The sequence below is a fragment of the Salmo salar genome, chromosome 17 (genome assembly GCF_965601325.2).
Source record: "Salmo salar chromosome 17, fSalSal1, whole genome shotgun sequence".
Taxonomy (NCBI): Eukaryota; Metazoa; Chordata; class Actinopteri; order Salmoniformes; family Salmonidae; genus Salmo; species Salmo salar.
The window spans coordinates 51498970-51559917 of record NC_138307.1 but is presented as its reverse complement, the minus strand read 5'-3'; the positions used below and the strand labels follow the sequence as shown (position 1 = coordinate 51559917).

The 60948-nt window shown below is 44.3% G+C and overlaps 3 protein-coding genes across 3 annotated transcripts in view; 1 reads left to right on the top strand and 2 right to left on the bottom strand.

The window, feature by feature from the left end:
• Positions 1-310: 310 nt before the first annotated feature.
• LOC106576086 (synaptophysin-like protein 1) lies at positions 311-10289 on the bottom strand. The gene is made up of 5 exons (XM_014152972.3): positions 9865-10289; positions 7831-7949; positions 6227-6431; positions 2016-2207; positions 311-1777 (listed from the first exon to the last, which is right to left on the bottom strand). Exons 1-5 carry the CDS (start codon positions 9934-9936, stop codon positions 1637-1639), a joined length of 729 nt encoding a protein of 242 aa, XP_014008447.1. The 5' UTR covers positions 9937-10289; the 3' UTR covers positions 311-1636.
• A 22402-nt stretch (positions 10290-32691) lies between these two features.
• Positions 32692-50663, bottom strand: LOC100380855 (nicotinamide phosphoribosyltransferase). The gene is made up of 11 exons (XM_014152971.3): positions 50426-50663; positions 48044-48200; positions 45413-45516; positions 44412-44540; positions 39411-39569; positions 38045-38181; positions 37059-37284; positions 36485-36604; positions 36231-36371; positions 34617-34751; positions 32692-34453 (listed from the first exon to the last, which is right to left on the bottom strand). The coding sequence occupies exons 1-11, from the start codon at positions 50477-50479 to the stop codon at positions 34340-34342; spliced, it is 1476 nt and encodes a 491-aa protein (XP_014008446.1). The 5' UTR covers positions 50480-50663; the 3' UTR covers positions 32692-34339.
• A 6266-nt stretch (positions 50664-56929) lies between these two features.
• Positions 56930-60948, top strand: part of LOC106576084 (phosphatidylinositol 4,5-bisphosphate 3-kinase catalytic subunit gamma isoform) — an 8104-nt gene continuing 4085 nt past the window's right edge. Inside the window, exons 1-7 of the mRNA XM_014152969.3 lie at positions 56930-57130; positions 57782-58175; positions 58290-58552; positions 58737-59094; positions 59291-59586; positions 59776-60305; positions 60521-60755. Of these exons, the coding sequence (XP_014008444.1) occupies positions 57794-58175; positions 58290-58552; positions 58737-59094; positions 59291-59586; positions 59776-60305; positions 60521-60755 (2064 nt within the window). The 5' untranslated portion in view covers positions 56930-57130; positions 57782-57793. The remainder of the gene's footprint in view (positions 57131-57781; positions 58176-58289; positions 58553-58736; positions 59095-59290; positions 59587-59775; positions 60306-60520; positions 60756-60948) is intronic.

Below are 60948 nucleotides of genomic sequence, written 5' to 3'. Positions count from 1 at the left end.
ATGTAAACCATCCAGTCATGTCAGATGAGCACTTTAAGGATGGGAGGAATGATGCGTTAAGGATGTCAGTGATCAGCTCAGACACACTGGAGCAGCTTCACCAGATAATATACCGTTTGTTCTCCAGACGAACAGTAAACAGTGAGGTCACAGGACAGACCATGAAACAAAAGCTGCATTATGGTCTTCAGGAGTCTTTGGGTCAGAAATCTCCTGCAACCTCCCCAGTATGGCTTGTAAATGAAGTAAATATTACCAGAGAGAGAGAGACCCTTCTACTTTTATGCAAAAAAAAAGGAAACACAGAATGTAGGAAATGCATTGGTTTTTATTCAAAAAGAAAGAAGACATTCATAATTTGCATGTTCTGGAAAGGACAGCTCCGTCTCTCTCCACAACAGGGCAGACACATAAAAATCCTCCATAAAGCTAAAGTTGGACTGATGATTACAAGACGAAGACAGAGGCATAACCAGTATACCAGACATTACAAACAAACACACATACACAAACTTAACGTTGGCCTTCCATACACAAGCACTTCAAGTTACACTTTTATTAGATCAAAGGTTATAACAGAAAATAGATCAGAAATGCAAAGGTAATGACAGGAAATAATAATTGATTAAGCCATCATAACAAAACAGGAGATTTCAAAACATAAAGCCAGCACATGCACAGACAGTGCACAATTTCTTAGTGACTGTGGTTCAACAAACAACATAATAGAAAGTACAAAAAACATGGCGGACTAAAGAACATAATAAAAAAATCAGTCTTCGCTACAGAAGATGACATTGAAAGATACAAGATCAAGATTGGAAAGTTCTACTTAATTTCAAGTGAAACAAACATTAAAATGTTTTTTTAATTTATATAATTTAAGCATATGGCCAGCGGTACATTCAGAGACACATGCATCCTTGTGTGAAATGGCTAGCTAGTTAGTGGTGTGCGCTAGTAGAGTTTCAACTGGTGACGTCACTCGCTCTGAGACCTTGAAGTAGTTGTGGAGCGATAGATAATGATGTTTCGTGGGAGGCAGTTGTTGATATGTTCAGAGGGTCCCTGGTTCGAGCCCAGGTTGGGGCAAGGAGAGGGACGAAAGCAAGACTGCCACACTTGGCAAAAAGAGGCAAGTGAGGACAGATCATGATTCCTTCTAGGCCATGAGGTGAAAGGACACATTGTTTAAGAATCTGAATTATCCCAGGTTAGGGTTTGGTAGAAATGCCCAGAACAAAGACACTGTAGCTGCAGGTCAAAGTGCACAAATGCTGTCAATGAGTCTGTACCACAGCTTAGGAGAATGTACCAGGTGTTTGTGAGGTTTACTGGTGAGAGAAGGCACCGGTTTAGAAGTTAGAGAAGGCACGAGGAGAGAAAGCATTAGCATGCTAAGGCACAGAAAGGCATGGCCCAATATTGGTACGGGTATTGAAGACACAGATATATTCGACAAAGCATAGATATTGATAATTAAGGCACAGTAAAAACATGGCCGGTTCCACCCAGACAATCAGCAGGCAAGGTGAAGCTGCCTATTACCATAAAACTTAGAGTGTATCAATCCAATCCTCTCAGATCTACAGGGGTGTGTAGGGGCTATTTTTGGCATTGGAAGTGGAGTAGAGTGTTAGATAGCAGCAGGGACGTGTTGTCCACGCCCGGCACCAGCCCCGTGCTGGGCAGTGTACTTCTGAGAGTGGCAGCGGGTCTCCTTGTACACAATCCAGGCGTTGCCAGCCCACACGATCAGATTCAGGTACCCAAACACCTAGAGGAGATAGGCAGAGATCACTTTAGTCAGAGTGAGACCATGTGGTCAAACAGAAGTGAGCATGGCAAACACAGTATTTCTGTTGGATATGCAGAAAAACTAAAGGAAAATGTTTCATTTCATCTCTTTTTTATCTATGTAATTATCATGTAATTCAAGTGAATGTGAACTTGATACATTCTGATTAACAAGTATCATCTATAAGAAGATTTTAAAAAACGGTTGAGTTACTCACCACAGAGACATTGAGGGTGCGCATGTTGGCGAAGTCAGTGACCTCGCAGGACACGTCGCTCTCCTTGCAGAGTGCCAGTGTGGAGGTGATGCCCGCTGTCCCGGTGGCATCCTTCACATTCTGCAGCCCCTTGGCCCATGCTGAGGAACACACTAGCCACAGGAAGGCAATCGCTGCCGTCAGACCAAAATCCTGGGGGGAGAGAGGGAAGAGGAAACCGAAGTCATCATCACTTACTTTTCCCCCGTTGGAACCACTTTGCTTCAGCATGGTTTAAAATGGATAAGGAAGTGCATTCAATTGTAGCCTGATCCCTGATCTGTTTGTGATGTCTTGCTTGGCGTGACAATGACAAAAGGAGTTATCAAGACAGAATAAACAGTTGTAGGACCACACCAAATAAATTGTTCACATCCTACTGGAAGATGTGCATGAATAACTCAAGAAATTGGCTTAAAACACATAGGCCTATTTATTGAATACGTTTTTGGGACGGGGATGACGTACAACAAAAACATAAATCTCAGAACACTGAGAAATGATGTGTTGAACCAGATTTAACTTATAGTAAATTTCCCTCTGCAGTCCCTGGGCAAGTGAACATATTACAATGAAAACATTTTATACAAACAGGCAACATAAACTCAGCAAAAAAAGAAACGAACCTCTCACTGTCAACTGTGTTATTTTCAGCAAACTTAACGTGTAAATATTTGTATGAACATAACAAGATTCAACAACTGAGACATAAACTGAACAAGTTCCACAGACGTGTGACTAACAGAAATGGAATAATGTGTCCCTGAACAAAGGGGGGGGTCAAAATCTAAAGTAACAGTCAGTATCTGGTGTGGCCACCAGCTGCATTAAGTACTGCAGTGCATCTCCTCCTCATGGACTGCACCAGATTTACCAGTTCTTGCTGTGAGATGTTACCCCACTCTTCCACCAAGGCACCTGCAAGTTCCCAGACATTTCTGGGGGGAATGACCCTAGCCCTCACCCTCCGATCCAACAGGTTCCAGGCGTGCTCAATGGGATTGAGATCCGGGCTCTTCGCTGGCCATGGCAGAACACTGACATTCCTCTCTTGCAGGAAATCACGCACAGAATGAGCAGTATGGCTGGTAGCATTGTTATGCTGGAGGGTCATGTCAGGATGAGCCTGCAGGAAGGGTACCACATGAGGGAGGAGGATGTCTTCCCTGTAACGCACAGTGTTGAGACCGCCTGCAATGACAACAAGCTCAGTCCGATGATGCTGTGACACACCGCCCCAGACCTTGACGGACCCTCCACCTCCAAATTGATCCCGCTCCAGAGTACATGCCTTGGTGTAATGCTCATCCCTTCGACGATAAACCCGAATCCGACCACCACCCCTGGTGAGACAAAACCGCGACTCGTCAGTGTAGAGCACTTTTTGCCCATCCTATCTGGTCCAGCGACAGAGGGTTTGTGCCCATTAAGCGACATTGTTGGCGGTGATGTCTGGGAAGGACCTACAACAGGCCTACAAGCCCTCAGTCCAGCCTCTCTCAGCCTATTGCGGACAGTCTGAGCACTGATGGAGGGATTGTGCGTTCCTGGTGTAACTCGGGCAGTTGTTGTTGCCATCCTGTACCTGTCCCGCAGTTGTGATGTTCGGATGTACCGATCCTGTGCAGGTGTTGTTACACGTGGTCTGCCACTGCGAGGATGATCAGCTGTCCTTCCTGTCTCCCTGTAACGCTGTCTTAGGCGTCTCACAGTACGGACATTGCAATTTATTGCCCTGGCCACATCTGCGGTCCTCATGCCTCCTTGCAGCATGCCTAAGGCACATTCACACAAATGAGCAGGGACCTTGGGCATCTTTCTTTTGGTGTTTTTCAGAGTCAGTAAAAAGGCCTCTTTAGTGTCCTAAGTTTTCATAACAGTGACCTTAATTGCCTACCATCTGTAAACTGTTAGTGTCTTAATGACCGATCCACAGGTGCATGTTCATTAATTGCTTATGGTTCATTGAACAAGCATGGTAAACAGTGTTTAAACCCTTTACAATGAAGATCTATGAAGTTATTTGGATTTTTACGAATTATGTTTGAAAGACAGGGTCCTGAAAAAGGGACATTTCTTTTTTTTGCTGATTTTTTTTGCTGAGTCACCAGGGGTGGTGGTCAGACATAAAAAAGAAGTCAGGACATACAGACACATTTTATTAATATCAATGGGAGACTTCTGCTATTCAAAACTGATTAGCAGTATATATTCAGGAACAAATTATCATGTCGAATCAACCAAATCAAGGACAAGCATTTTCTGATACACTAGGAAAAATGGACAGCTGGTATTTGGTTTAAACCTAAACTTAGAACCAGGGGTTGGAACCGGTTCAAGGAACAGAACCCAAATTGGTAAAAGAATGGCATTTTTCAAGGAACAGAACCATAACCGAGAACGAAAGTCATCTAATACTGTCCTGGAACAGAACTGTTATTTTAAAAGCATGGGAACCAGTTAATAATGTTCTGGGCATTTTTTTTCAGTTCCACAAAAAAACGCAACGAAGTGCCTATGCAAAGCCCTCACTCTGCCACTCAGAAATTTAGTGTCTGCCTGCCTGCCTTCCAGCTGAAAATCTTTGCCAGTGTGTGTGTGTAGGCTAACTGCCCCTTCCCTCCCTCCAAAGCATAGTCTACTGTAGCTGCTGACGTTACACGCGTGTTTCAGAAATTAGGGAGAGAGATTTTTATCACGTTTCACATTGGATTTATTAACACCAAAAAAGGTAAGATCTGTTCTTGTGCCGCTCTGCTACACAAACTTGTTGTCTAGCTCTCGAAAACTCTAGGCGGCATTATGTGTAATGTAATGGAACTGAGAGTCATGATCAAGGGCTAGCTCTAGTCCAACGTTAGATAGCTCTGGTCCAACGTTAGCTAGCTCTAGTCCAACGTTAGCTAGCTCTGGTCCAACGTTAGCTAGCTCTGGTCCAACGTTAGCTAGCTCTGGTCCAAAGTTAGCTAGTTTTGGTCCAAAGTTAGCTAGCTCTAGTCCAACGTTAGCTAGCTCTGGTCCAAAGTTAGTTAAGCAAACTCTCTGAAGTTCAAAGACATTCAAAGTTCCTTCATAGATGTCACTCCTCCTAGGTATAATTCTGTGGGCCTAATTCAGATTATACATGTCATAACAACAAGATGCCCAGCGCTTTATGGCCAGCGCTCTTCTCACGCGCAAAATTTCTGTCGCATATCACACCCTATACTACACTTGTCTGTCTAATGCATGTACATATTGTAGCTTGCCTGCTCCACAGCAAGCTGCTCTATCCATTGGTGAAGTAATTTTAATGTCAAGCTAAATATATATATTTAAAAAAATATTTCAGAGGCGTAAAAAGGAACGGAAAAAAACGATACAAACCCTAACTTTTTTGGGTGTTTGAACCGGTTCAGAACTTTATTTTGCTGGTTGGAACAGTGGAACAGAATGAAAAAAATAATGGTTCTGTTCAGAACGAAACGATTGGAAAAATAATTTTTGTTCCAACCCCTTCTTAGAATGTAAACTCTCATCAAAGAGAACTACACCCTTGAACGGTATGTCTACCTGAACCTAACAAAAAGCCAAAGGTCAGTTTGTGCACAAGTCAGATCCAGCACCCTCCCTCTGGCTATAGAGATGGGTAGATCTAACAGATTGCCTGAAGAAAAGAGAACTTGCCTAATGTGTGATCTTGGGGAAATCTAAAACAAAATCCATGTTGTGTTTTCTTGCCCTCTGTATATTAATCTCAGATGTTCTTTGATGATCTGAGACATTCTTTTTTGTAACATCTTTGGTGATAACCGTGAAGTATTCTGGTTACGGGACAAGCAGAGGCTTAAATTTTGTTTCAGACAGGATGTGTTTGAGATTGCAAAGTTTGTTCACAATGCCTAGAGGAGAAGGAGAAATGTACTGTTTGTGTAGTGTGGCTAGATGGTAGCTGTACTTGCCATGATTATTGTATGCGTATCATTTGTGAAATATTATTTTGTTTTGAGTACAAGGAAAATGGTACTCTGTTTAGTAGTGTCTTGTAAGCCCATGTGGGCTGGGCAACAGTAGGTGTATGACACTTAAATAAATAACATCAATCAAAATCAAATCATATCAATCATATTAATTTCAAGTCACATATGAGAATCTCAATCTAGGTTTTGTCCCTTTACTTTCCCAGTACTCACAAACATAGGGCCGAAGTCAGAGTCCTTGTACACGTGCATGTAGCCCAGGTAGACAAGCAACGCCACTATAGAGTACAGGAAGCAGATGATGGCCACGCCCACAAAGAACTGGGCCGAGGAGGCGGAGTCTCCCACCAGGTGGGTGACGGGCACAGAGTGGTTACATAGAGTGGTGTTGCCCTCCACTAGAGCAACCAGGTTTAACCTGGGGACACAACACAGCTTTACACTTCAGTGTACATCTATACATGATATAGCAGAGTTATCCAGAGTATTTCTGTAAGAGAAAAGTGTCACACTAAATATACTGAACAAAAATATAAACGCAACATGCAGCAATTTCAAAGATTTTACTGAGTTACAGTTCATAAGGAAATCAGTAAATTGAAATAAATTCATTAGGCCCTAATCTATGGATTTCACATGACTGAGAATACAGATATACATCTGTTGGTCACAGATACCTTTAAAAGAAAGTAGGGGCGTGGATCAGAAAACCAGTCAGTATCTGGTGTGACTACCATTTGCCTCATGCAGCGCATCACATCTCCTTTGCATGCTGTTGATTATGGAATGTTGTCCCAATATCCAGCGAAGTTGCTGGATATTGGCGGAAACTGGAACATGCTGTCGTACACATCGATCCAGAGCATCCCAAACATGCTCAATGAGTGACATGTCTGGTGAGTATGCAGGCCATGGAAGAACTGGGACATTTTCAGCTTGTGTACAGATGCTTGCGACATGGGGTGATGGCGGCGGATGAATGGCACAACAATGGGCCTCAGGATCTTGTCACGGTATCTCTGTGCATTCAAATTGCCATCGATAAAATGCAATTTTGTTCGTTGTCCGTAGCTTATGCCTGCCCATACAATAACCCCACCGCCACCATGGGGCACTCTGTTGACAATGTTGACATCTGCAAACCGCTCGCCCATACAACGCCATGCATGTGGTCTGCGATGTGAGGCCGGTTGGAAGTACAGCCAAATTCTATAAAACGACGTTGGAGACGGCTTATGGTAGAGAAATTAACATTTCAATTCTGCATATGGAACATTTCTGGGATGTTTTATTTCAGCTCATGAAACATGAGACCAATACTCCCCCATGTTGCATTTATATTTTTGTTCAGTGTACTTATACCCAGGGGATATAGAATGACAATAACAAGAGGATAGAATGGAGACTTTATATTGTCAACATTTCAGATGCTAATCTTCCTGATTGACAATTAAAAAGTATTCACTGTGTCATCTAGTTTTTCCTGATACATCTTCACTGTACAGGTCACTTCCTGTTTGTGTCATACTACACCTGGAATAAACCCCAGTCATTACACTGCACACGAAAACACTCATCCAGATTAATGGAGGAAATAATCAGTTGAGGTCATGGGGTCAAGTTGTTTCCTCCACCATTAACATCCTCCTACAGATGATATCTACACAACAACTTCCTTCACAGTTCCAGCAGGATATCTGATAACACATCAAGGCATTTCAAATATTTCAAAAGGGGTCTTTTTTGGAGTTGGGTCTAATAGTTGTATGGGTTATCAAACACAGTAACACACAGAGAGAGAACTGACTGACACCCACCTGAAGGGATAGCTAAAAGTAGCATTCAGTGTCTCGTTCCTTCCTTCGCTGCAGAAGAGTGACACGATAGTCCTTCCAGAATACCCCCCACAGCTCCCAAACGCAAAGATGGCTGTCAGCTGTTTAAAACGGAGAAAGAAAGAGAGATTGAGAGAGAGAGATATATCATGTAAACTGTTTTAGCTGAGCAGGGAGAAGGGAGAAACATTGCTTACATTGGACATACTGTAAGATACTGTAGTAGACCAGCTCAGGGGGGTGTTTTGATAAATGGAATGAAATCATTGAAGAGACTGCATGCAGCATCACACCCAACAGTAAGCTTGCCAAGAGCCAGAAGGATCTAACGGTCTACATAAAGATCTGTTTTGATCCTCTTTTCATTCTCTCTGCTGCAAGCTATGTGGTTCTCTGTTGATGCTCTCGCTCTCTCTAGATGTAGGCTATTAGATCAGTGTCTAGGGGGAACTTAATCCTACTTTGTGGCTGTGCCTCCATTTTGCTTCCAGAGAGGCCCTTCTTTCTCACCCTTCTCCAGATGTTTTCATTTCACAGTGTGGCAACTTCCTGTTGGCTGACTACCTCATTGTAGCAACTTGTGCTATTTCACAGCAATTAACATCTAGTGAGCACTGCAAATGCACAGAGACAACAGCCTGCTATGGTCAGATGACTTGGGTGTTGCTGCCTGACTGGTTGCTGCCTGTCTTGCCTGCAGCCTGTATCTTGAAGGATTTGCACAGTGAGAGAGAGAGAACAGCTGAATTGTTAACCTAATTTCCTCCTGCATAGCTACACAGGATTCCTTTGACCGAGTTATGCAGGCAAGTCGGTTAAACTTGATTAATGAATTTTCTCCAAAAGCATGGATTCTCAGGACAACATGGTTTCAAAAGTGGAAGGAATGTAACCCTGGCCTGAAAACTGGATCACACCCCTTCAGTTCTGATTAACTCTCTAAAAGTCTAAGCCCATTACTACTATAGCCCATAGAAACGCATTGATAACACATTCATGACAAAAACAGACAGTCAAAAAATTTATCATAAGGAATAAGGTTTTGAAGTATCTGTCCTTTATCTAGGAGATACAGCCTAAGAAAGCACAGGAAATATGTGTTTTTTTGGACACATATTTAACCCCAAAACGACATCCACACTTCCATTGATTTTTTTAAACTGGTACCGGGTTTGGAGGTTCAGACATTACATATGAGAAGACCGATTTTCGGGATGTCTCATGGTCTCAAACACAGGTGTAGCTCGGCCACCTCCCACCGCAGATGGGGAAGGCCGACATAGGCGGATGCAGTGGACTGAGATGCAGCCAAGATATCTCTAGCTTAAATGGACAGATTTTGATGGGGATTTTTGAATTATGTTACTTAGATTGAGTCAGTAGGGTGCTTCAATATGCTCTTAAGGATTTTTTAATTCTGCAAAACCTGTCAGCTTGATTGGGTGCAATTTTAATTTCATTTTCTTCTAGGTGCCAGATTATGTCAGGGGTACAGAGCTTCCTGACCCCAGAACTGCATGTTCCCTTCAAGATAATGATTGTATATGCTGGGTAACATTTAAGTAAATTATTAATGAGACATGAATTAATGTATAACACCTCTTGCCTTTCATTTGAAAGTCAGGATCAGGGTTTTGTACAGGGACATTTCAAAACCATGCCAGTACAAACTGATCCAGCCCCCAGCCCACTACTGTAACAGACTTTGCTGAAATGGAGAGTTGAATAAATGTCATACTGTAGGCTATCATTATTTTGTCATTGCAGAATCAGGAGAAAAGAGACTGACAAAATAAAACAAAACTGTGACACATTAGTTTATGAAAGCTTGTGTTGTTTGCTCCAACACGCAATAGATTGAAATGCAAAAAAAAAAGCATGATATACAGTACATGTCTTTTCTATTTTATTTTTTCGGGCCACAGCCCCGAACTAGAGTGAAAAATCCCTCGGCTATTAGAACTGTTGAGCTGCAGATTTTCTCCAGTCGGATTCTGAACAGTGTAGCCTACTTACCCATTCTACAAATTTGATGAATCCCAGCGGTGCCTTGAGAGGCGCCAAGTTCAGTCGAAATCCTGTTATCATCTCCTCCGACTCCCCACCTATCTAAATATTATCTGAATGAAAATTAAGTATATGTTGCTAGAAAGTAACAAAACAAGTTTCATTAAGTTTGACTGAATGACGTGGTACTGCGCGCAATGGTTTGTGCGCTCCGTTTTGGTGATGCCTGTCCCTCCTACGCAAATACCGGAGGCTACAATAGAAACAAATTATGAAAAACGGCTAAAGTTTGCCTTTATAGATGAATTTTTACTTTCTCGGTAGATAGTTGCAACTTGAATCAACTAGGATTAGGTCGACAAAAAAAAATCTAAATTGGCTAAACAACTGATGATGGAAAGTAACGGTTCTCTCAACTGCGCGTCTCGAATTTCTTAACCCCAAAAACACTGTGTAAGTCTGCAAATGACTGTAAAAACTTATGTCTGTATTGTATTCGCAATAAGCTGCTAAACCTTCGGTCTCTGTTTGGAAAAATCTTTCGGTCTCTTGTTGCAAGTTTCTGCTACTCTAGTCATATGACCTGAAAGCAAATCACGGCCGTCATTGTAAATAAGAATTTGTTCTTAACTGACTTGCCTTGTAAAAAATAAAAAATATTACAACATATTGGATGACTCTCATTCACATTCCATTCACCCAGTTCAATGTAACATCGATAGGTTTAGGATACTAAATGATACTCACATTTTCCCTATACCCATCATGAGGTTGCTACAACCTAGCCTATGAATGTTAGTTTACAACGTACAGTTGAAGTCGGAAGTTTACATACACCTTAGCCAAATACATTTAAACTCAGTTTTTCACAATTCCTGACATTTAATCCTAGTAAAAATTGCCTGTCTTTGGTCAGTTAGGATCACCACTTTATTTTAAGAATGTGAAATGTCAGAATAATAGTAGAGAGAATGATTTATTTCAGATTTTATTTCATTCATCACATTCCCAGTGGGTCAGAAGTTTACATACACTCAATTAGTATTTGGTAGCATTGCCTTTAAATTTTTTAACTTGGGTCAAACATTTCGGGTAGCCTTCCACAAGCTTCCCACAATAAGTTTGGTGATTTTTGTCCCATTCCTCCTGGCAGAGCTCGTGTAATGAATCAGGTTTGTAGGCCTCATTGCTCGCACACGCTTTTTCAGTTCTGCCCACACATTTTCTATAGGATTAAGGTCAAGGCTTTGTGATGGCCGCTCCAAAACCATGACTTTGTTGTCCTTAAGCCATTTCGCCACAACTTTGGAAGTATGCTTTGGGTCATTGTCCATTTGGAAGACCCAAGCTTTAACTTCCTGACTGATGTATTGAGATGGTGCTTCAATATATCCACATAATTTTCCTCCCTCATGATGCCATCTATTTTGTGAAGTGCACCAGTCCCTCCTGCAGAAAAGCACCCCCACAACATGATGCTGCCACCCCCGTGCTTCACGGTTGGGATGGTGTTCTTCAGCTTGCAAGCCTCCCACTTTTTCCTCCAAACATAACAATGGTCATTATGGCCAAACCGTTCTATTTTTGTTTCATCAGACCAGAGGACATTTCTCCAAAAAGTACGATCTTTGTCCCCATGTGCAGTTGCAAACCGTAGTCTGGCTTTTTTTAATGGCGGTTTTGGAGCAGTGGCTTCTTCCTTGCTGAGCAGGTTATGTCAATATAGGACTCGTTTTACTGTGGATATAGATACTTTAGTACGTGTTTCCTCCAGCATCTTCCCAAGGTCATTTGCTGTTGTTCTGGGATTGATTTCCACTTTTCATACCAAAGTATGTTCATCTCTAGGAGACAGAACGTGTCTCCTTCCTGAGCGGTATGACGGCCCATGGTGTTAATACTTGCATACTATTGTTTGCACAGATGAACGTGGTACCTTCAGGCGTTTGGTAATTGCTCCCAAGAATGAAACAGAGTTGTGGAGGTCTACACATTTTTTTTCTGAGGTCTTGGCTGATTTCTTTTGATTTTCCCATGATGTCAAGCAAAGAGGCACTGAGTTTGAAGGTAGGCCTTGAAATACATCCACAGGTACACCTCCAATTGACTCAAATGATTTCAATTAGCCTATCAGAAGCTTCTAAAGCCATGACATTATTTTCTGGAATTTTCCAAGCTGTTTAAAGGCACAGTCAACTTAGTGTAAACTTCTGACCCACTGGAATTGTTATACAGTGAGTTATAAGTGAAATAATCTGTCTGTAAACAATTGTTGAAAACATGACTTGTGTCATGCACAAAGTAGATGTCCTAACCAACTTGCCAAAACTATAGTTTGTTAACAAGACATTTGTGGAGTGGTTGAAAAACGAGTTGTAATGACTCCAACCTAAGTGTATGTAAGCTCCCGACTTCAGCTGTATGTTCACACAGGTCACGTATGTTTATACCCGTTTTGTTCCGTTTGAGAAACTTTTTCAACAGAATCGGCAGAATGAATACACCCCTGATCACCTGTAAACACAGTTCACTGTCATAGCAGCCACGTTGTATTCCTTCTCGCATCTATGCGCTCTCCTCCTCTCACCTCTTTCCTTCGCTTGTGGACTTCAATGCACAACACATCAGCTGTATGTGACCAGGCAAAACTTTCCAAACCAAACCGCTACACACAGCTTACATCGTTGTCACCATATTAGCTAAAGTAATATCATAGTCAGCATAGCTAATAGAACTAACTCGTTAGTAAACATGCTACAATTATGCAGTAACGTAAGTGTACAATCAGTAAGCAGTTACACCGGCGGGCCCCGATGGCAATAAATGAGTAACACCAAAAGCTTAGCTTGACTTGGAAGAGTTTAAGTGTTGTGTTGGAAAGTCATATCCAGCTAGCTAACATAGCATCCCTCTGTTTGATCAGGATGTTTCAGTAAGCTAAACTAGCTAGCTGCAAGTACATCATATCTGTAATGGATTTTTCTTTAGAGAAGTAGAGGAGTCAGGCGCAGGACACAGGGATCAATGTAAACAAACGTGTTTACTTGAAAAATTCAATAAATCTTCTCATAGAAAAAATACATATCGCGGAGAAACACCTCCCCGACACAAAACAGGAAAACAATCACGACAAGACAAACAGGAAATGCATAGGTTTAAATAATGAACATAATTAGGGAAAATCAAAAACAGGTGTACACAATAAAGACAAAACCAAACAAACAGTGAAACATCGATCAATGGCAACTAGTAAGCCGGTGACGTCGACCGCCGAACGCCGCCCGAACAAGGAGAGGGGCCGACTTCGGCGGGAGTCGTGACAGTACCCCCCTCCTGACGCGTGGCTCCAGCAGCGCGCCGACACCGGCCTCGGGGACGACTCGGAGGACGGGGAGCAGGGCGATCCGGACGGAAGCGGTGAAAATCCTGGATTAATGATGGGTCCAGGATGTCCTCCGCCGGTACCCAGCTTCGCTCCTCCGGGCCGTACCCCTCCCACTCCACGAGGTACTGAAGGCCCCTCGCTCGACGTCTAGAGTCCATAAGGGCTCGTACTGTATACGCCGGGGCCCCCTCGATGTCCAGAGGGGGCGGAGGAACCTCCCGCACCTCTGACTGCTGGAGCGGACCAGCCACCACCGGCCTGAGGAGAGACACATGGAACGAGGGGTTAATATGATAATCAGGGGGAAGTTGTAACCTATAACAAACCTTGTTCAATCTCCTCAGGACTTTAAATGGCCCCACAAACCGCGGACCCAGCTTCCGGCAGGGCAGGTGAAGGGGCAGGTTTCGGGTCAAGAGCCAGACCCGATCCCCCGGTGCATAAACCGGGGCCTCACTGCGGTGGCTGTCGGCACTCGCCTTTTGCCGCCTGATGACTCGTTGAAGACGTACATGGGCAGCGTTCCACATCTCCTCCGAGTGCCGAAACCATTCATCCACCGCAGGAGCCTCGATCTGGCTCTGATGCCATGGTGCCAGGACCGGCTGATACCCTAGCACACACTGAAAAGGGGTAAGGTTAGTGGAAGAGTGGCGCAGGGAATTTTGGGCCATCTCTGCCCAGGGGATAAATTATGCCCATTCTCCCGGCCGGTCCTGGCAATAGGACCGCAGAAACCTACCCACCTCTTGGTTGACTCTTTCCACCTGCCCGTTACTTTCGGGGTGGAACCCTGAGGTAAGACTGACCGAGACCCCCAGGCATTCCATAAACGCCCTCCAGACTCTAGACATAAATTGGGGACCCCGATCAGACACTATATCCTCAGGCACCCCGTAGTGACGGAATACGTGGGTAAACAGGGCCTCCGCAGTCTGTAGAGCCGTAGGGAGACCGGGCAAAGGAAGGAGATGGCAGGACTTAGAAAACCGATCCACAATGACGAGGATCGTAGTGTTACCCCGCGACGGGGGAAGATCCGTCACGAAATCCACCGATAGGTGTGACCACGGTCGTTGCGGAACGGGAAGGGGTTGTAATTTCCCTCTGGGCAGATGTCTAGGTGCCTTGCACTGTGCGCATACCAAACAGGAGGATACATAAACCCTCACGTCCTTGGCTAACTTGGGCCACCAGTATTTCCCCGTAAGGTAGCGCACCGTCCGACCTATACCAGGATGACCAGAGGAGGGTGATGTGTGGGCCCAACAGATCAAACGATCGCGAACATCAAACGGCACGTACACGCGCCCAACGGGACACTGGGAGGTGGTGGGTTCAGCACGTGACGCCCGTTCGATGTCCGCGTCCACCTCCCATACCACCGGTGCTACCAGGCATGAAGCTGGGATTATGGGAGTGGGCTCTGTGGACCGCTCCTCTGTATCATACAGCCGGGACAGTGCGTCTGCCTTGACGTTCTGGGAACCTGGTTTGTAAGAAAGAGTAAAATTAAAGCGTGTGAAAAACATGGCCCACCTAGCCTGGCGAGGGTTCAGTCTCCTCGCTGCCCGAATGTACTCCAGATTTCGGTGGTCAGTCCAAATGAGGAAAGGGTGTCTAGCCCCCTCGAGCCAATGTCTCCACGCTTTCAGAGCCCCGACAACAGCTAACAACTCCCTATCCCCCACATCATAGTTTCGCTCCGCCGGGCTGAGCATCTTCGAAAAGAAAGCACAGGGGCGGAGTTTTGGTGGTTTACCCGAGCGCTGAGATAGCACAGCCCCTATTCCAGCCTCGGATGCGTCCACCTCAACTATGAACGCTAAGGAGGGATCAGGATGCGCTAGCACTGGAGCCGTGGTAAACAGAGCCTTCAGGTTACCAAAAGCTCTGTCCGCCTCAGCCAACCACGACAATCGCACCGGTCCCCCCTTCAGTAAGGAGGTAATGGGAGCCGCCACCTGGCCAAAACCCCGGATAAACCTCCGGTAGTAGTTGGCAAACCCTAAAAACCGCTGCACCTCCTTTACCGTGGTTGGAGTCGGCCAATTACGCACGGCTGAAATGCGGTCAGTCTCCATCTCCACCCCTGACGCGGACAAACGGTACCCAAGGAAGGAGACGGACTGTTGAAAGAACAGACATTTCTCCGCCTTGACGTAAAGGTCATGCTCCAACAGTCGACCAAGCACCATTCGTACAAGAGACACATGCTCAGCGCGGGTAGTGGAGTATATTAGAATATCATCTATATACACCACTACACCCCGCCCGTGCAGGTCTCTGAAGATCTCATCCACAAATGATTGGAAGACGGATGGAGCATTCATTAACCCATTCGGCATGACGAGGTACTCATAGTGCCCAGAGGTGGTGATAAATGCCGTCTTCCACTCATCCCCTCCCCTGATACGCACCAGGTAGTACGCGCTCCTGAGGTCCAATTTTGTGAAGAAGCGCGCCCCGAGCAATGACTCTGTCATACTGGCGATCAGAGGCAGCGGGTAACTGTATTTAACAGTGATCTGGTTCAAACCTCGATAGTCAATGCACGGGCGTAAACCACCATCCTTTTTCTTCACAAAAAAGAAACTCGAGGAGACAGGTGAAATGGAGGGCCGAATGTATCCCTGTCCCAGAGATTCAGCGACATATGTTTCCATAGCCGCCATCTCCTCCTGTGACAGAGGATACACGTGACTCCTGGGAAGTGCAGCGCCCTCCAGGAGATTTATCGCACAATCCCCCGGTCGATGGGGTGGTAATTGAGTCGCCTTCCTTTTACAGAAGGCGATTGCCAAATCGGCATATTCGGGAGGAATGTGCATGGTGGAAACCTGGTTTGGAATTTCCACCGTAGTGGCACCTAAGGAAACACCTAAACACCTCCCCGACCACTGACTGGAGCATCCCTTGAGAACCCTCTGTTGCCATGAAATAATAGGATCATGAGAAGCCAACCAGGGAAGACCCAACACGACGGGAAACGCAGGAGCGTCAATCAGAAAGAGACTAATACTCTCTTCATGACTCCCCTGCGTTACCATAGCAATGGGAGCTGTGACCTCCCTAATAAGTCCCGACCCCAACGGACGACTATCTAGGGCATGTACAGGGAAGGGAACATCAACAGGAACAATAGGAATCCCTAATCTATGGGCTAAGGACCGATCAATAAAGTTCCCAGCTGCGCCTGAATCTACTAGTGCCTTATGCTGGGAATGCGGGGAAAACCCCGGAAATCCTATAGATACCCACATGTGAGCAACAGGGGGGTCTGGGTGAGTCGTGTGCCTACTCACCTGAGATGAACCACCAGTGTTCCGCCTACCACCTTGACTCCCTGGAAAACCTCCCCAGCACCGACCAGCAGTGTGCCCTCTGCGGTCACCTCTAGTGCCTGGAATGGTCTCCCCTCCCGTCTCCCTAGTACCAGCCCCTCCCAACTCCATAGGAGTTGGATCTAAGGGATTGGGGGATGGAACCAACGGACCCCGATCCGGACGTCCTCGGGAGGCCAGCCGATTATCCACCTTGATCGATAAGTCCACCAGCTGGTCCAGGTGGATGGTGGTGTCCCTGCAGGCTAGCTCCCTATGAACATCCTCTCGCAAACTACTCCTGTAGTGATCGATCAGGGCCCGTTCATTCAATCCCGCACCAGCCGCCAGAGTCCTAAAGTCCATTGCAAACTCCTGAGCGCTCCTCATCTCCTGTCTTAAATGTAACAAGCGCTCTCCCGCCGCTCTCCCTTCCGGTGGATGATCAAATACTGCCCGAAAGCGGCGGGAGAAGTCCTCGTAGTCCTCCAGAGTCGGGCCTTTCTCTTCCCAGATGGCGGTGGCCCACTCCAGGGCTTTACCAGTCAGACAGGAGATGAGAGCGCTCACTCTCTCGCTTCCCGAGGGTGCCGGCTGGACAGCCGCCAGGTAGAGCTCCAGCTGGAGTAGGAACCCCTGGCACCCGGCAACTGTTCCATCATACGCTCCTGGGAGCGAGAGCCGAATCCCACTGGATACAGACGGAGGATGGGTAGAAATGTGTTCATCAGGAGGTGCAACTGGTGGTGGTGTGGCTGGGTTGACGGGACATCTTTTTCTCTCCACTCTCTCTATGGTCTGCAGCATGCAATCCATGGCAGTCATGAGACTCTGAATCATGCTCGCTTGCTGCTGAACGTGCTCCTCTATATGAATCGGAGGGCTGGCTGCTCCTGCTGACTCCATTTGTGGTCGGTGATTCTGTAATGGATTTTTCTTTAGAGAAGTAGAGGAGTCAGGCGCAGGACACAGGGATCAATGTAAGCAAACGTGTTTACTTGATAAATTCAATAAATCTTCTCACAGAAAAAATACATATCGTGGAGAAACACCCCCCCGACACAAAACAGGAAAACAATCACCGACAAGACAAACAGGAAATGCAGAGGTTTAAATAATGAACATAATTAGGGAAAATCCAAAACAGGTGTACACAATAGAGACAAAACCAAACAAACAGTGAAACATCGATCGGTGGCAACTAGTAAGCTGGTGACATCGACCGCCGAACGAACAAGGAGAGGGGCCGACTTCGGCGGGAGTCGTGACAATATCTTTACCAAGCACAGGCAGGAACCAAGGATTATTTATGACACTAACACAAGATTAACATTTTCAAGGCTATCTTTTCACAAGATAAAAATGTCCATCACATTCCATCCTCTTATCACTCATCATTACATTTTAATAAAGATTGCGCTGAAGAATATGGCTGACGTTTTACATTCTCCCAACTAATTGTGCAATTTTGTGCGAGTTTATTGCGTTTTGTGTAACTTATTTTTTAACTTATTGTGTACATAATGTTGCTGCTACCGTTTCTTATAACCAAAAATAACTTCCGGACATCAGAACAGCGATTACTCATTGTGGACTGGAAGAAACTTTTTCCTTTAACGAGTCCGACGAGAAGGATATCCTGCTTTCAATGGAACAGGCCCAGATCCCCGCCTTTTGCGTGAAAAAAAAGACGCAGGAAAAGGGGCCTCAGATCGGGCAGCCTTCTGAGAATCCGTAGGCAAGCGAGTAAACTCCCACTGCCATCTGTTCTTCTTGCTAATGTGCAATCATTGGAAATTAAAATTGATGACCTACGATTAAGATTATCCTACCAACGGGACATCAAAAACTGTACCATCTTATGTTTCACCGAGACGTGGCTGAACGACGATACAGACAATATAGAGCTAGCAGGATTTTCCACGCACCGGCAGAACAGAGAAGCTACCTTTGGTAAGACGAGGGTTGGGGGTGTATGTCTATTTGTCAATAACAGCTGGTGCGCGATGTCTAATATTAAAGAAGTTTCGAGGTATTGCTCGCCTGAGGGAAAGTATCTTATGATAAGCTGTGGACCACACTATCTACCAAGAGAGTTCTCATCTGTATTATTCGTAGCCATCTACTTACCACCACAGAACGAAGCTGGCACTAAGACCACTCTCAACCAACTCTATAAGGCCATAAGCAAAGAAGAAAATACTCACCCAGAAGCGGCGCTCCTAGTGGCCAGGGACTTTAATGCAGGCAAACAAAAATCAGTTTTACCAAATTTTTACCAGCATGTCACATGTGCAACCAGAGAAAAGAAAATCCTAGACCACCTTTACTCCACACACAGAGATGCATACAAAGCTCTCTCCCGCCCTCCATTTGGCAAATCTGACCATAATTCTATCCTCCTGATTCCTGCTTACAAGCTAAAACTAAAGCAGGAAGTACCAGTGACTCGCTCAATACAGAAGTGGTCAGATGACGCGGATGCTACACTACAGGACTGTTTTGCTAGCACAGACTGGAATATGTTCCGGGATTCATCCATTGGCATTGAGAAGTACACCACCTCAGTCATCGGCTTCATCAATATGTGTATCGACAACGTCGTCCCCACAGTGACTGTACGTACATTTCCCAACCAGAAGCCATGGATTACAGTCAACATCCGCATGGAGCTAAAGGCTAGAGCTGATGCTTTCAAGGAGCGGGAGACTAATCCAGACGTTTATAAGAAATCCTGCTATGCCCTCAGACGAGCCATCAAACAAGAAAAGCATCAATACAGAATTAAGATTGAATCCTACTACACCGGCTCTGACGCTCGTCGGATGTGGCAGGGCTTGAAAACTATTACGGACTACAAAGGGAAACCCAGACACGAGCTGCCCAGTGACGCGAGCCTACCAGACGAGCTAAATGCCTTTTATGCTCGCTTCGAGGCAAGCAACACTGAAGCATGCATGAGGGCACCAACTGTTCTGGATGACAGTGTGATAACTCTCTCGGTGGCCGATGTAAATAAAACCTTTAAACAGGTCAACATTCACAAAGCCGCTGGGGCCAGATAGATTACCAGGAGGTGTAGTCAAAGCATGCGCGGACCAACTGTCCCAAGGAAGTGAAGGTAACCTGCCTAAATTATTTCCGCCCATGGCACTCACGTGGGTAGCCATGAAGTGCTTTGAAAGGCTGGTCATGGCTCACATCAACAGCGTCATCCCAGACACACTAGACCCACTCCAATTTGCATACCGCCCCAACAGATCCACAGATGACGCAATCTCAATCACACTCCCCTTTCTCACCTGGCCAAAAGGAACACCTATGTGAGAATGCTGTTCCTTGACTACAGCTCAGTGTTCAACACCATAGAGCCCACAAAGCTCATCACTAAGCTAAGGACTCTGGGACTAAACACCTCCCTCTGCAACTGGATCCTGGACTTCCTGGCGGGCCGCCCCCAGGTGGTAAAAGTAGGCAACCACACATCTGCCACGCTGATCCTTAATGCTGGTGCCCTTCAGGGATGTGTACTTAGTCCCCTCCTGTATTCGCTGTTCACCCATGACTGCATGGCCAAACACGACTCCAACACCATCATTAAGTTTGCTGATGACGCAAGAGTGGTAGGCCTGATCACAGACAACGATGAGACGGCCTATAGGGAGGTCAGAGAACTGGCAGTGTGGTGCCAGGACAACAACCTCTCCCTTAACGTGAGCAAGACAACGGAGCTGATCGTGGACTACAGGAAAAGGCGGGCCTAACAGGCCCCCATTAACATCAATGGGGCGGTAGTGGAGTGGGTCGAGAGTTTCAAGTTCCTTGGTGTCCACATCACCAACAAACTGTCATGGCCCAAACATACCAAGACAGTTGTGAAGCGGGCACGACAAAACCTTTTCCCCCTCAGAAGACTGAAGATTTGGCATCGGTCCCCAGATCCTCAAAAAGTTCTACAGCTGCACCATCGAGAGCATCCTAACCGGTTGCATCACCGGCTGGGATGGCAACTGCTCGGCATCTGACCGTAAGGTGCTACAGAGGGTAGTGTGAACGGCCCAGTACATCACTGGGGCCAAGCTTCGTGCCATCCAGGACCTATATAATAGGCGTGTCAGAGGAAAGCCCATAAAATTGACCGAGGCTCCAGTCACCCAAGTCATAGACTGTTTTCTCTGCTACCGCACGGCAAGCAATACCAGAGTCAAGTCTAGGACCAAAAGGCTCCTCAACAGCTTCTACTCCAAACCATAAGACTGCTGAGCAATTAATAAAATCGCCACCGGACAATTTACATTGACCCCCCTCTTTTGTACACTGCTGCTACTCGCTGTTATTTATCTATGTATAGTCTTCACCCCCCACCTACATGTACAAATTACCGCAACTAACTTGTACCCCTGCACACTGACTCCGTAACGGTGCCCCCTGAATATAGCCTCGTTGTGTTACTTTTTATTTTAGTCTACTTGGTAAATATTTTCTTAACTCTTCTTGAACTGCGCTGTTGGTTAAGGGCTTGTAAGTAAGCATTTCACGGTAAAGTCTACAGTTGTTGTATTCGGTGCATGTGACAAATAAAGTTTAATTTGAAGCATTTCGATTTTAGATTCTATATCAAAATACGCAATAAAGGTTATACTTCTATTAATGGGAGTGAATCTAATTTCATTCATAATCATCATAAAGCTAAAATACACAATCAAATGAGTAAATAAACAAAATCAACGCAAAAAGACACTTTCAAACCCTTCGTTATGGATTGTACAATCCAACTTGCAAAATCATGGCTTAAGACATTCACTTCATACATTTCCACATATGCTTCATTACACAATTTCATTAATGGATTCTGGCAATGACATTTCAGCTGGATCTTTTGTTGCAAGTGGCATGTATATGACAGATTGGTATCTCAATCTATTTCTAGTCTAAAGTACTATACATTTTGCAATGTGCAGACCTCCACAATCAACCCGATACCCTAAATAAACCATTTAGGATAAACCAAAATGAATTACGGGCACGGTGACCCCCTACTTCCCGGCACTCATTCTTCTGGCGTTTCAGTTTGTCCTCCCACTGGCACATGTTCAAAAGTGGATGGCCCTTGATAATGCATCTCACCTGAGTCACCACTGTGCTTTACGTCTTTGTCCATTTTCCTACCAGTACATGAGAGAAGTTTGAACGGGATCTCATCCATGCCCACGTCATGTCACACTCCTGAGAGAAAAAGCATGAGAAAAGGCTGTTGATAGCTTTGACTGGATGTTGTGTACAGGTTGCTGGCTCAGACTCAGGTTTCAGGTAGTGAAGGACGATAGTGAAGGACGATAGTGAAGGCCATTGCCTGTTAGAGGGGGTGAGGTTCACACTGTTCTCAGCCAAATGATCCCGTCAATGCAACTTGATACCATCTGTGGTCACCTTCTCTATAACCACGAGAGAGGACAGACCAGAATAACAGTTTAGGGCATTTCTGAGTCAGGAAATCCAGACAAATTATTACTAGTACAAATATTTTTATTAATACAAATGTCAAAGAATAACAGCACACAGTTGAAACCATTTCCCCCCCCAAAATGGACTTATACTCCCCTATCATTTTGGCGATCTAACCACAGTTACAGGGTCAGGGAGTCAGACGGCTAACCGTTAGGGAGAAATCCCGACCACCCACCAGACCCAATCTGGTGCGATTTTTATTGAAACAAGACAAAAACCAAAAACAGCAACAGCAATACACTTCTTTAAATAAAAGGTGGGGAAACTTCAATCCATTTGGAGTAAGTGTAAACCATTACCAACATATTTTTTCATTTTACAGACAGGCATGTGAAGAAAATCAATTTGCATATTTACTAAAGGGCCCCAGGGGACTGGTAAATTCCCCTTTGTATACGCAACTGTTACGCACACCTCTAGAAAGAGGGAACGCAACAACCTGCTACAACTTAACTCTCCGTGGTGTGAAAAAGGTAGGGAAGTGTAGGTGTGAGCAAGGATGACAAATGGGCAGAGATTACCGTTACTGGGAATTTATTCCTTCCTTCACGTAAGCTTGGGGAAAAGGGGCTGGACGGAACCAAAGCAAAGAAACTAAATATCAAAGCCCCTTCTACCTTACCTGCCTACTCACTACTTACCTAACTAGCACCACCTGGTGCACTAACCAAAATACAGGGGATGGTCCGCCCAGGTCTTTCCTAGTGTGCATAGACAATACATTACTACGGGTATATGTATGCCCGCGGGCCTCTTGCCTAAGCACTCCCTAGGTGCCTTCCCCTTCCCCCCTGGGAACAAATGAAACAGAATATTCCAAATGTCTTCACAACAAACTGAGAAAAAAAACGATTAACTCAGGACATTAAAGAAGCTCTCTGAGCAACAAACTAACACAGAACATTACAATCAGCTCTCACAGCAACAACTACACAGTACATACCAAATATCTTAGCAACCACCAACATGCTACAACTCTCAAACATTATCTCTGTGTCTTCCAGCAAATATCTCTCTGCAATCATCTCTCTCTTTCTGAGCAACAGAACTGGGGCTTATATAGCTTCAGAAGAAGTTAGTAATTGGAGACAGCTGCATCCTGACGAGGGGGCGGGGTCAGCTCTCCAATCATCAATGTTGATTGACCAATCAGCTGCTTGTAGAGAATTTCAGAAATCCATTTCCTGAAATACATACATGATAATACACAAACCACAACACAGAAACTGGGGAACGTAACAACGACTCACATCGTGATTCATGCGTCCAAAAAAAACACTGCCTGTTAAATCAAAATAACAAATCAAATTAGAATTACAACCCTTGACTCCATCTTAACTTAATTGTATCCCATAAGGTAATTCAAGGAATAGTCTAGAGACAAGTGTCCCTCATTCAAGGGCATCGCACTCTCTCTCTCCTTCTCTTTTTCCGAATCACACATAGGACTGTTGATAAATTATAAACTCCTTCCTAATTATCTAGTGTTTACATAGCCCATTTAAATCTCACCCAATGTCTCTAGTCTTTCTAGTGAGAGTGATCAGGCCTCACCAGGGAGTCAGAACTGAGGTCAGAGGTCATTCAACCCCATTAAGTGAGTGTTTGTTCCCCTGTATCTCAGAAAGATATTTGAAACATTTCAACATTTTGTGTATCAGGTTTATATTGGGTTTTTCAGTACATTTCTTATTAAGGTGGGTTATGTGTGGTAAAAATCGTAGGGTAAAAATAAACAAAATGGTTCAGGCCTTACTTAATTTGGGAGCTCCCTCAACAGCTGGATGCAGGCACCTTTACAATGCACAGTACACAGTCTCAATAATGTCTCTCCTAAGGCACCTGCTTCAGGAAGCAACCTCAAAGGGAAAGACACAGATCCATTGGCAAACATATTAAAACAACTTGGAGTGGACATTGCATAAGTCCTGGAAGAAAGAAAATAAACATCTTAATCAGTCATAAAAAAATGATTAATCTTAATCGAGTTTACTGCATCTTGGGCAGGAATAGGCACCTTCCAAAGTCCCAGAACCCCTCTCTTGTAATCATTGTCATTTTGCATTGACATACAGTTCTGTATAAACTGTCCCTGGGACATAAACTAGTTCAAATATGAAACCTATTGTTTAGCAAATCTGCTAGGACCTTCAAATAGTTGGTGCTGGCTTATCAGCTAAATATTCGGTACTAAAAACATTTACTTGGATCTTCTTATTCTGGACACAGTTTCACGTAATGTGAACAGATTATTGTTTTGGATGACATTACCTTCTTACTTAAATCACTGGTGATACCCAAACTATAGAATTGACTAATAATAATTGGAACCGGTCAAAAATGTGTAATTTCAATTATTCATACCTCTGTCCCAAATTTCCCCACTGTGTCCCTTACAGATTGTTTTTTGTTCAGTGAGTACTGGCGGCTATCTTTTGTTCCACAGCAAATGTATCTCTAACCCAAACACCAGATGGTGGCCTCTAATTTAATATCAGTCCCAATGCTCAATCCCTCTGTTCGTCATGTAACCTCATATTGAAAGATTTACTTAATCAAATTACTAAGACATTGCATTATTAGAGTGCTAATCTGATATTACCATTCTCTGTTACTTTCACTAGTCTCCATATCTGTTTCCTTCAACTAAAACCATTCTACTCTTTCCAGTTGAAAAAAAAACCATTCTCAGTCACTACTCCTAATACACACCGATTATTTAGTATATATAAAGACAAGATTAAATCAAGAAAATTCTGATGGGTGACAATATTAGCCTATCACTTGTGAATTATATAAACTCAGCAAAAAAACGTCCTCTCACTGTCAACTGCGTTTTTTTTCAGCAAACTTAACATGTCAAATCAAGTCAATCAAATCAAATCAAATTTTATTGGTAACATACACATGGTTAGCAGATGTTAATGCGAGTGTAGCGAAATGCTTGTGCTTCTAGTTCCGACCGTGCAGTAATATCTAACAAGTAATCTAACAATTTCAAAACAACTACCTTATACACACAAGGAATGAATAAGAATATGTACATATAAATATTTGGATGAGCGATGGCATGCGGCATAGGGAAGAGGCAGTAGATGGTATAGAATCGGGTAGTGTAGGTGTCCTGGAGGGCAGGTAGTTTGCCCCTGTGATGCGTTGTGCAGACCTCACTACCCTCTGGAGAGCCTTACGGTTGTGGGCAGAGTAGTTGCCGTACAAGGCGGTGATACAGTATATACATATGAGACGAGTAATATAGGGTATGTAAACATTATATAAAGTGTCATTGTTTAAAGTGACTAGTGATACATTTATTACATCCAATTCTTAATTATTAAAGTGGCTAGAGATTTGAGTCAGTATGTTGGCAGCAGCCACTCAATGTTAGTAATGGCTGTTTAACAGTCTGATGGCCTTGAGATAGAATCTGTTTTTCAGTCTCTCGGTCCCAGCTTTGATGCACCTGTACTGACCTCGCCTACTGGATGATAGCGGGGTGAACAAGAAGTGGCTCGGGTGGTTGTTGTCCTTGATGATCTTTTTGGCCTTCCTGTGACAGGTGGTGTAGGTGTCCTGGAGGGCAGGTAGTTTGCCCCTGTGATGCGTTGTGCAGACCTCACTATCCTCTGGAGAGCCTTACGGTTGTGGGCAGAGCAGTTTCCGTACCAGGCGGTGATACAGCCCGACAGGATGCTCTCGGTTGTGCATCTGTAAAAGTTTGTGAGTCTTTTTGGTGACAAGCCGAATTTCTTCAGCCTCCTGAGGTTGAAGAGGCGCTGTTGCGCCTTCTTCACCACGCTGTCTGTGTGGGTGGACAATTTCAGTTTGTCCGTGATGTGTACGCCGAGGAACTTAAAACAAACCACCTTCTCCACTACTGTCCCGTCAATGTGGATAGGGGGGTGCTCCCTCTGCTGTTTCCTGAAGTCCACGATCATCTCCTTTGTTTTGTTGATGTTGAGTGTGAGGTTATTTTCCTGACACCACACTCCGAGGGCCCTCACCTCCTCCCTGTAGGCCGTCTCATCGTTTTTGGTAATCAAGCCTACCACTGTAGTGTCGTCTGCAAACTTGATGATTGAGTTGGAGGCGTGCATGGCCATGCAATCATGGGTGAACAGGGAGTACAAGAGAGGGCTAAGAACGCACCCTTGTGGGGCCCCAGTGTTGAGGATCAGCGGGGTGGAGATGTTGTTTCCTACCCTCACCACCTGGGGGCGGCCCGTCAGAAAGTCCAGGACCCAGTTACATAGGGCGGGGTCGAGACCCAGGGTCTCGAGCTTAATGACGAGTTTGGAGGGTACTATGGTGTTAAATGCTGAGCTGTAATCGATGAACAGCATTCTTACATAGGTCCTCTTGTCCAGATGGGTTAGGGCAGTGTGCAGTGTGATTGCGATTGCGTCGTCTGTGGACCTATTGGGGCGGTAAGCAAATTGGAGTGGGTCTAGGGTGTCAGGTAGGGTGGAGGTGATATGATCCTTGACTAGTCTCTCAAAGCACTTCATGATGACGGAAGTGAATGCTACGGGGCGGTAGTCATTTAGCTCAGTTTCCTTTGCTTTCTTGGGAACAGGTGGCCCTCTTGAAGCATATGGGAACAGCAGACTGGGATAGGGATTGATTGAATATGTCCGTAAACACACCAGCCAGCTGGTCTGCGCATGCTCTGTGGACGCGGCTAGGGATGCCATCTGGGCAGGCAAGCCTTGCGAGGGTTAACACGTTTAAATGTTTTACTCACATTGGCTGCAGTGAAGGAGAGTCCGCAGGTTTTGGTAGCGGGCCCTGTCAGTGGCACTGTATTGTCCTCAAAGCGAGCAAAGAAGTTGTTTAGTTTGTCTGGGAGCAAGACGTCGGTGTCCGCGATTGGGCTGGTTTTCTTTTTGTAATTCATGATTGACTGTAGACCCTGCCACATACGTCTCGTGTCTGAGCCATTGAATTGCGACTCTACTTTGTCTTTATACTGACGCTTAGCTTGTTTGATTGCCTTGCGGAGGGAATAGCTACACTGTTTGTATTCAGTCATGTTTCCGGTTGCCTTGCCATGATTAAAAGCAGTGGTTCGCGCTTTCAGTTTTGTGCGAATGCTGCCATCAATCCACGGTTTCTGGTTGGGGAAGGTTTTAATAGTCACCGTGGGTACAACATCACCGATGCACTTGCTAATAAACTCACTCTCCGAATCAGTGTATACATCAATGTTGTTGTCTGAGGCTATCCGGAACATATCCCAGTTCATGTGATCGAAGCAATCTTGAAGCGTGGAATCTGATTGGTCGGACCAGCGTTGAACAGACCTGAGCACGGGCGTTTCCTGTTTTAGTTTCTGTCTATAGGCTGGGTGCAACAAAATGGAGTCATGGTCAGATTTGCCGAAAGGAGGGCGAGGGAGTGCTTTGTATGCGTCGCGGAAGTTAGAGTAGCAATGATCCAGAATGCTGCCAGCCCGGGTCGCGCATTTGATATGTTGATAAAATTTAGGGAGCCTTGTTTTCAGATTAGCCTTGTTAAAATCCCCAGCTACAATAAATGCAGCCTTAGGATATGTGGTTTCCAGTTAACATAGAGTCCAATGAAGTTCTTTCAGGGCCGTCGAGGTGTCTGCTTGCGAGGGAATATACATGGCTGTGATTATAATCAAAGAGAATTCGCTTGGTAGATAATGCAGTTGGCATTTGATTGTAAGGAATTCTAGGTCAGGTGAACAAAAGGACTTGAGTTCCTGTATGATGTTATGATCACACCACGACTCGTTAATCAGGAAGGGTACCACATGAGGGAGGAGGATGTCTTCCCTGTAACGCACAGCATTGAGATTGCCTGCAATGACAACAAGCTCAGCCCGATGATGGTGTGACACACTGCCCCAGACCATGATGGACCCTCCACCTCCAAATCGATCCCGCTCCAGAGTACAGGCCTCAGTGTAACGCTCATCCCTTCGACGATAAACGCGAATTCGACCATCACCCCTGGTGAGACAAAACCGCAACTCGTCAGTGAAGAGCACTTTTTGCCAGTCCTGTCTGGTCCAGCGACGGTGGGTTTGTAGGCAACGATGTTGCCGGTGACGTTGTTGCTGGTGAGGACCTGCCTTGCAACAGGCCTACAAGCCCTCAGTCCAGCCTCTCTCAGCCTATTGTGGACAGTCTGAGCACTGATGGAGGGATTGTGCGTTCCTGGTGTAACTCGGGCAGTTGTTGTTGCCATCCTGTACCTGTCCCGCAGGTGTGATGTTTGGACGTACATATTTACCGATCCTGTGCAGGTGTTGTTACACGTGGTCTGCCACTGCGAGGATGATCAGCTGTCTGTCCTGTCTCCCTGTAATGCTGTCTTTGGCGTCTCACAGTACGGACATTGCAATTTATTGCCCTGGCCACATCTGCAGTCCTCATGTCTCCTTGCTGCATGCCTAAGGCACATTCACACAGATGAGCAGGGACCTTAGGCATCTTTCTTTTGGGGGTTTTCAGAGTCAGTAGAAAGGCCTCTTTAGTGTCCTAAGTTTTCATAACTGTGACCTTAATTGCCTACCATCTGTAAGCTGTTAGTGTCTTAACGACCGTTCCACAGGTGCATGTTCATTAATTGTTTTTGGTTCATTGAACAAGCATGGTAAACAGTGTTTAAACCCTTTACAATGAAGATCTGTGAAGATATTTGGATTTTTAAGATTTATGTTTGAAGGACAGGGTCCTGAAAAAGGGACTTTCTTTTTTTGCTGAGTTTATTATCACTTGTGAATGATGCCCAGCATAAGAAGCAATGCATTTTTTGGGACTTTTTCGAATCATATTCGCACAGCTCATGTAGCCTAGCCCATAGTCCTATATGTTTTAATAAGGTTTGTATCAAAGTGGCCAAATAACTTCTTAAAATTAAGAACATTAATCTGCTTTACAAGGTGTGTAGAGCCTAACTGACATATATACGCAGTGCGTGAGTTTCAAGTTTGGGGAAGATAATTTTCACCATAAAAATGCACCTTTATAATAAAGGCATCAAATACATAATTGCATTTGCGGTCACTTTTAATAATATTTTGATAATCCACTTATGGAACATTTGCGTTTATAGCCTACTACAATGTGCGCATTGCTGCGCTTATAATGTGAAGAAATAGCCAAATAGTTTATCAACATTTTAAGCTAAACGTTCCGATCTGTTGCGTCAGCCACATTGCATAAAACAAGGTGTTTTGATGCGAGTGGTTGTATTAATTTGGGATCTATCCGGGCCGCAAAAGGCATGGATTTTTTTTAGGGCACATTACCGTCACAAAGGGGATATCGCCGTGAAATTCGAGGCATTATCAAGTGCTTGTCAAATTGTGAATGAGAGACTATTGGAGTGTTTACAGCCTGCGCAAAAAAACAAAGAGCTCATGCCTTTCAAGCAACATTTTTCAAATCATCATTAGAATCTCACCATGCAGCCTTACAATGTATTATCAAAATCAAAACAAATAGCCCAATGTTTGTAGAACAACTAAAGTTATATTAAGTTAAAAAAAAAAAGAAAAAAAAAAAAAGTTAAACCCCAAATATTATTGTAGTGACATGTGTTAACATTTCTTTGTTAACCGCTCAACACAGAATAGCCGTATGTGCACACTCCCTCAAATCGTTTGGAGACAATGCTTCTATTTTATTCAGCTTTGTTCAAATGTATTCTTCATACTACAAAATCATCTCAAATAATGCCACGAAATTATAAGCAAATCTTGTCTGCTAAATGAACTAGCGTAGCCCACAGTGATATGGCATAGCCACGTCAGGACCTGACATAAGGACAGCTCCGAGTCATATCGTGCTTCTTTAGACCTGTCTAAAATAAATCATGGAATGTGAATGTGTAGGCTATATTACATGGATTTATTATACTTTTTAAAATGGCTTGGAGGCTATGTGTGAAAGCCAGGAGATGCTAATGTGTTTATGTTAATTAAAGGTAAATTACTGAGTATATTGAGTATATATATCATTTGCTTGCCAATCACCAGCTGACTAAATTTCGTGACCGACACAGCCCTATGTATTACCAGGGTGGAGGAAATCTCATAAGCGTTTGTAGTTGTATTGGTTAGGGGCAAGTCCCATACAATGCTTTAACCTTATCTTTATCAAATGATCCATAAAGGGACAACTCTGAACATTTCTCAGAATATTCTTTACACTGCTTACGTACATCTACGTGTGGGTGTGCAAATAGTATATTATTATTACTGTTTCTATTGTTACTTCATCAGATCTCTAGTAACCCATTAAACTACATATTATGTTACTTATCTCTAGAAACCTATAATACACTTGTGTTACATCACAAATTCCTCTGCTCCAGTGTTTTATTCATTCAGGGGTTTAAATATTCACTCTAGTGTTCTATTTAACAGTATATTCCGGAATAGTCCTACCTTCTTTCATATCTTTACATTCACTTTTCCCTATATAACTATACTTAGGTATTCACATCCACACCACTCCATGTGCATCCTATGCACCATATGTATCTTCAACGGTTCTCTAGCCTCCCAGAGACTATGGTACAGTGGTCCCAAACCACACAGACAATTCCCAGAAATGCCTATAGAACGCTACTTCCTATACATCTAAAACAACATTAACATGTGCTATTATTAGTAATCCCAGACGATGGGCGTGGTGGACGCTCTAGCCTTCTTCTGTCATATGCATCACTGCCATGGTTCCTCTATAGTCCCTCAGCATCCATAGTATCAATAGTGTATATAGTCATAAATGCTATGGCCTCTATTGACGCTATAGTCTTGCCGCATACATATAGAATAACACACACACTTTCACACATTCACTCAGTAACTCCACACACACACAACTTTCACATCCACATTCACTACACACACAACTCACATCCACATTCACACAACTCACATCAACATTCGATTCGTGCCATTACTTGACTTAAGACTAGTGGTACCCTCCATTTTTATGCTACGTTTTATTGGTTTTATTATTATAATAAAAATATATTTCTTATACATTCATTTAAATATACTTTCTGAAATCAGTTGCCGTGTCCCTCGTTTGTTTGTAGATGATGTGTCACCTCCTGGGCAGCTCACAGTAAGGGTCTGGGCGGCTCCTCGTCCTCTTTTGGTCAAACAGGAATTTCCCTCACGCTTCATAAAATGCGCCACCGGTTTTCCTCGCAGACCCCCACTGGAAAGCTCTGCAGGCAGAATCAATCATCCTGTTTGTGACGCCAAATAGTAGTAGAAATTCTACACAGGGACACTCAAAGTCAATCTTAAATGAATCATTGTTTATTATCAGCGCTCTGGAAAGGTTCCAACCAACTCTATGCAGTTCCGTTATCCCTTATATACTGGTTACAGACATGTTAAATATGCATAGTTCATAGGGTTGGTTCCGGCATGTGTCTAGCACTGTCTCCTCCTATCTTTAACTTAAAGAACATACTCTGGGCGTTCTGACCCCCCCCACCCATACCAAACACAGGCAGGAACCAAGGCTTATTAATGACACTAAGACAAGATGAACATTTTCAAGGCTGTCTTTTCACAAGATAAAAATGTCCATCACAGGAGGATGGAAGCCAGCTGTCATCCAGCTACACTATCGTGCAACCCTACAGAGTGCTGTTGAGGCTACTGTAGACCTTCTTTGCAAAATAGTGTTTTAATCAATTATTTGGTGACATGATTATATTTAGTATAGTTTTATCTAAAAATGATCACTTTTTAAATGTTTTACAATAAAAATGCTCTATGAAATTCACTGAGGAGGATGGTCCTCCCCTTCCTCCACTGAATTGTACAGTATGTACAGTACAACTGAGGAAAATACTGGTGCAGATGACTGACTTTACCAATGACAAACATATATGAATGAATATATGACATCTATGGAACTCAATCATGAGGGGCCCATTGGAGGGGCCCGCCCATTAACAGAGAATAGAACACAAATTGTTTTTTATCCAAAGATTCACACAAGTTGTAATTATTTAATTTTCCAACATGTGCTATCAATATTATTTAAATGCTAGTGCATTAAGGAAACCATATTATACTGATTTGACAGCAGCTAGAGAAGAGAATAGATTCCCTTGTATAACAAAATATTAAATCAAGGGCTTCCTGAGTGGCGCAGCGGTCTAAGGCACTGCATCGCAGTGCTTGAGGCGTCACTACAGATCCGGGTTCAATCCCAGGCTGTCAGAACCGGCCGTGACCGGGAGTCCCACATGGAGGAGCACAATTGGCCCAGGTTAGGGGAGGGTGTAGCCAGGGGTGCTTTATTTGGCTCATTGTGCTCTAGCTACTCCTTGTGGCGGGCCGGGCACCTACAGGCTGACTCTGGTTGTCAGTTAAGCGGTGTTTACTCCGACACATTGGTGCAGCTGGCTTCTGGGTTAAGCGGTTTGGCGGGTGTTAAGAAGCGCGGTTTGGCGGGTCTTGTTTCGGAGGATGCATGAGTCGACCTTCGCCTCTCCCAAGCCCGTTGGGGAGTTGCAGTGACCAGACAAGATCGTAATTGGATATCACGAAATTGGGGAGAAAAAGGGGGTAAAATACATTTAAAAAAAATATATTCAATCAAAGATTTCAAATTGACAGGATGGTGCTTTTAATATGTAGACATTGCAACAGTAATGTTAGTTTAAAATATCAGAAAATATGGGACAACCAACATATAACACAACAAAAATAGAATTCACAAGTATTATTTTCAATACAGCATTCACACAAGACTACACTAGGATTGCAAAATTCCAGTAATCCTGAAATCCTGTTTGGAGGATTCTGGATTCCCTGCGTATTCCTTCCTGATTCCTGGAATCTTTCAATCTGGGTTTCTGGAAAAGTTACCCACATTTTTTAACACTACTCTACACACAAACAAACATTTGCTAAAAGCTGACATAACACATGTCATACAACAAACAAGCAGTGTGGATGATTCTGGTAGAAAATGGGAATTAGACAAAAATAATAATAACACTATTTCTCCCTACTCCGCCCTCTCGCAGTATAATTCTGTTGTTATATATACATGTGAGAAGACAGTTTGGCCACATCCTTGTGAATATGAAGATTTACTGCAAATATTCTGGCAATATTTACCTTTGTCATAACAAATTATGATTTCTGAGGTAAGAACCAACCAAGACGGTATCAAAATAGTCAAATCAAGCTCTACGGAAATGTTCCCCATAATTCAATATCAGAGACAAATGCCTTCTTGTTCTCTAAAGCAAAGAAAAATGTGCAACAAATATTTTTACTTTCACACAAATAAAAAAGGAGTCACAGAGAGAGATTTGACTCTGTGTGCATCCAAAATGGCACCCTATTCCCTATACAGTGCACTCGTTTTTACAGGTAAAAAAAAGTGCACTATAAAGGGAATAGGGTTCCATTCCAGACAGAGTGTGTCGTGCAGTTCTGTAGACAGTGTTTTAGCAACATGATTAGTTGGCTTCTAGATGGCGACTTGCCCACGTGTGGGTAGTGTCTTCTAAAGAACCAGGGAAAATGTATTTAAAAAAAGGCCAACAACTTAAAAAAGGTAGAGTATGTTTTCCCCTGATCAGCAAATTCATTTGCATAAAGGAATACAACGTTCCTTTAAAAAGGAAGAAACTGTCAGCACGCACACACAAACATCCACACTCAGGAACATTAAACATATACACCTCTCAGTTCTAGAACCACACAAAGTTCCGGAACTTTCATGAACACAGTAGAAACAGTATGTCCTTTCCTGTGATCAATTTATAGCGACACTTGGTCAGATAAACACTAACGTAATCGCAGTTTAGATGATTTCCATACCACGATATCATTCCATCCATCACTAAAAGACAATGCTAAATAGATTATTAATTACTTTAAACAGCTCTGTACACACAACACAGGGTACAGACAGTGTGTTCGTTTACATCTCTTTCTAGCTTTCTTTCGCTCTCATTTATCCCACTCAACTTCCTTTATCTTTATCACTTACTTGTTTCACTCACTCTCTTGCTCACCTCATCCACTCACTACTTTCTCTATCCCTTGGCCTTCACTCAGGTGTGGGTTTGGACGTGTGTGTGTGTGTGTGTGGGGGGGGGGGGGGTCTACTCTCCTCTCCCGTGGAGGACAGTGCTTCTGGGAAGGTGGGGGGTGAGTTGAGGGAGGGGGGGGGGGGGTCATTGGCAATGTGCCGCCTCCGGTGGGGTGATGGAGGTCAGAGGTTCAGGGGTCAGCGGCCCCTCAGTGGAGGAGCTCCTTGAGGTCACTGTCCGTTATCTTGGCATTGTCTCTGACGTCATCGAATGTGTACGTCTTGACAATTTTCCCATTCTGAAACACTGTGTGTAACAGGTCCTGGAGGGAGAGGGAGGGAAAAGACCAAATTAATGTCAGTGAAGAGTCTAATTAACTAACCTCAAAGGGTCACATTTGACTAACCTCAATAACTAAAACATGAATTTACAAAGGCTATTGGAATTGACGTGGGAGTTAGAGATGACATGTGGACTCAACTCACCACGCCGTACTCCTCCAGGTCTCCCTTGCCCTCCTCCAGAGTGACAAAGTTCCCGCTTGCTGTCCGGTGCAGAGACAGACGACCTTTCTTTGACCTTTTGTTAGGGTCCGCCACCGGGTCTTTGAACACATTCACCTGACACCAAATGTTAAACAGTTACACTTCTCCTTCCAGTGAAGGTAGGCATGGATGTGTGTCTGATAAGAGTCCTGCATGGGCCAGTTTTTTGGAGACGCACCCGCCCTCGCCAGCCATGTCAATTCCGAGCCCCACCTTACATCAGGGTAGATTTTTCTCCACAACCTGACCCACCCACCAAATAATAATTTATTCAATTGTTGACTCCAGAGTACTATAGGCTATTCCCCTTTCCTGTATGAACTGATTTGTCTGCATGTCTAGTCAACATTTGGATAAAAGGAAACCATGCCATGAATCAAGAACCTTATCTTCTTATATCTCACTGTCAACTCAAAATTGCTTTGAAAATAAGAGTCTTCTAATTACCCAATGAAAGCCTATAGCTGACATACACTGAATATTGCTCGATAATCAAATAGTTTAATTGAAACTCACATAAACAACTCCCAGAATCAAACAGGCTATAGGCTGCAAAAATAGCATTTATTTATTTTGTAGGGTATACTCAAACGTTTACCAGCAGCACAGGTTTAAAATATATATGACCTGCATATGGTCCAAATGAACAAAAGCCTGAATTAAATGTAACAATTAAACTGATAATTAACCGAATTATAGTAAACAAATACATGCTTGCACTTTCTGCAGGATGTGTATCCATCTACGGGATTGTTTTCATCCAAAAAATGATGTTTGCTAAACAGCCTTGGCACTTGAATTGGAACCAGTGCTTTGGTCAGATGACCTGAAAATAGAGCTCTTTGGCCACGCAGACCAGTGGTGGGTTTGGTGTGGAAATGAGAATGCATGAGCAGAAAAGAATCCCATTGTAAAATATGGTGGTGGATTTCTAATGTTACAGGGCTATATTGCTTCCACTGATCCTGGGGACCTGGTTAAGGTTAACGGCATCATGAATTACCAGGTTATTTTAAGCCAAAAACCTGGTTGCTGAAACCTGGCCGCAAGTGGATCTTCCAGCAAGACAATAACCACAAGCACACACCAAAATCAACATTTTGCAATGGCCATCTCAGTCTCCGGACTTAAAACCCACTGAAAACCTGTGGTTTGAATGGAAAAGAGCAGTCCATAAGCACAGACCAAGGATATCAAGGCTCTGCAAGGATTCTGTATAGCGGAACGGTCTAAGATCCCTCCCAATGCGTTCTCAGTGTCGTTATTCTCGCAAGGTGAGGTATTGAAAACAGGGTGTCAATCATTTTGACCCCTACCTTTTTGAGGAAAAAAAAAGTATTACTTGTTAAACAAAATCTCTTTCTCTGAGCAATTATATTCGCATAAAATCATTTATAAAAAAGTTTTTTAGCATACAATTTAGCTCAGTATTTGAATGATTGATTTTATACAGTCATTTCTGCTCATCTTTATCAAAAGTGTCAATCATTTAAGACCCCACTGTAATATAGTATGTGTGTGTGTGTGTGCGCACGCGTGTAATGCTCTGCTCACCCCCAGGCCGTTGGTGACCACGTAGCTGCATTTGAAGGAGCAGTTGAGCAGGTCCCTGGTCAGTTTCTGCAGCAGAGCCCCTCCAGAGCCAAAGGCGATGTTCTCAATGCTCCACTTGTGCTGCTTCATCCCCTCCACGATCTACACACACAGATACACGCTCTGTTAAAACGGACACTCTCTATGTGTGTGTGTGTGTGTGTGTGGTGTGTGTGTGTGTGTGTGTGTGTGTGTGTGTGTGCGCGCGCGCGCACCTCTTGCAGGGTGTTGATGTCCACTCCGTCCCCCTGTATAACTCTGATATAGGGCGGCAGAACTTTGTAGCCTTTGGAGTTCTCTGTAGGGATAAACTTCTTCCCCAGGATCTCCAGCACCTGAGTAGAGGAACCACAACGTTTCTATTTAAACTAAGAAAGCTAAATCTGTATGGGAGGAACATACAGCACCGACTGAGAGGGCTTCCATAGGGCTCAATCTCAACTACAGAAGCCCGGTCATGGCTCAAAATACCACCCAAATCATGCACCCTCCGTAGCGCAGTTGGTAGAGCAAGGGACTTGCAACGCTAGGATAGTGGGTTCGATTCCTGGGACCACCTGTACATAAAATGTATGTGTGCATGACGATAAAAGCATCTGCTAAATGGCATATTATTATTACACTTATATCAAATGGCAGATTAACATGGACGTTGAATGTGTGTGCATCTTTCTCAGAGGACCTGAGTGGGACCTACCTTCAGTACGTTATCCACAGGGTTCACTAAGTCGGGCAGACCACGTGGAGTTTAAGGGGGTTGACTTAGGGTTTAGTTAGGCCTAGTGTTACCTTCAGTACGGTATCCAGGGGGTTCCCTGAGTCGGGGCGGACCACCAACGGGGCGTCAGCGCTGCGGGACTCAATGAGACTCCTCAGATCTTCTCCCCAGATCTTCTCACAGGCGTTGTAGATGTCATAGCTGTCACTGACGATAGACACGGGCACGTTGGGAAACTGCCTCACGATGTGCTCAAAGGCATCTCGCTCGTGGTCCTTCCCCCACGCCGTGATGGTGCTGGAGAGAAGGAGGGAGAATACAAAGTTATCAGATCTACTGAAGACAACAAAAAACCAAATCCCTCTCCCTGTGAACTCATCCACGTAGAGCTGCACTACCACCACTAGAGGGCATCCTTATCAACGCTTTGCAGAGACTTGACTTCCAGAAGCTCATGTCCACAACAGTGCACTGTAGCTAGCTAGCAATGTCCTTTTAGTTTCTTTCTGAATCTATCTGTGCATTACCCTTGTCTCAATTACAATTTGAACTTTATTTCATGCTATCAAATCAAGCCTACCTGTATTAGCAAAGAAGTGAGGCAGTGTATCTCGAAATGCATTGATATCTACCACCTTGGAGAACCCAGAGAGTGTGGGGGGGGGGTCGAGTACTGTGTGTATCATATGGAGAGGAATGTGACTGTGTCTCTGCGGAGTCTCTGGAAGATGAAACTAAAACGGACCGTCGTGATTCCGTAAACACAGTGACCAGGCCAGGGCCTCTGGAGCCGAACTCCCAGAAACCAACGGGGCAAATGAACGGTGCAGTGGAACAGTGGTACAGCCAACTCAGCTAGAGATGTACTGTACATCTCCTGTGTGTGTGTGTGTGTGGTGTGAATGCACTGTTATCAATAGCCTACACAAGCATAGCAATTGATATTTGGATACCAAAGCCATCCCCTCCTGCTTGCTTTCTGGGGCTAAGATTCGGGACCAAGTAAGATATGTTAGTGTGTTAACTGTGTAGTCACTGTGTGTCTTGACTGCATTACCTGTGCTCCGCAGCGGGCACAGAGAAGCCAGGCACAGGGTCTTTGGTGCCGTAGTACTTCTTAATCACGCCGATGCCAGCCACTGTGTCTGTGCCCTTAAAGTTCACTAGGTGGGCAGAGGCTCCGATACCTGCCGTCTGAAATGGGAAAGATGGTGAGTCAAATGTCTCTCTCACACACACACACACACACACACACACACACACACACACAGTATTCAGACCCCTTGACTTTTCCCACCTTTTGTTACGTTAAAGCCTTGTTCAAAAATGGATTTGAAAAAAATACACGAATCTACACACAACAACAAAGCAAAAACAGGTTTAGACATTTTTGCAAATGTATTTAAAAAATAAAACTGAAATATCACATTTAAATAAGTATTCAGACCCTTTACTCAATACTTTGTTGAAGCGCCTTTGGCAGAGATAACAGCTTCGAGTCTTCTTGGGTATGACGCTATAAGCTTGGCACACCTGTATTTGGGGAGTTTCTCCCATTCTTCTCTGCAGATCCTCTCAATCTCTGTCAGGTTGGATGGGGAGCGTCGCTGCACAGCTATTTTCAGGTCAGTTGTTCGATCGGGTTCAAGTCCGGGCTCTGGCTGGCCCCTCTACCATAAAGGCCTGATTAGTGGAGTGCTGCAGAGATGGTTGTCCTTCTGGAAGGTTCTCCCATCTCCACAGACAAACTCTGCAGCTCTGTCAGAGTGACCATCGAGTTCTTGGTCACCTCTCTGACCAAGGCCCTTCTCCCCTGATTACTCAGTTTGGCCGGGCTGCCAGCTCTAGGAAGAGTCTTGGTGGTTCCAAACTTCTTCAGTTTAAGAATGATGGAGGCCACTGTGTTCTTGGGGACTTTCTAGGCGGCAGAAATATTTTGGTACCCCTCCCCAGATCTGTGCCTCGACACAATCCTGTCTCGGAGCTCTACGGACAATTCCTTCGATCTCATGGCTTGGTTTTTGCTCTGACAAGCACTGTCAACATGGGACCTTATATAGACAGGTGTGTGCTTCTCCAAATCATGTCCAATCAATTGAATATACCACAGGTGGACTCCAATCAAGTTGTAGAAACATCAAGGATGATCAATGGAAACAGGATGCGCCTGAGCTCAATTTTGAGTCTCATAGCAAAGGGTCTGAATACTTATGTAAATAAGGTATCTGTTTTTTTCATTTTTATAATCGCTTTGTCATTATGGTGTGTAGATTAATGAGGAACATTTTTTACTTAATCAATTTTAGAATAAGGCTGTATGTAACATAACAAAATGTGGAAAAAGACAAGGGGTCTGAATATTTTACGAATGCACTGTATATAACACCATGCCCCCCCCCCCCACACACACACTGTTCCTCTACCTCTTGTGAGGAGACTCCCCTGTAGCCGAAGTCATGCAGCTTGTACTCCAGCTTGTCCAGGTTGCCAGAGGTCTCCAGCAGGTACTTTGCCAGAATCTTCTTCTGCTCCCTGGAGTTGGTCGCCACGGTGATGGGGTACCAGACCTGAACAAGGATGGTCTGGAAGGGAGGAGGAAGAGGGGACAAGGGAAGGTGGTTAAGTAGATGGCCATTCTAGAATGGGCCCAAGTCTGGAGCTTCCGAAGCACAACTTTCAGTGCTTTCAAAGAGTCTCGCTCATTCCCATCTCCCTGCATCCATCGTCCTTCCCTCATCCCTTCATCCTCCCCTCTCTAATCCCTCCCTCCCTCTCATTCATTCCTGATCCCGTTCCTTACGCTCTCTCCTCCATTTTCCTTGAACCGTAGTGTGCCTGTCCCTGCCCTGAACCCGAAAAATCCCTCTGACCCCACCACAGCCCCATCCACACCCACCAGTCACCCCATCACAGTGTAGTGAGCTGGAACATGAACCCAAAAGCAACCCTCTTGACAGACCCTTTATCCTGCTATGTGAAGGGGAAGTGGGCTGTTTGGGAGGCTCAGGGGCTAGACCCATATTCCCTGGGAAAGGGACAGGGACAGGACATCCACAAGTCAACACTGGGTTCGATGGGGGGGAGGGGGGGGGGATTCCTCACACGGCAAGCCCAGGACAGAGTTACTTAGCCGTCGCCCACTGGCAGCTAGAGATGCCTGGGTCTTTGTCTCAGTCCAGTCATCATTGAACGGGCGAGTCAATATTATCACGCCCATGTACGAGTGTGTGTTTAGTCATATTTCTCCCTCTAGGAGCTGTGTAGTGTGTATGTACGTGAGAGTGTGTACGTGTGTGTGCAGGGTGCTCTGTACGCTCTACAGGGTCAGAAACACCTTGTTAGCCCCTAGAAGGTTATCACTACATCTATACATGCAGGGTTACCCGACTCTCACACACTACCAGAAGATGTTGCCAGCCACAGCTCCAAAAACTACAACACAATATGTGAAAAGGATCATAATAATCTCGAAACAAATGAATTATCTTTAAGGAACTGAAGCCATACAGGCCTACGATACCGCTGGTTGTATTTCGACGTGTGCAGTGATGCCGACGCAGTGGTGATCTATAGCAGTAATGCCAGGTGGAGACTGAGGGGGGTGCCATTGAGCACCGTAGTGTGGATGGGGCTAACAGAGCCAAACCATGATATATTGTATAATACAGTGGTCAACCTGATCTACTGCTCAGGAAAAAAACGTGACTTAAAAAATGTAAGTCTATGGAACATTAACTTGCAAGGCACAGCTGAGCATAAATTGAAATAGTTTGCTTTTTTTATTTTACTGGAGACACCTGATTCTGAGGGAGCAACCCCCAGGTGAGGCTGACCAGAGAAAGGGGACACCGTCTTAAAACCTTATGGCGAAACTCTAGTCGCACTGCATTATTCATGAACAAATTCATGTTGTTCCTATGACCAGAGTAAGTGAAATATTCCTCGATATTAAAATAGACACGATGAGCTGTTAATAATAAAAACACAGGCCTATCGATATACTTGGCTACTCATTCATTGTAGCTGCAGTGCTGGTTGTAGCGCAAGTTAAAGTAAGGAGAAGCGCATCTTATGTTTTGTAAAAGTGTTGAATAAAAAGAGTGTTGACAGTGATGAATAAAAATTTAAACATGAACTCACTGATAAAAACAACATCTCTTTGATGTATTCTTTGAGTCTCTCTGGTCATGGTTTAAAAAAAATGTATGAAATCTCACTTAGACTAGTATCAAACTTTTCTGTGGGGTCGTGGAAGTTATAGGCAGTGATTTGAGCTATCCAGTTGGCAAGCCAGTAAGCCCACTTGATTTATCTCTCCCTTCAGACAAATTAAATAGTTCAAAATGGGAACACTTTGCTTACCCGCCGCGCAGGGCTTCTGAACCAAGCGCACCTACTGCTAACAGTGCAAGACAAAACATTTTTTTTAAAGGAGTGCAAGGCTTTATCGTTGGCTTTTCTACAGAAATGTTTGGTGATCGACGAGGAATGCCTTGAAGGTCGCGATCGACCGGTTGGCGACCAACTGTTAATATGATCATGTGATGGTGTCAGACCAGCAAGTCCACCGTCTGCTCTTCAGCGGAACTACTCTGCACGTTCACGGAGATCGGCCTGAGAAAGACACCGCACAGATTCACTGATCTTGATCGCAAAATGAGTAGTCATCCGGGAGGCAAGATGACTTGTAGATCAGTGATTCTGCAGAGTGACTGCTAGGAGGTGGAGACAGGGTTCAGGTCAAATAAGTGCGCTATATAGGGAATAGTAGGGGTGAAACGGTGCGTGTATTCGTACTGAACCCTTCGGTACAGGGTCCACGATGCACGGTTCGGGTACGCACTGCGAACAATGCATTTCATTGTAAAAAATAAATAAACCAATGGCGTATAAATTAACGTGGGAAAAATATCCACATAGTAATAAAGTTGTTTATAGTTGTCTGTAGCTTCGCTCATGAGTTATTTCACTCCAGCGAGAACAGAGCCGAGAGACCGTCGTTTCAGTTTCCCTGTAAAGTATAACGGGGATCGCCAACATGTAGGCTCTGTTCATTGCCGATAGGAAACATGTTTAAAGTGGTCGAGCCGCGCTTCACTATTCCTTCCCCGTACACATTTTGCCCAGACATTAATACCTGCCTTATACAAAAGAACAACGTGAGAGCGAGTTGTCAGAAACGAGGTCTGTTGCTCTAACAACAGACAGTTGGACATCTAGAGCTACCCTTACTGTAACGGCTCGTTTCATTACCGCAGAGTGGGAGATTACAAGCCATGTCCTTCTAACACGTCCCCTTGAGTGTAGTCACACCAGTGTAAACTCGGGGGAAGAGCTAAGGGAAGTAGTTGCAGTGTGGAAGTTTGAGAGGGAAAATGTAACGATTCCTGTGACAACGCTAGAAATATTGTAAATGCAGTTGCAGGGGCTGGATTGGGGCCACAGATAGGATGCTTTGCTCACGTTGTTAATCTAGCAGCTCAAAAAGCAACGTCAGTGAATCCAATCTCTCGCCTCCTAGCAAAGACCAGGAAGGTGGTATCCTTCTTTCATAAAAGCACAACTGCTGCACATGTTTTCAAGACAAAACAGGAGATGCTGGAGCTGCCAAACCACAAACTAATCCAAGATGTCCCTACTAGATGGAATTCAAGCCATGACATGGCTGAGAGATACCTTGAGCAGAAAGCTGCGGTGTATTCTACACTGACTGATCAAGCTGTGAGAAAGAATGTCAAAGATATTGTGACTTAGTCTGAAAATGACATAACTTCCTCTGCTAGTCTTATCAAAGTGTGCCGACCTCTCAAAACAGTCACACCACTGATATGCACTGAGAGCATTCCATCAGCTTCCATGGTCCTGCCTATGAAAACAGTGATCCTGAAATCAATGGTGGCGTCTGATGAAGATGAACCCGCAGTAAGGGATGTCAAGACTGCTAATCAGAGTTAACCTGGAGCCTAGATATGCTGACCCTGGTGTCCAAGACTTCTTACACAAGAGCACCGCTTTGGACTCCTGGTTCAAGTCCCTGCTGCACCTGGATGATGCTGCTCGTCTGAGAGTCTACAATGAACTCACAGCAGAGATTGTGACCAATATACAACAGGTATTGTATTTATTTTGTTAAATGTGACATTTATTAATTAGTGATTTAACAATTAATTATAAAGTAGTAATTGTAATTGTCATAATAGTGTCTGATATATATTTCTAACAACAAATCATATTTTTAAAGCCACTTCAGAGATAGTAATTTTCATGTAATTTAATTCTGCAGGGTCAAGCCACAGATACCACAGGAGCCAACCCCTCCGCAGAGACGGCGGGAGTTGTTCTCGACCCAGGAACAGGGAACCAAGTCAAAGGTCAAGGTCATAGAGGAGGAGGTGACCTCATACAGGGAAGTGGACTGTATTCCCCTGGATGCTGATCCACTTACAGACCAAAGATTTAATATACCCTCATGTTGCCATGTTAGCAAGGCGCTACCTGGCTGCGCCTGGGACCTCTGTCCCTAGCGAGAGGCTATTCTCCACAGCAGCTGGCATTGTCACAGCAAGCCGATCTGTGCTCACCGCAGATAATATGGATAGACTAATCTTCTTAAAGAAAAACTAGAAAATCTGTTTTTTGTTTTTTTCAAGTAACCAGTCTCAAATGGTCCTATTTTGTTTAAGTCACTGCTATGTGACTTAATTTTTATATATGCTCCTGGACTATGCACTCTTGTTGAAATTCTGTTTTAAATGACTTTTATTTCATGTTATAAGGCAGGCACTGCTGGTTTTTGATGTCCCTTTGTTTCCATATGCTCCTGGGAATTCAAGCTACCCATGTTTACTATTATAATAAATGGAAAATCTAAATACAAATGACATATTTCTCAGGCATTTATTTTGCCGATGTATCGAAACCGTACCAAACCGTGACACCACTGTAACGTACCGAACCGTGAGTTTTGTGAACCGTTTCACCCCTAGGGAATAGGGTGCCATTTGTGATGCAGCACCCATAGAAACCATCCTAGTCAGAGAAGCTAGCTAGTAACACTCCAGGCTAGACAGACAGATGCAGGATACGTGAAGAGGTTGTTTACAGAGAGACTGATGGCTCTCATCATAAGTGAATTAAAAAGCGTAGAGTCACTGTGGCAGTGTTGTGTGGTGTGCTCTACAGGCAGGGCCTTGGTCAGTGAGGAGTGAAGTTAAATAAATATTATAATTTATTTTAGATCAGGCAGTCTCCGAAAGCCCCACTGACTCTAAGGAGTCATTTGGAACAGACAGGAAGGACCCAATCCAGTCACATTGATGGAGAGAGCTAACCTACCTCTAACCTGACTGATTCTGCATTCAATAATGCCATGGAAATCCACTCCATTCCAAAATGGCTGCCGCTCCCCCCCAACTGACACTCACCTCCACCCAGTTGGTGAGCCAGTAGCATTCTGGGTCGGTGCTCTCCACGGTGAAGAGGACGTTACCCCGTGGGATCACACTTCCCTCAGGCACCGCCTTGATCTCTATGGGTAGGTGGCCATCATACTTCTGCAACACACACACACACACACACACACAATTTACCCTAAAGCCCACGTCTGATCCATTTTCTTTATCATATTAGTCAAATAAAAGTATGTTTTAAGTATGTTAAAATTCTATATGGAGAAAAAATTGCAATAGGACACTAATCAAATTTAAGTGACCCTGATCAGCACTAGTAACCCAGTATTTTCAACATCTGGTACTCATAGGGAAGCATGATGTGGGCCTAATTGGGTACTAGGTCTACCACTAGGTAGTGATGTCAGAGTTCAGAGAACATCTAATGTGATCTCTATGGCCTCTCCCTCAGTCCTCTTGCTGTGAAGATCTGACAAGAAACCTGTTTGTGGATGTGTGTTTTTACTATTCTCGTGGGGACTGGTAAATAATCTATTATGTCATTTTGTATTCACTTTTATTGTAAATAAGAATAGACTATGTTTCTAAACACTTCTACATTCATGTGGATGCTACCATGATTACAATACATTATTTACCATTCATTTCTATTGGGCACAAAATAATCTGAAACACAACCAAAACAAACAGAAAATGCATCCAACAAGGTTGTAGAGTCGCAAGCTTGATGTAGTCATTGTGTGTTAGGAATATGGGACGAAATACTCAACTTTTGACTACTTTAATACATATAAGTGAATTTGTCCCAATATTTTTGGTCCCCTAAAATGAGGGGACTATGAACAAAAAGTGCTGCAATTTCTAAACGGTTCACCCGATATGAATGAAAAGCTGATGGTCAGCACTTTAACCTCATAGTCATTGTATAATTTCAAATCCAAAGTGCTGGAATATAGAGGCAAAACTGTCCCAATACTTTTGGAGCTCACTGTAGTAAAACAAACTTGTATGTGTACCTCCAGTATGTAGTTCCAGCCCTTCTCGTTGAAGACGTCATCCTGGAAGTGTTCCCTGTAGACCTCTTTTGCTTCCTGGATCTTCTCTGGAGTCACCACCTTCCCTGGAGGGAGAGGAAAGAAAGAAAGAAAGAAAGAAAGAAAGAAAGAAAGAAAGAAAGAAAGAAAGAAAGAAAGAAAGAAAGAAAGAAAGAAAGAAAGAAAGAAAGAAAGAAAGAAAGAAAGAAAGAAAGAAAGAAAGAAAGAAAGAAAGAAAGAAAGAAAGAAAGAGAGAAAGAAAGAGAGAAAGAAAGAGAGAGATGGATAGATATAGAGAAAGGACAGAGAGAGAGAGAAAGGACAGAGAGATAGAGAAAGGACAGAGAGAAAGGAGAGAGAGATGGAGAGAGATAGAGAAAGGAGAGAGAGATATATATAGAGAGATAGAGAAAGGAGAGAGAAAGCAGTTAAATGTTTGAAGCATCAGTGAACAAGTGGAGTGTATAGGATAGAGAGATGTGACAGTTTGTGAGAGCAAAAGAGTGAGAGAAGGGGGAGGAGAGAGAGAAGCATTGGAATTCCAAACTCTAGTCCATCCGTGTGCTATTACATTAGTAGCGTCTCTCTCCCTCTTACAGAGCGCCGTTATCCTGCTGCAGAACATGCTGCAGGCTAGGGACACACACAATGTATACAGCTACACATACAACTACACACAGCCACAACTTAACAGTTACACACACACACCGTGTGCTTGATATGACCCCGTTCAAATAAAGTAACAATGTTGGTATTTTTTAAAAAGGTTATTTGAAGACAAATAAAAAAACAAAGTTAAGAAAATGTTATTCTAAGCTACTTCTTGCGGGGAGAACTCTGTATCATTGTAGTGAATCAATGCTAGTAGCCCTTAGCACAGCTGCCCTTTGTGTTGCTGGGGCTCAAAGAGCAGATGTTCCTTTGTCTCCAGTCCACGCCAGTCCTAAAGCTCTCTACAGCACCTCTCTCTGCCTCACCGTGAAATCACTTTGAGTTCCATTCTGATGCTGTGTGGGAGAATAAACACAGCTCTAAGCTAAGCTTAACCTTCTACAAATCCTAACCTTGGAGCAGGCACCATTAGGGTACAGAGTGAGCAACTGAGCTTGGATCAGTGTCTAGGCTGAGGCTGCCCAAGGTGGGACATCCAGCTAAGCCTCAACAGGAGGCTCTAAGCTCCTTTTACAATAACTGATGGCCAGAGGAGGAGCTGTAGTCTAGACCATGTTCAAATACAGTGAAAATAAAAACGGCCTTCTCTTTTCCTGACTTCCTACCGTGGAGTAATCGCTGACCGGGCATTACTGGGTAGTGAAATCCTAACCAATGACGTTAGGTCAACCATAAGGAAGGATTCCTTTTAAAAAGTATTGGAACGTGATCCTGGGGAGAATCTCAATCGCATTTCCTTGATTCCTTGAGTCCTCTCTCCACGCCTCCTTCTCAAAACCCATCGGATAAAAGTCATTTAAAGTTGAGTATTTGGTCCCATATTCCTAACACACAATGATTACATCAAGCTTACGACTCTACAGACTTGTTGGATTCATTTGCTGTTTGTTTTGGTTGTGTTTTCAGATGATTTTGTGCCCAATAGAAATGAATGGTAAATAATGTATTGTGTCATTTTGGAGCCACTTTTATTGTAAATGACACAATACATTATTTACCATTAATTTCTATTGGGCACAAAATTATTTGAAACACAACCAAAACAAAAAGCAATCTTTGTGAGCTATGAATATAGGACCAAATAATAAACTTTTAACTACTTTAATACACATGAGTGAATATTTCTCAATACTTTTGGTCCCCAAAATGGGGGGACTATGTACAAAAAGTGCTGTAATATCATTTCAAATCCAAAGTACAGAGCCAAACAACAAAAAATGTGTCACTATCCCAATACTTTTAGAGCTCATTGTATCCTTATGGGGACCAAGCAATTGATTCTCATTTCAAATCGTATTTTCCCTAACCCTTATCTTAATCTTAACCCCAAACCCCTGCACTTAACCCTAATTGTAACCCTAACCTAGCCAAAAATAGCATTTTTCCTTGTGTGTTTGGTTTTACTATCCTTGCAAGGACCAGAAGTCTTCACAAGTATAGTAAAACAAGGACAATTCAGACACACACCACACAGACACACACTTCAGGTAACATCTTCACAGCAAGAGGACTGATCAATCATAACTTTCAAGTGAGGCAGAAAGGAAGGATTGCTTTTCAAAGTATTGAAACGTGATCCTGGGGAGGGACCTCTGAACTTCTCATTCAATGGGTTTTGCGAAGGAGACGTGGAGAGAGGACGTGAGGAATCAAGGAAATGCAACTGAGATTCTCCCCTGCTCAGTCTAGATGCTACAGAGCCTCAGATGCTGCCAGTCCACGGTGTAGAATTAATCTGAGCACCTATTAAAAGATATGCTAGCCTTGATCACATGACAGTGATTCTCCTGCTGGCAGAGACAGGAAGGATCACTCTCTTCACTTCAACTCTGCAGACTAGTAGCAAGGCCTAATGGTAGAGAATGTTAACTCAAAGAAGAGCTATTTATATAGGCTTGGATGTCTTATTTTGCATTATGAGGACATCAATACGATCCTTACCTTTTAAGTATTTGTTGGTGATGTACTGCAGGCCATAGAAGACCGTCGTCTCATACTTGACTTTTCTGTTCTTGGTCGGGTCGGCCCTCTTCTCGCGGCACTCGAAGTAGGAGTAGACTTTACTGGTGTTGGGAGGGTACTGCTTGTAGTGCGTCACCTAGAAGAAAGATGGAGGAGACAACATGGATAAAACACATAACTTCAGGCTATAAAATGACAGTTAAAGAGATTGAATGGTGCTTTGGTGACATCTCAGTCTCTCTAGGTGCACCTGGGACACCCAGGTATGTGTAGAGAAGTGGAACAGAAGGAGGAGGATGGGCACATTGGGGACAGTTATAAAAAAGAGAGGGACAGAGAGATGGGCTGTGGAGCAGATAGAACAGTAAATAACGCAAAACACAGAGTAATGAGAGAATCTGCCGACGATGCTTTTATTGATTAGCCACGACTACTATGTACATATAATTACACTGGCCTCGCCACAGCGGCATATCTGGCTGGCACCGTCCTGTGTCCTCGTCTCTGGGCACGCACACAATCAATCTCTCTCACACTTTCTGGGAATTCAGTCAGCTGTAAAACGGTGTTACTTCTGACCCTCTCCCCACCGTACCTCCGGGCTGCACTGGCCTTGCACATACAATGACATAGCCTACACAACAGGTCACTCGGCCTAGGTTATTAACCAACGTTGTCCCATCCTTCACTAGCCCCCCAACAAGACCTCATGAACTAACCAGTAACCTAACCATTGATTGAACCAAAAGTCAGTTTTGCATCTCCCCCGATGGGTTAGCTGATCCTAGAACTGTGCCTAGATCGATCAGTGCTGGCCTGGGAATCAGTCCACTGGGACCTGCGCTCTGCTAGAGAGACGAGCCCCCTGCGTGTGATGAGCCCCGAGTGTCACTGGCTGCTGGATGGATCCAACCAGCTCAGTCTGAATGCACACATTCTGAATTTAGGGACACAACAGGAGAGAGAAATACTAAATTAAATATTTTCATGAAGCACAATTGACCAAGATTAAAGCTATGTTGGGAGCCGTTTGACTCCATTCTGTTTTGTTCACAAATCTCACTTTTTGGGGGGTATTTTACCAGACCAGGGGCTGTGAAACAAAAGTTCGTATAAGCTTTGTTGGCAAAGACAGAACACTCTGAGAATCCAATATTTCTCCATGGTTTTAGGACAGCCGTTAGGGACTTTATGGCCTACTTTATTACCCTTTATTACCCACCATCATGTTATGGTGTATCAGTCACAGTAGCCTGCGCCCTGCCTTTAGTCCCCCCCCCCCCCCCCCCCCCCCCCCCTCTATCCTCACAGGCCCTCTAGTTCCAGATGCCGAGGAGTCACTGTATGGCATTGAGCCCAACAGACAGATGTTTTTGTGCCACTATATACACACACGTCCAGAGAACAGCATCATCACGGCACTGACAGTTGATGCTGGCTCATTAAAATATAATAGGATTAATGTGCTTTGTGCAGCATTTATTATTGTCCATCTGGTAAAGAGGAAACAACATATCAGTTCCACTATGTTTATATAATAGTGTTGTGCCACAGTGGTATAAAAATAAGACTATGCAGTATTGTGTTGTGACCTGTGAGTGAGAGATTCAGTTGATACGACAGCTTGGATGACAGGCCATGGACAAGGGGCCACAAGGAAATAACTATATTTCTTGTAGTATTGTACTCGACAAAAAGCAGTCAGTCATAACTATACCATTTCTGCCTGCAAGGTCTATAATTGTACCTATCAGCAGACAGCTGATTCTCCTTCAAAGAAAAGCGTATCCTAAGGCTTACCAAAGTTTCGCTTTTGTTTCAGGATCTGCCATAGTTTTTTTTTTTCCAAAGTAAGGAAATGGATAGTAACACCAGAGACGCTGGTCTGTTAGCTACGTCTCTTGCAGAAGCTAGCCTTCCCTCGGTTTGGTAGCAAAAAAATAAATAAATCACCCGCTCAATTTCATCGCTTACTTGACCTAGCTACCGCCTTTTAAATGACCTGCTACAGCGTTCCCATTCACAACACACAGACTACATATCCTTTGCTCATTCGTTAGCTGCCTGCCTAGCAAGCGTAACTAGCTGCGCAAAGGTGAGCTCTGCGTAGATTCGCCCGTGGCCATTCCGTCAGTCATCCGAGATGAAAATAGGGGGAAAAAGGATCCTTTCAGAATGTGGTACTACCTTTTCTACCTGCCCACCATCTCTCCTCCCCATTTGGCCTAGCGATCTGACACAGAAAGCGACCAAGGCAAGCGCGATGGCCTTGGAGGATGCAACCACCTTGGCTGATAGAATTCAATTCACACTGAACACACGCACACAGTCGCACTAAACATACCGGCGTCACCGACTCACCTTATACGAATCAGTAGCTAACAAGATGTTGAAATGAGGGTCTCTGTGCTCCATCTTCCCCTTGGTTTCAGTCAGTCGAGGGTGTCAGTATTATTGCTCGGTGTCGGGGACTAACAGCCTAGCTCTGTCGCTGGGGAAGGGACGCTGAAGAGGCGGGCAGAACGCGGGCATAACGCGGGTGGTAGGGAGGCGGGACTCGCGTCACACAAGCGGAGGGGCAGACGATAACGTAGTGTAGGGGGGTAACGCCACAATGCAGGCTTATCATTTGCCCAGATTCTTAATCGTAAGGGCTGTTCTAGGATCAGCGGCCTATACCAACACTTGAACTGCAATATATAGAGCGAAAATGATTGGAATTAGTAAATACTGTAACTAAAAATAAAAATTGACCATGCTAATACCATGATAATGAAGATGTAAATGATTGTATATAAAAATGTATAGATACAAATATGAGACCGCTGTCAAATTAATTATTTGTGAAAATATTTTTTTCCCCAGGAGCCACCATTATTGTTGTAATATCTCTGAAACCAGAGACGGAAAAGGAAGCGAGACATCCCACTATTTGTTACAGTCTATGCATCCCACTCTCTCGTTTTTTTCTGTTTCAATGGAAGTCTATGGGCTTGTTCGACATTGCAGCCGCCTTTGCTGGAATCATTGAAACATAGGTGAAATGAAAACCACCATAACCAGAAGAGAGCGCTATTGTTCAACACACCCAAACCTCACTGACAGCAGTTCTAACCAGTGATGTATATAAAGTTTACAAACACTTAGGTTGGAGTCATTAAAACTCGTTTTTCAACCACTCCACAAATTTCTTGTTAACAAACTATAGTTTTGGCAAGTCGGTTAGGACATCTACTTTGTGCATGACACAAGTAATTGTTTACAGACAGATTATTTGGCTTATCATTCACTATCACAATTCCAGTGGGTCAGAAGTTTACATACACTAAGTTGACTATGCCTTTAAACAGCTTGGAAAATTCCAGAAAATTATGTCATGGCTTTAGAAGCTTTTGATAGGCTAATTGACATCATTTGAGTCAATTGGAGGTGTACCTGTGGATGTATTTCAAGGCCTACCTTCAAACTCAGTGCCTCTTTGCTTGACATCATGGGAAAATCAAAAGAAATCAGCCAAAAATGGTTGCCCTCCACAAGTCTGGTTCATCCTTGGGAGCAATTTCCAAATGCCTGAAGGTACCACGTTCATCTGTACAAACAATAGTATGCAAGTATAAACACCATGGGACCATGCAGCCATCATACCGCCCAGGAAGTAGACGCGTTCTGTCTGCTAGAGATGAACGTACTTTGGTGCGAAAAGTGCAAATCAATCCCAGAACAACAGCAAAGGACCTTGTGAAGATTCTGGAGGAAACAGGTACAAAAGTATCTATATCCACAGTAAAACAAGTCCTATATTGACATAAGCTGAAAGGCCGCTCAACAAGGAAGAAGCCACTGCTCCAAAACCGCCATAAAAAAAGACAGACTATAGTTTGCAACTGCACATGGGGACAAAGATCGTACTTTTTGGAGAAATGTCCTTTGGTCTGATGAAACAAAAATAGAACTGTTTGGCCATAATGACCATCGTTATGTTTGGAGGAAAAATGGGGAGGCTTGAAAGCCGAAGAACACCTTCCCAACCGTGAAGCACAGGGGTGGCAGCATTATGTTGTGGGGTGCATTGCTGCAGGAGGGACAGGTGCACTTCACAAAATAGATGGCATCATGAGGCAGGAAAATTATGTGGATATATTAAAGCAACATCTCAAGACATTAGTCAGGAAGTTAAAGCTTGGTCGCAAATGAGTCTTCCAAATGGACAATGACCCCAAGCATACTTCCAAAGTTGTGGTAAAATGGCTTAAGGACAACAAAGTCAAGGTATTGGAGTGGCCATTACAAAGCCCTGACCTCAATCCCATCAAATTTGTGGGCAGAACTGAAAAAGCGTGTGCGAGCAAGGAGGCCTACAAACCTGACTCAGTTACTCCAGCTGTGTCAGGAGGAATGGGCCAAAATTCACCCAACTTATTGTGGGAAGCTTGTGGAACCCTACCTGAAATTTTTGACCCAAGTTAAACAATTTAAATGCAATGCTACCAAATACTAATTGAGTGCATGTAAACTTCTGACCCACTGGGAATGTGATGAAAGAAATAAAAGCTGAAATAAATCCTTCTCTCTACTATTATTCTGACATTTCACATTCTTAAAATAAAGTGGTGATCCTAACTGACCTAAGACAGGGAATTTTTACTGGGATTAAATGTCAGGAATTGTGAACAGCTGAGTTTAAATGTATTTGGCTAAGGTGTATGTAAACTTCCGACTTCAACTGTGTGTGTGTGTATATATATATATATATATATACTGCTCAAAAAAATAAAGGGAACACTTAAACAACACATCCTAGATCTGAATGAAAGAAATAATCTTATTAAATACTTTTTTCTTTACATAGTTGAATGTGCTGATAACAAAATCACACAAAAATAATCAATGGAAATCCAATTTATCAACCCATGGAGGTCTGGATTTGGAGTCACACTCAAAATTAAAGTGGAAAACCACACTACAGGCTGATCCAACTTTGATGTAATGTCCTTAAAACAAGTCAAAATGAGGCTCAGTAGTGTGTGTGTGGCCTCCACGTGCCTGTATGACCTCCCTACAACGCCTGGGTATGCTCCTGATGAGGTGGCGGATGGTCTCCTGAGGGATCTCCTTCCCAGACCTGGACTAAAGCATCCGCCAACTCCTGGAAAGTCTGTGGTGCAATGTGGCGTTGGTGGATGGAGCGAGACATGATGTCCCAGATGTGCTCAATTGGATTCAGGTCTGGGGAACGGGCGGGCCAGTCCATAGCATCAATGCCTTCCTCTTGCAGGAACTGCTGACACACTCCAGCCACATGAGGTCTAGCATTGTCTTGCATTAGGAGGAACCCAGGGCCAACCGCACCAGCATATGGTCTCACAAGGGGTCTGAGGATCTCATCTCGGTACCTAATGGCAGTCAGGCTACCTCTGGCGAGCACATGGAGGGCTGTGCGGCCCCCCAAAGAAATGCCACCCCACACCATGACTGACCCACCGCCAAACCGGTCATGTTGGAGGATGTTGCAGGCAGCAGAAGGTTCTCCACGGCGTCTCCAGACTCTGTCACGTCTGTCACGTGCTCAGTGTGAACCTGCTTTCATCTGTGAAGAGCACAGGGCGCCAGTGGCGAATTTGCCAATCTTGGTGTTCTCTGGCAAATGCCAAACGTCCTGCACGGTGTTGGGCTGTAAGCACAACCCCCACCTGTGGACGTCGGGCCCTCATACCACCCACATGGAGTCTGTTTCTGACCGTTTGAGCAGACACATGCACATTTGTGGCCTGCTGGAGGTCATTTTGCAGTGCTCCTCTTGCTCCTCCTTGCACAAAGGCGGAGGTAGCGGTCCTACTGCTGGGTTGTTGCCCTCCTACTGCCTCCTCCACGTCTCCTGATGTACTGGCCTGTCTCCTAGTAGCGCCTCCATGCTCTGGACACTACACTGACAGACACAGCAAACCTTCTTGCCACAGCTCGCATTGATGTGCCATCCTGGATGTGCTGCACTACCTGAGCCACTTGTGTGGGTTGTAGACTCCGTCTCATGCTACCACTAGAGTGAAAGCACCGCCAGCATTCAAAAGTGACCAAAACATCAGCCAGGAAGCGTAGGAACTGAGAAGTGGTCTGTGGTCACCACCTGCAGAACCATTCCTTTATTGGGGGTGTCTTGCTAATTGCCTATAATTTCCATCTGTTGTCTATTCCATTTGCACAACAGCATGTGAAATTTATTGTCAATCAGTGTTGCTTCCTAAGTGGACAGTTTGATTTCACAGAAGTGTGATTGACTTGGAGTTACATTGTGTTGTATAAGTGTTCCCTTTATTTTTTTGAGCAGTATATATATATATATATATATATATATATACACACAGTATGTCACAAAAGTGAGTACACCCCTCACATTTTTGTAAATATGAGTATATCTTTTCATGTGACAACACTGAAGAAATGACACTTTGCTACAATGTAAAGTAGTGAGTGTACAGCTTGTATAACAGTGTAAACTTGCTGTTCCCTCAAAATAACACAACACACAGCCATTAATGTCTAAACCGCTGGCAACAAAAGTGAGTACACCCCTAAGTGAAAATATCCAAATTGGGCCCAACGTGTCAATATTTGTGTGGCCACCATCATTTTCCAGCACTGCCTTAACACTCTTGGGCATGGAGTTCACCAGAGCTTCCCAGGTTGCCACTGGAGTCCTCTTCCACTCCTCCGTGACGACATCACGGAGCTGGTTAGATGTTAGAGACCTTGCACTCCTCCACCTTCCGTTTGAGGATGCCCCACAGATGCTCAATAGGGTTTAGGTCTGGAGACATGCTTGGCCAGTCCATCACCTTTACCCTCAGCTTCTTTAGCAAGGCAGTGGTCGTCTTGGAGGTGTGTTTGGGGTCGTTATCACGTTTGAATACTGCCCTGCGGCCAGTCTCCGAAGGGAGGGGATCATGCTCTGCTTCAGTATGTCACAGTACATGTTGGCATTCATGGTTCCCTCAATGAACTGTAGCTCCCCAGAGCTGGCAGCACTCATGCAGCCCCAGACCATGACACTCCCACCACCATGCTTGACTGTAGGCAAGACACACTTGTCTTTGTACTCCTCACCTGGTTGCCGCCACACACGCTTGACACCATCTGAACCAAATAAGTTTATCTTGGTCTCATCAGACCACAGGATATGGTTCTAGTAATCCATGTCCTTAGTCTGCTTGTCTTCAGCAAACTGTTTGCGGGCTTTCTTGTGCATCATCTTTAGAAGAGGCTTCCTTCTGGGACGACAGCCATACAGACCAATTTGATGCAGTGTGCGGCGTATGGTCTGAGCACTGACAGGCTGACCCCCCACCCCTTCAACCTCTGCAGCAATGCTGACAGCACTCATACGTCTATTTCCCAAAGACAACCTCTGGATATGATGCTGAGCACGTGCACTCAACTTCTTTGGTCGACCATGGCGAGGCCTGTTCTGAGTGGAACCTGTCCTGTTAAACCACTGTATGGTCTTGGCCACCGTGCTGCAGCTCAGTTTCAGGGTCTTGGCAATCTTCTTATAGCCCAGGCCATCTTTATGTCGAGCAACAATTATTTTTTTCAGATCCTCAGAGAGTTCTTTGCCATGAGGTGCCATGTTGAACTTCCAGTGACCAGTCAGTATGAGGGAGTGTGAGAGCGATGACACCGAATTTAACAGGCACCTGCTCCCCATTCACACCTGAGACCTTGTAACACTAACGAGTCACATGCCACTGGGGAGGGAAAATGGCTAATTGGGCCCAATTTGGACATTTTCACTTAGGGGTGTACTCACTTTTGTTGCCAGCAGTTTAGACATTAATGGCTGTGTGTTGTGTTATTTTGAGGGGACAGCAAATTTACACTGTTATACAAGCTGCACACTCACTACTTTACATTGTAGCAAGTGTCATTTCTTCAGTGTTGTCACATGAAAAGATATACTCAAATATTTACAAAAATGTGAGGGGTGTAGTCATTTTGTGAGATACTGTGTGTGTGTGTATATATATATATATATATATATAATATATAATATATATAATATATATTACATTTACATTACATTTAAGTCATTTAGCAGACGCTCTTATCCAGAGCGACTTACAAATTGGTGCATTCACCTTATGATATCCAGTGGAACAACCACTTTACAATAGTGCATCTAAATCTTTTAAGGGGGGGGGGGGGGGGGGGGGGGTTAGAAGGATAACTTTATCCTATCCCAGGTATTCCTTAAAGAGGTGGGGTTTCAGGTGTCTCCGGAAGGTGGTGATTGACTCCGCTGTCCTGGCGTCGTGAGGGAGCTTGTTCCACCATTGGGGTGCCAGAGCAGCGAACTGTTTTGACTGGGCTGAGCGGGAACTGTGCTTCCTCAGAGGTAGGGGGGCCAGCAGGCCAGAGGTGGATGAACGCAGTGCCCTTGTTTGGGTGTAGGGCCTATATTTTTTTTAAATTATTTATTATTATTATTTATATATTGGTTGTAACTGATGGGATTCAATAAGAACACTCATCATGCAAAAACTGTTTAGCTTAGAATCTTTGCTAGTTTGATATAATAGTATGAAATAATACCATGCCGGAGAATGACAAATGCTTCCTTTTTCTTTTTCTTTTCAGGAGAAAACGTTTTTAGTGAACATGACAATGGAATATGAATATAAATGCACCAGTCTTGGCATGGAAACAATAACATACTTATCCCAGTTTATAACAGCCAAAAAAATATGTTATATTTATGATTATGCAATGAAATTGCATAATCATAACGGCATTATTTGGCTGTGGGTTTCTGTAGTCCAGTTCCCTCAAAACTACAGTTATGGCGACTCTGAGCGACCAATAAGAGCACAACATGTAGGCTTGCATCGGACTCGGCTTCATACATAACAAGGAGGGGTGAGTGGAATAGCCGACAGAAAGTTTTAGTACCACTTCTTCGGACTCAACATGAACTACGGAGAAACTGGGACCATTGTACAATTATTTACAAATGCCTAGTGACAAACCGTGTCATATTTCTGCTGGCGTTAGTGTGTTTAGGTCTACTGAGCGGTAAGTTTTCTCCATATGGTTTTCTCTGGCTTTCATACTTTCCCTGGCGCATGTAATCGGCAATAAATTACCGTTACTTTCTGTTTTTGAAATCTAACGGCTCTGGATTTGCTCATGGGAAACTATCTCTATATTGAAGTTTCACCAATAATTGTTGAATTTTTTTAATAATGTATGATTTTATTATATGCTGTAGGTTTGTTTTTGTGGGCAGGTGTAGGAGACTTGTCAATTTCATTTCAAGTTGTGATTGAATCGTTTTTGGAAAAATGTTCTGAAATGACTAAGGTGTAATTTACAATGTTGCCAAATTCTGGTTACTCAATTTTAGTGCAACATTTCTGTTCTTTTGATGAGTTGATAGCAATGACTGTATGGGGTTGATACGTTGTTACTGCTGTCAGTGCTTCTCCTTGCTTCCTGCTTTGCAACTTCCTATGCAGAGAAGTTCATCTGAAAGAAGTTGAATAAGATTTATATACACCATCATAAAAAAATAGAATTATTATGAGCATAACATATCATGATAGAGTATCTTATTATAGGCTGTGTTTACAAACATGAGATAATTATACATGCTACATTTAACATCCCTTATGCATCCATCTATTCTAATCTAAACTGATGTATTTTATTCTTCATTGATAATAGATAACTCGTGTTATGGAACAGCAAGTGAGCGATGAAGAACCTCAACCTGTAGTCCTTAGAGAACAGATCCGGAGGAGAAGAAAGATGAAAGCCTTCACCTCCACCTTCTCTGTGGCCATGGACCAGATAGCCATCGAGTTCGTCCTCCCCACCACCACTAAGAGTAGCCGCAGCCCGGACACCTTGCTCCTGGAGGTGGCTGGGAACTGGACGGTGGAGCAGGTGAAAGCCCAAGTGTGGCTGAGGGTAGTAGCCACCAACCTGTGCCCTGAGTTCTATCAGAAGTACTCCCCTGACCACTGCATCCTGCTCTACCAGAAGAAGGGCAACTGGTGTGAGATCTACGATAAGCACCAGGTGTTTCAGACCCTGGACTGCATCCGCTACTGGAAAGGTAGAAGCTTTAAGTCTTAAATCGGTCTTTTATATCCTTGAATTATTTGTATACGGTATATTTTATTGTGAGGAGTGTTGAGATGTTTTAATAAAGTTGTGTTTGAATCTAAAGCTCTGAAGAAAGATGTGGGGAAGATCCACCTGACGTGCCGGCCTCAGCCCTCCGAGGAGTCCACACAGTACCAGAGGTACCTCAACTACCTGATTGGCTACGACGTCACCGACGTCAGCAACGTGCACGATGACGAGCTGGAGTTCACCCGGAGGAAGCTCCTCACACCCCGCAAGAACGAGCTGTCCGACCGGGACCCCAAACTATACTCAATGGACCCTTGGATCACATCCAAGCACCTCCCGGAGTACCTGCTCACCAAGGTATCTAACCCCTAACCTGGCTGCTCCAGGGGTGCAGCTCTGCGGGGCGACCCTCTGCTTCTTGCCTGCTCCCAGCCTGTTCTGTGTTGGGTGATGTAGCTGGGTACTGGGACAGCAAAAAATTGCCAATTTCCGTTGTCTCTGTATCATGGATCATTAAAGATTGAATAATATTTGATTCTAGGTGACCAACAGCCACATCCTGCTGGTCATTCACAGGAACAAGGCCAGCCAGACCATCAAGGTGTCCATCGACGACACACCCGTCCAGGTGCTCCAGACCTTCTTTACGAAGATCTCCAATAAGAGGGCTCTGCTGGGAGTTCCTGAGGATGTGTGTGAGGGAGACTACGTCCTGAGGGTGTGTGGCAGGGAAGAGTATATCTATGGGAACCACCCGGTCAGGGACTTCCACTGGGTCCGACAGTGTCTGAAGAACGGGGAGGAGATCCATCTGGTTCTGGAGTCGGCTCCTAATCCGGGTCAAGACCTAGTCCAGAGAGAGGACTGGGCACAGGTGGATGACTGTACTGGAGTGGCAGGTAAGCTAGCATCAACATTCCCCTAGTAATCTTATCAGAATATTTCACCAATAGATTACAATATGTGCTTTTCAAGTAAACAAACTCCCCTAGCCCATAGAGTTGTGCCACAATAAACAATATTATAGCACATGATTTTACTGTGGGAAGTATTTCTTTGATGATTAAGATGATTCATATTCCTCTGTTCCAACAGGCACTCATGAGCAGCTGACCATCGACGAGAAAGACCACGAGCGGGTCTTCACCATCTCTCTGTGGGACTGTCACAGGAAGTTCAGGGTTAAAGTCCTGGGCATAGACATCCCGGCTTTGCCGAGGAACCCAGAGCTGATTGTGTATGTGGAGGCCAGTATCTTCCATGGCCAGCAGCTCCTGGCTCAGGACAGAACCTCCTCCAAGGCTTTCACTGAGGAGGTGCTGTGGAACACCTGGCTGGAGTTCAATATACGCATCAGAGACCTGCCCAAGGGGGCTCGCCTCAGCCTACAGGTAAACTGGTAAACTGTATAAGGTTTATTGGTTTAGTCTGGCAGCCGTATCTATATTTACTTTAGCCAACATCTTTGTTGTGGGATTTTTTTGTAGAATACCAGTCTATTATTTGGAGAATATAAAATGAATCACAACTTAATTCAATTCATTACAATTTAACTCTGTTCTCTTTTCTCCTCTACCCAGGTGTCCTGTGGGAAGGCCCAGACCCAGATCTCTAAGGGCACCTCCTCCTCCTACCAGGACAATGGAGGATCCCCAGGTGGCGGTAGCAGCGGCAGCCATGATGGTAGTAAGACTAAGAGTCGTCTGCTGTACTACGTCAACCTGCTGCTGGTGGACCACCGCTCGCTGCTGCGCCAGGGAGAGTTCATCCTCCACATGTGGAAGATGCCTGAGAAGACTGAGGACAACAGCAGCGTCAATGCAGACAAGCTGACCTCAGCCACCAACCCAGACAAGGCCTCCTCCATGGCCATAGCCATCCTGCTGGACAAGTACTGCTACCCAGTGGCCCTGCCCAAGAGCAGGGAGGGCAAGGTGGCTGGGGGGGAGGGTCGGGAGGCCGAGGGAGGGGAGAGGGGGCAAAGGGAGATGCCTAACCACCTGAGGAAGCAATTCGAGGCAATTGTTGAGACAGATCCACTGCACCCTCTCAGCCAAGAAGACAAAGAGCTGCTGTGGCACTTCAGACAGGAGTGTATGCGTCACCCCAGGTAAGACTGAAAGGCATGGTCATCTAATACTATATTACTGAATAAGTTTGAGTAATCTGAGTTTATAACACAGAAGCACTTGTTTCATCGCAATTCCATCGTTCTTAATATGTTTCCTGTAAGAGTATCACAGAGATCTTTCTGTGAATATGATTCAGTGCAATTTTTAGGAGTTTTATTGAAATGTTGTAAATCTCGCTACTGTCTCCTCCCAGGGCATACCCCAAGCTGCTGGGCTCTGTGCTGTGGGGTAGACAGGAGGCTGTCCTAGCCACCCATAGGCTGTTGGAGAGGAGCTCTGTGTGGGACCGTAGTGTGCTGGATGTGGGCCTGGCCATGCAGCTGTTAGACTGCCACTACTCTGACGCTCACGTCCGCTCTATGGCCGTACGCAAGCTGGAGACCCTGGGGGACGACGACGTTCTGAGATACCTGCTGCAGCTGGTCCAGGTGAGTTAGTCGGACTTCTTGGAACCAAAATTTGTCTGAGAAATGTCTGATGTGTTTCAGTCTTGGTTCTGTCAAGATTCGGTCTGTGCCATAGAGGAACTGGGTTTCGTTACCCAGCCCTAGTCATGCAAGTTGGCATTTATTGTCATGACTCTTGTCCCGGAGGCAGAACAGAGCGATTTCACTTTAGATA

Coding starts and splice junctions, on each gene's coding strand:
- LOC106576086 (XM_014152972.3), bottom strand. CDS start 9,936: ATGATAACAGGATTTCGACTGAACTTGGCGCCTCTCAAGGCACCGCTG. Junction 2,208..6,226: donor CTGACTTCGGCCCTATGTTT/GTGAGTACTGGG, acceptor CTCTCCCCCCAG/GATTTTGGTCTGACGGCAGC. Junction 1,778..2,015: donor GCACCCTCAATGTCTCTGTG/GTGAGTAACTCA, acceptor TATCTCCTCTAG/GTGTTTGGGTACCTGAATCT.
- LOC100380855 (XM_014152971.3), bottom strand. CDS start 50,479: ATGGAGCACAGAGACCCTCATTTCAACATCTTGTTAGCTACTGATTCG. Junction 48,201..50,425: donor TAGCTACTGATTCGTATAAG/GTGAGTCGGTGA, acceptor TCTTTCTTCTAG/GTGACGCACTACAAGCAGTA. Junction 34,752..36,230: donor TGGTCACCAACGGCCTGGGG/GTGAGCAGAGCA, acceptor ATTTGGTGTCAG/GTGAATGTGTTCAAAGACCC.